General features: G+C 50.0%; 1 protein-coding gene across 1 annotated transcript; it reads right to left on the bottom strand.

The window, feature by feature from the left end:
- Positions 1-30009: 30009 nt before the first annotated feature.
- Positions 30010-70325, bottom strand: RASGRP2 (RAS guanyl releasing protein 2). Its single transcript, XM_081842456.1, has 17 exons — positions 70204-70325; positions 62677-62832; positions 60732-60834; positions 59478-59540; positions 58700-58831; positions 58059-58209; positions 56567-56740; positions 53985-54101; positions 52835-53116; positions 50669-50746; positions 43728-43850; positions 42659-42774; positions 38396-38537; positions 37543-37579; positions 36655-36816; positions 31418-31518; positions 30010-30303 (listed from the first exon to the last, which is right to left on the bottom strand). The coding sequence occupies exons 2-16, from the start codon at positions 62774-62776 to the stop codon at positions 31460-31462; spliced, it is 1839 nt and encodes a 612-aa protein (XP_081698582.1). The 5' UTR covers positions 62777-62832; positions 70204-70325; the 3' UTR covers positions 30010-30303; positions 31418-31459.
- Between the last annotated feature and the right edge of the window lie 633 nt (positions 70326-70958).

Raw genomic sequence — 70958 nt, 5'->3', positions numbered from 1 at the left:
TACATTTTCATAGACATTGGTTGGTGAACTGCACTCCAACATTTGGAGAAGTGCAGATTTCAAAAGGATAGCTATTTCAATCCTTGGGGAAGTTAAGATGCAAACCAAACAAAGCCCCTTTGAGTGGACCCTCCTGTAGCCACGAGGTGTCAGCCCTGACTGTATAGGGCTGTATAGGGGAACAGGGTGTGTGTGTGTGTTGTTTTTGTTTTTTATTAAAGATTTTCTTGTTTTACACAAGTATGTATAATGTCCATGTAACATTTTTACAAATCAGTTTCATTTGTTGAGACATTGGGGGGGGAGGGGGGAAATTGGGGGAAGGGGGGGGTCGGGTGGCGATGTTTCTATTTTGCTTAATGTATGTAGGGTTTGGTGTCAGCATTGCTCGTGCAGGTTCTCTGCTGTTCATTTGTGTTTCTTTAGTGGTGATAGAGGTTGGAGTTGGCCTAGGGTGTGGTTGTTTGTTTGTTTGTGACTGGCTATGGTGATCTTTGTTTTTGTGTGTGAGTGGGGTGGGTGGGTGTTTTGGATCAGGTTAGCCATATTGATTTGTATGCTGTTGGTGGATTACTGTCATTGTCTTGTTGAGCTGTATATGTGATAAAGGGGAGCCATACCAGGGTAAAAGCGTCTTCTTCTGTTTGTCCCCGTGTCAGTTTCAGTTTATTGGTTAATTTTTCTAGTAAGGCTGTTTCCCATACTATTTAGTACCATTGGTCCATGCTTACTCCTGACAGGTCTCTCCAGTGTCTGGTTATGGTGTTTCTGGCTGCTGAAAGTAGGTGTGTGTGTGTGTGTGTGTGTGTGTGTGTGTGTGTGTGTGTTGATGCTTAAAACTGAACCCCTTAACAGAGAAGGTCAAGGCTCCCCATTTTAATCTCTGGTGGGGTTGTCAATCAAGATGGGTCTACTCTGGCGCAACAAGAACAAAAAGTCTTTTTACACATGAACTGAAGATCACTTTGTTTTAGGACTTGGAGCCTCATCACCCCTCACCCCCCCCAATGCTTTTATTGCACCAGCAGAAGTTCCCTCACCACTTTAAGGCTGATGCACAACCCATGGCACAGATACCATAGCTTAGGTGGTAGAGCATGAGGTTCTTAATTTCAGGGTTGTGGGTTCAAGCCCCACATTGGGCACAAGATTCCTGCATTGCAGCAGGTCAGACCAGATGACCCTCGTGGTCCCTTTCTAACTCTACTTTTCTATGAGTCTGTGATTCAATGAACCCTTTTGTTTCTGCCTCCCCTCCTCCCTGTGCAACTCAGCTCTGCTGGTTTCTAAACCGGCATGAGCAAACATCTCTTTGCCTGCCCTACCTTGCAGGATAATAATCAATAATAATTCATCCTACAGTGTCTGCAACTGAGCACTGGACTAATAAAGAAGAAGAAGCCCCCAAGTTTACAAATCCAGATCCGGCCTGCAGGCCAATAATTTGGAAGGAGCAAAACAGGCTTTTTCTGTCTAAGCCCCTTGGCCACTTTTGCATCCCCCAGAAATCCATTTGAGAGCATAAGAAGAGTCTCATACCTGGATCAGGTCAATGCCTGTTCTCACAGTGGTCAACTGGATGCCTCAAAGAGAAACCCGCAAACAGGATCCAAGCACCAGAGCCTTCTCCTGTCCGGTGGCTTCCAGCAACTGCTGTCCAGCATTTGTCCCTTTTCAGTATTACTAAATGACTGTTAAAAGAATCAGTTGACACAAAAATTCACCTCTAAGCATGTGTGTTTGTGAGGAGGTCCTGGGGAGTCAGTGTAGACCAGTTATTCTCCTAAGAGTTGTCCAGCCCCAAAGGGAGACTGAGCCCCCTTGTTGGACAGCTCCCCAGTTAACCAGCATCTCCTGAACTCTGACTCACTGGACAGCTCCTGGAGAAGCCAGAATGAAGCAAGAGAATCCGATTGGGTTTTGAACCTCTACTATTTAATAATAGTAATAATAATAATAATAATAGTAATAATAATAATATAAAATTTTATTTATACCCCCGCCCTCCCAGCCAAAGCCAGGCTCAGGGCGGCTAACAACAGTAAAATTACAGTAAAAACATAAAAAGAAAGAAAAAAACAATTTAAAATACAGGTTAAAATGCAATTTAAAATACAGCCTCATCAAAACCATAAGGGGAGGGAACCATAAGGGTCAGACTGAGTCTGAACCAAAGGCCAGGCGGAACAGCTCTCTCTTGCAGGCCCTGCGGAAAGATGTCAAGTCCCACAGGGCTCTAGTCTCTTGTGACAGAGTGTTCCACCAAGTCGGGGCCAGTACTGAAAAGGCCCTGGCCCTAGTTGAGACCAATCTAACCACCTTGTGACCTGGGACCTCCAAAGTGTTGTCATTTGTGGACCTTAAGGTCCTCCGCGGGGCATACCAGGAGAGGCGGTCCTGTAGATACGTGGGCCCTAGGCTGCCTAGGGCTTTAAAGGTCAAAATTTATTGCTTGCTGCTTATTATTTTCCTTCTTGGAGCTGGAGGTTTTTTTAAAATAAAAATAAATCGTGAAGGGTGTTTCCTCCTCTGAGCCACTGCCCCTCATTTAGGCCAGAAAGAGTGAAGTTCTGTGGTAACCAAGGGCTCCTGAGACTCGTTGGTCCCTCAGGTGACTCTGAACAGGTGTGAGAACCAGTCTCGGTGTCCTGGTGAGAGTGTGTCAGACTAAAGATGGAGGGGCCTTGGTCTTCTTCAGCTATGAATCTCACTTTGTGTCGGTCACTCCCTCTAAGTCTAACCTACTCCACAGAGTAGGACAAAATGGATACAGGCTGCCGCAAAAGGAAACCGGCCAACAGGATTTGAGTACAAAAGCCCTCTAACCTCCCACAGTTTCCATCAGCTGGTATCTGGAAGCATTTCTGCCTCCACATGTGGTGTCAGAGCATAAACATCATGGCTAGTAGCCATCAATAGCCTTTCCTCCATGAATTTGTCTCACCCCCTTTTCCCGCCATCTAGATTGGTGGCCATTACTGCGTCCTGTGGCAGGCAGTTCCATAGTTTAACTACGTGCTGTGTGAATAAGTCCTTTCTTTTATCTTCCAGCCAGGGGCGTCTTATCCATAGAGGCTAGTGGCGCAGGGCGCCAGGAAAGAGGCGGAGGATGTATGTGGCGCCTCCCGGCATCAGCTCGCCACCCTCGCCCACCTCCACCACCTCCACCGAAGCAGCGCCACGCCTGGAGACTCCACTGGCCATGGCCACCACAGCACAAAGCGGCCAGCTGAGCCAGAAGCTGCCACGGCCAGCCTCCACCTCTTCCCTGCCAGAGGAGCTGCCCTCCAGCCGCTGCCCGCCTCCTCCAGCCCCGCAAAACCCATCACCAGCAGCGCCGTCCCCCCTAAAAAAGTGTGCTGGTCCTGGGGGGGGGGGTTACCATGAGGCGTGGTCAGAGTCCGGTCCTGGGTCAAGGGTCTGGAGACTATCCACCAAGGGCGAAGGGGTGTCCAAAGCAAGAAGCCGGGCATGGTCGGGAACTCCGGAAAAACAGGTCTGGATGCTGGTAGAAACAGGTTTCCAACGACGTTGCTCCTGCAACCTGGGACTGGGCTGACTGGCCTTTATCTCCTTTGGGGCCTAGGGTGGTCCCGGCCCACAGGTGACTCGCCTCTCCTGGCCTTAAGGCGAGCACTCCTCCTGATAGAACTTAGTTCCCTCCGCCTCTCTGCCCTGAGCCTCTGCAGCTCAGGAGAGGCTGGAGGGTTACTGGACCCAGAGGCAGCCTCACCTTCCCCTGACAGGGCTGGGAGAGGAGCACCTGCAGGCAATTGGGTCCTCAATCACCCCCGGAGCCAGAGTGGATTCATCTGGTGTCTGTTCCTGAGGCTCCAGCACAGGTGCAGGCCTTTCAGATTCAAGCCCCTGCCCCGGCTCAGCCGGCCCTGGAGGCGGGGACTCTTGTGCAGGCTAGGATTCCTCCGTTTCAGCCTCTGAATCAGATTCCCAGGGCATCACAAAAAGGCTGGCAACTCTGGGAAATGGGGGGGGGCACGGTGCTGGAGGGATCCTTGCACTACGGTGCCGGATATGCTCAAGGAGGCCCTGCTTCCAGCGTTCAGCTTCTTAGGATGTCCAAGTGTTCTAGTGCTATGAGAGAGAGGGGGAAACTTTTCTCTCTGCAGGCCATGAATAATTTTATAAAATTCTAGTGTCTCACTTTTTATTCGCCTCAGGGAGGAAACGGGGGGGGGGGGGGGAGGAACCAGGCAAGGGCATGAATCAGCTTGGAGAAATGAGCATCGATGGGGTCCTGCTCTTAAGACCCTCTGTGTATGCCCAGAGGGGCTCTTCTTTATTACTTGCTTCCTTCCCGTGTTCTCAGCCTGAACGCTCTCGCATCCTGGCAGAGGCGCCGGCATAGTCATGAGGTGGGACGTTGCCAACTGCAGGCCTCTGAAGGGAAATCCATAACATGATCTATAAAGGTCAGGCTGACCGTGGGGCCAGGATGCTTCTCCCTCCTCCCAGAGGCTGCCACTGCTGCAAACGACTTCCGGCCACAGTGAAACCCTCCGTGGGGCTCTTTGGCAGGCAAACCACAAAGTCTGCAACACGCACTGGTGGGGGCAGGTGTGACGGGGAGGAAAAGGCAAAGATACCCACCTTCAGGCAATCCTCTGGAGCTCAGCCATTTCTCAACTTGGAGAGATCGCCCTGACCCAGATGAGATGTGCACATTGGACCACTTTGGGCTGCAGGCCTTGCCCTTTTACAAGGTCTGTATCATGTGCAGGGAGTCATCGAGAAACATCGAGAGAGCTCAGCCACAGCTGGATCAAGCCCCAGGAGCCCATCTGGTCAACCAGATTATTCATTATTGCTTATGGCCTCGGTCCATTATACCTGAAGGAGCATCTCCATCCCCATTGTTCTACCCGGACACTGAGGTCCAGCACCGAGGGCCTTCTGGCGGTGCCCTCACTGCGAGAAGCCAAGTTACAGGGAACCAGGCAGAGGGCCTTCTCGGTAGTGGTGCCCTCCCTGTGGAACGCCCTCCCACCAGATGTCAAAGAGAACAGCAACTACCAGACTTTTAGAAGACATATGAAGGCAGCCCTGTTTAGGGAAGCTTTTAATGTTTGATGTATCACAGTATTTTAATATTTTTTTGGAAGCTGCCCAGAGTGGCTGGGGAAGCCCAGCCAGATGGATGGGGTATAAATAATAAATTATTATTATTATTATTATTATTATTATTATTATTATTATTGCATTCATAGCCCACCTTCTTCCTCCAAGGAGCTCAAGGTGGCATACATGGGTCTCCAGCCTCCTCATTTAATGCCCACAACAACCCTGCAAGGTAGCTTAGACTGAGAGGTAGCGACTGGCCAAAAGTCACCCATCAAGGTTCATAGCAGTGAGTGTGGGAACGTTCAGGGAGGCAGGAGAGGATATATTGTTTAATAATATCCTTCCTAACTTCCCCTTTTAAACGCACAGCAGGTAGCTGGTTGCAACCTTGTTTAAGCTTCTCAATATAGATTCCTGGTAAGATCCCTTTTCCCCCACTTAAAAGAATAAACATGTCACAATCTTGTGTAAGGTATATAAAATCAGTTTACTCACATTCTGTTCACAGTTGGATCCCAGAAGGTAGACTTAGTTACAAAGATAGTCACAGCAGTTCACACAACGAAAGGAAGACGGAGAAGAGAAGAAAGAGAGAGATGGCTGCATGTCTTGTCCTTTTGTTACCTGGACAGGTAAGGTGAAACCCACCTCTAGTCACATGCAAGAGGAAGGATGCTCCAGCCCAGGAGGAAACAGGAAGAAGAAGAAGAGTTTGGATTAGATATCCCGCTTTATCATTACCCGAAGGAGTCTCAAAGCGGCTAACATTCTCCTTTCCCTTCCTCCCCCACAACAAACACTCTGTGAGGTGAGTGGGGCTGAGAGACTTCAGAGAAGTGTGACTGGCCCAAGGTCACCCAGCAGCTGCGTGTGGAGGAGCGGAGACATGAACCCGGTTCCCCAGATTACAAGTCTACCGCTCTTAACCACTACACCACACTGGAAGTTTTTGACTGTCTGGAACAAACATCCCCTTTGCATGTCCACTCTAGGCAAACTAGGAATATTTTACTTGACTGCTACTTGTGTATCGCATCCCACAGTGAGGGGGTGGGGATTGAACCCTGGTCTCTCCCAGGTCCTAGTCCAACACTCTAACCACTACACCACACTGAGTGCAGCAGCAGCAGCAGCAGGAGCAGCAGAGCTCTCTTTGCCTGAGATTCCCAACAACTGGCAATCTTTTATGGCTGCAACAATATGCTTCAGGCCTAGGGGGTCGATACTGGGGGCGGGGGGGGGAATCTGCTTTGCATGCAGAAGATCCCCCCACCCCAGGGCTCCATCCCTGGGATCTTCAACTAAGGGGATCCAGTGGGGCAGGTGGTGAGGATGGGAGCCTCTTTCTGCTGGAGATCACAGAAAACCATGGCCGGTCCAAATAAATAATAGTGAGATGTGGACAAACCTGCCAAACATTTGTGTGTATTTAAGTCCGTAAGTGTGTAATTTCACTATAAGCATTTGTGGGTGAAAAAAAAAGCCCTCTTGATTTCATCTATATTATGATAATTTTTCTTATGTCTACTGTAAAGGTCTGGCTTTATTTCTATTCTTAATTAATATTTTATGCCATTTTATGTAAACCATTTTATTATTACTATTAAGCCATATTAAAATTTTGCTCAGGAAATTCAGAAAATAGACAGATAGTCTTCTCCCCCTTTTTCTCTCTCATATATATATATATATATATATATATATATATATATATATATATGCAGGTTTTGGTGTCCTCGGGTGTCTTCCCGTGTAAAAGTTGGGGTGTCTAGGCGACGTTTCGACGAGGTCTCACTCGTCATCTTCAGGCTGGTGCTTTCGGCTTCTTGTTACTGGAACAGAGCAGGATCTCAGTGTTTGAGTTCCTATAAATACTGTAGAGGGGGTGTGGTGTATAGCCTCCATTGGAGGCTATACACCACACCCCCTCTACAGTATTTATAGGAACTCAAACACTGAGATCCTGCTCTGTTCCAGTAACAAGAAGCCGAAAGCACCAGCCTGAAGATGACGAGTGAGACCTCGTCGAAACGTCGCCTAGACACCCCAACTTTTACACGGGAAGACACCCGAGGACACCAAAACCTGCATTCCTGTACCCGTGAAAATCTACGAAAGCATATATATATATATATATATATATATATATGAAGAAACACATGCAATATAGATAAAATAAAAAAATGTAGAGTGCACAAAATACATGTCACAGCTGGGCTGTTTTTGTCTGCTGGGAGAAGTTCCAAACAGTCTCTCCACAATGCATTCTCCAGGGCCAGGCAAAATGGACGCTTTTAGCAACATAAAGGATAAAGGAACATTGCCTGACCTGGTCCACAGCCGCTTCCTAATAGCTCAGTGGGGGAAGAGACCGTTTGCCTGCAGAAGGTCTTGTGGCGCTCGGTTCCAAGCAACCTCCAACGTCCCTCTGGAAAACAACCTAGAAAAAGGAAAAGCTCTCAACCTTATTTGCTCAGGAAAATGCCTCGAAACCAATAGTTATGGACCCCCAAATTGCCTTACTCTCAGTCTTTGCAGAAGAAGCACCGGGGACTTTAAAGATAAAGACCCAATAGTTCATCTGTTAACTGTGGCATGCCTGATGCTGGAGGTCTTTGGATGTAAATCTACTTTGAACCTAATTTTGATGAGGAAATGGACTCACAAAAAGTGCAAAGGAAGACAACTAAAAAAAACTCCAACAGCTTTAACAACACCTGGTTTGCCTTTATCCTCATACCTTACAGAAAAAGAACATGTATACAGACCACCTAAGACTCGTGGGAATCTACAGAACAATGTTTCTATGGGATTTGGAAGTGGCCATTGCTTTTTACATGTGCATAACCTTGGACGTTGTTCGGGGGATGGGGAGGGAGGGTACCAAAATGTTAATGTTTGTTTGATATATATAAAAGCAACAAACACATTTTTTAAAAAATAAAAATGTCTCCTGAAAAAGTTCTGTTCAGAACTAGCACTGATCTGGTCTCGCTATAATTCAGGCAGAAATCACTGTGGCCACATCTGCTTTGTCCAAGAGTGGGTGCAGCTACCTCACCACCTAAGAGGGGCAGAAGTTCTCTGGGCCTTGGCTACAGAACTGGACCCAGGAGGAGCACCCCTACCAGACTGGGAGTGGCCGGGACCTGAGAGATCTGCATTGGCTCCCAGTACGTTTCCGAGCACAATTCAAAGTGTTGGTGCTGACCTTTAAAGCCCTAAATGGCCTCGGTCCTGTATACCTGAAGGAGCGTCTGCACCCCCATCGTTCAGCCCAGACACTGAGATCCAGCACCGAAGGCCTTCTGGCAGTTCCCTCATTGCAAGAAGTGAGGTTACAGGGAACCAGGCAGAGGGCCTTCTCGGTAGTGGTGCCCGCCCTGTGGAATGCCCTCCCTTCAGATGTGAAGGAAATAAGCAGCTATCTTCTTTTTAAAAGACATCTGAAGGCAGCCCTGTTTAGGGAAGTTTTTAATATTTAATGCTGTATTGTTTTTAACACTTGATTGGAAGCCGCCCAGAGTGGCTGGGGAAACTCAGCCAGATGAGCGGGGTATAAATAATAAATTATTATTATTATTATTATTATTATTATTATTATTATTATTATTATTATTATTTGTTGTTATTATTATTATTATTATTATTATTATTATTATTATTACTGCAAACTTGAGGCTGCAGTGGAGGTGCAATCCTACCAGGCTGTGGGAAGCCGTTCGGAGTGATATGCAACTTGCTGGGAACTGGGAGCAAGGAACAATGAGCAACCTAGAACAGAGCACGAGACTGGAGAACATCCCGCAAAAAGCAATCTCCGGTAGACCGTGCTACTCAAGGGAGGTTCCACTGAGACAGAAGCCCCCCTGGTACTCCTTGCTGCCCAGGATCAGCCAGACTGGGTGGAATCAGTCCGGGAGGTTGTGCCCTGAGAAGTTGTAGAGACATTGCTCGCTGCATTGGGCAGTGGTCATAGTCCCAGACCAGTTTTCTCTCCAGTGATATGGATGCCTGTCACCCCTGAAACTGTTGGGGAAATATTGGGGTACAATACCCAATACCCGGTGGGTTCAACGTGGATGGCCAATAAAATCCAGTCTTCAATTGCAAGGCCAGTGGGGCACAACCTCAACCAGCAAATAGCTGAGAGGAAAACAGCACAAGCAATTAATATGGGCCTAGGATATGGTTTAGGGATGTGGGTGGCGCTGTGGGTTAAACCACAGAGCCTAGGACTTGCCAATCAGAAGGTTGGCGGTTCGAATCCCCGCCACGGGGTGAGCTCCCGTTGCTCGGTCCCTGCTCCTGCCAACCTAGCAGTTCTAAATCACATCAAAGTGCAAGTAGATAAATAGGTACCGCTCCGGCGGGAAGGTAAACGGCTTTTCCGTGCACTGCTCTGGTTCTCCAGTAGTGGCTTAGTCATGCTGGCCACATGACCCGGAAGCTGTACACCAGCTCCCTTGGCCAATAAAGTGAGATGAGCGCCGCAACCCCAGAGTCAGCCAAGACTGGACCTAATGGTCAGGGGTCCCTTTACCTTTACCTTAGGATATGGTTATGAGGATATGGTTATATTTAGTAGTGTTAGACTTTCAACCTACATATCAGGAAATGGAGAGATCAAGAATAAGCAAAGGGGCAGTTATGTCCCTATATAGCAGTACTTCCTTCTACATGTTTCCACTGGTTTAATCAAGAGGCACCACAACTTTCTTATCTTTTTCTCCTTAGCAGTTGTAGCAACAGTTTCTGCCCTTCTCCCGTGGTTCTCTTGCAAGCGCAGTTCATCCTTCATGTGCTCAGTCCTTCTCACACCCATTTCAACTTTTAATTTTTTATGACCATAATCGCTGTAGCAAAACTTTCAGTTCTCAATTGTTAATTGAGCAATGCGGAAGTCCATTGAATGCTGTTGTGCAGCTGGCTCCCTGGGCGGACAGCAGGTGGCGATGGTGCTTTACTTGACTCTGGAGGCTGAGGCCTGAGTTATCCAGGGCTGGTATTTATTATATCCAGTACCCAGGAGGGAGCTAACAGCGCCTTCTTCCAGGAACAAGAGGTCTGTTAATTGGCAGTGACTTTTACCAGGCAAGCTACAAAAATCCCTCTGAAGCCAACAGGCTCACAGGCAGACTCAGGAGTGGCTATCCCTGCCCTGCCGTTGAGGTCACAATTTCTATTAGCAGATTTTCCGCTCCTTTACCTTTATTGATAAGCTCTCCCATAATACTCTCAATATCCAATTAGAGAGAGTTCGCCTGGGGGTGGGGCTAGTGTCAAAAGTTGGGGAACAGCAGCCTAGGGGCAAATGGCTCCACAAAGAATACCCCCCCCCAATACCTGCCCTACAAGTGAATATTTCCCTCTGTTTTTGACATCCAGGGTGGGCATACTGCTCCACACATCTGGGCCCAAGAGGGAAGAACAACCAGGCTCAGAGAAGGCTTGTCTTGAAGAAGTTTGTTGTTGTTGTTGTGGCTGCTGCTGCTGTTTTAAAGCAGGGTGGGAGAGAACTTGAGCCAGCCTCTGCCAACCTGGTGCCCTCCAGTTTAAGAAGGCTATTGGCAAGCTGTGTGCAAAGGAGGGCAACCAAGATGATCAAGGGTCTGGAAACCAAGCCTTATGAGGAACGGTTGAAGGAGCTGGGAATAGATAGCCTGGAAAAGAGGAGATTGAGAGATGATGCAATAGCCATCTTCAAATATCTGAAGGGTCGTCACATACATGGAAGATGGAGCAAGTTTGTTTTGTTCTGCTCCAGAGGGGAGGACCCAAACCAATGTATTCAAATAACAAGAAAGGAGATTCTGACAAAACATGAGGAAGAACTTCCTGAGGTTAGGAGAGGCTCCCATGGAAGGTGGTGGATTCTCCTTCCTTGGAGGCTTTTAAACAGAGGCTGGATGGCCACCTGTCAAGGATTCTGTGGCTGGGATTCCTGCAGTGCCATGGGTTAGACTCGATGACCCCTGGGGGACCCTCCCACCTCTAAAATGCTATGATTCTATGATCCTCCAGATGTTTTGGACTACAAATCCCATCAGCCCCCGACAACACAGCAAAGTTGAAAACACCTGGAAGGGACCACATTGGCAGAGGCCGTTCAAAATTTATTTATCAAATTTATTTATCAAAAATTATTTATCAAAACAGACTACTGTACTTTTTATTTTAAAACACCAGGTTTACAGCATAAAATCAACACAAAAGACAACAACCCACAAATGCTCCAGCTATTCAAAATTTCTAATAGAATCAATATTTTTAAAAACCAGCTCTCACAATCCATACTTGGCAAATAGCCATTGCTTTAACCAGCTGGCAGAAAACCATTAACAGCAGGTGTCCACTGGATCTCTAAGGAAAGATTTGACATGGGGAGGGGGTCACTGAGGAGAAGCCCCCACCCAAATTGCCGCTGGACTGGAAGAGCCAGTGAGACCAGCTTTTGGGCTTGGGGGCTCCAGACTCATTGGGGTCAATCCTTCTGAGCAGTGGGGCAGTGAAGATGGACGTGAGACTGAGTGGGGCCAGCTCTGAGGGCACCACCCATCTCCTCTCCCTCTCATTCCAAGCCTAGCCTACCTCGCAGGGTCGTTCCCAGACCACCCCTGTACCTTTAACCTCTATGCTGACCTCCCTGTGCTTTGAAGTTTAGACTGACAGGTTGCATCCTGTTTGCAGCTCCCTTCTCCTCACGCTTCCCCCTCTCCAACCTCAAGATGAGAGGTCATATTTAACCACTCAAGGAGCCAACTGGGCTGCCTTGGCCTTCTCTAGGCTAGTTAGGAGAGAGCTAGAAAATTGTCTATTCAAGTAATGTATTTCCTGCAACAAACAACTTTTATTATTCGCATACTTACAAGCATCTCTCTGCAAGTGTGACGGCAAACAGGAAAAGTCTTCTCTCTAACCAAGATGCTCTAGCTCAGCAGGTCTCAACCTGTGGGTCCCCAGATGTTATTGGACTATAACTCCCATCATCCCTGACCACTGGTCATGCTGGCTAGGAATGATGGGAGTTGTAGTCCAACAACATCTGGGGTTCAGAAACACTGCTCTAGTTAAACCTTGCTCACTCTGCATACCAAAAAGAGGAAACTGAGCCTTGCTGGATCAAGCCCATGGCCCATCTAGCCCAGCATCCTGTTGCCACAGTGACTGACCAGGTGCCCCAGGGGGAAGCCCAAAAACAGGATCTGAGCATGTTCCTGCTTCCATCCGTCGAAACATTGCAGTGGGGTTGGACTAGATGACCCTTGGTGTCCCTTCCAACTCTACAATTCTAGGATAAGCACAACATAGCCATTGTGGCTGGTAGCCATCAATAGCCCTCTCCTCCATTAACTTATCCAATCCTCCTGAAGCCAACTAGCTGGGTGGCCATCACTGCAGGAGGGAGTTCCATTGTTTAACTTATGAGATGATGCCCTGTCAGGTCTGGAGGTTGGCAGCAGCCTCCGAGGTGCCTCCCCTCCCCCCCCCGCAGTTCCAGGGGTGAAAGGTGAATGGTCCCCTCGTGTCTCCCACATGACCCAAATCTGGGGGGCAGGAGGGAGGGGACTGGTAACCCCCAGGGTGTCTTGCCCAACTCAGGAAAGCTTGCTCATGCCAGGTCCGGGACCCCAGAGCCCCCAACTCTGGGCCTTTAGCGCAAGGTCAGTTTGGGACCCTCTTTTGGACTCTACCATCAAGGGCGAGGAGCCAGGGCTGCCGGCCTGGGATGGCCTGCCCCGAGCTACGTTCCAACTTCTCCAGTAGCAGCCAAACGAGGGCTAAATGGAGGCATTCCAGAGGAAGGTGGCAGCTGGCCCGCTGCACTGCCCAGAGGGGCACACGAAGGGAGGCATCCCTGGCAGGAGCGGAGGAGAAGGGGCACCACTCCTGTGTGAGCTCAGAGAGAGCAGGGGAAGAGAGGGGCTATTGCCTGGCCTTCGAGGGCGTCCCTGCTCCCCCCACCCAGCTCTTTCACACACGCCATGCAGTGGTGGTGGACGGGGCACAGCCGTGCCAGCCTCGCCCGCCTCCCCCCCCCCCCTCCGCGTTGCCTAGCAGCCTGGAAGCTGCCAGGGGAGCCCCCGCGGAGCAGGCAACGACCTTTCCTGCCCTTGACTGGCAGAAGCAATTAAAGTCAAGCTCGGCGGGGAGGGGTGGGGTGCAAGCAGCGCTGCAAGGAGGCCAGCAGTGGGCAATGGGGGGGGGGAGGTTTAGCAGGGGGGGGGAAGCAGGACTCGAGGGGGGGGAGACTGACCAGGCACATGCAGGGGAGGGCGGAGGCCAGCAGAGACCCCGCCCAACCTCGTGCCAAGTCCTGAGGAGGGAGGGAGGCAGGAGATGGACTAGCTGTAGCCCTGCCTCCCGGGCAGAGGGGGTTGGGGTCGGGATCTGCCGGAGCCCCCGAGGCTCCCCGTTGCTTCGACCCACGGAATTAGGCTACAAGGTGCCAGCCCTGCATTGAGAGAGGGTCTTCCTCGTGTGAGCGGGCTTCTACAGGGCCTGAGGGTGGCTGCCGTCGAAGGGCAAGCCCAGAGCCCCCGCCCTCTCTATCCCTAACCCCCCGTTCGGCCCCGAGGGCCGTCCCTCCCCCGAGGCTGGCTTGACAGCAGTCTGGACGAGCAGAGAGTGGTGACTTTGACAAAGGTGCGTCTCTGGGCGTGTGCAGAAGATTTTCTCCTTCAGAACTGGGATGGAGTCGCAGACCCCCCCCCCCCCTCCGTCGCACCTGCAGTTCCCCTCATTCTATGGGAGGGAGTCTCTCGCAAGTCATGCCAGTGGAACAGCGCCCCCCGTGGGCGAGATGTAAAGGGGGCGAACAGGCCCTCCCTCCCGCGGAACAGGGTGGGGGGAAATCTCCCCTCCGGATGACGGATGACCTGCTCTGGCTGGCCGCCTCCTTCACCGGCCCGAGGCTGAGCCCAGCAGGGCGACTGGCTGGCCCTGGCAGGGCCATTTATCACTAGAAAGGTTGCGTCATGCTGCTTGATCATAGAATGGTAGAGTTGGAAGGGACTTCCAAGGGTCATCTAGTCCAGCCCCCCGCAATGAAGGAATCACTGCTAAAGCTTCCAGAGGGACGAGCACCCTCTCGTGGTGTGCTTTTGCCAACCTAGTGCCCTTCAGAGGCCTCCTCTGTCCCAGCCAGCTGCACCAGCTGTTTTGGAGGAATACGCTACTGGGGACTGAGCTTGGAAGGACCACCTGGGGGGCATGTCTCGGACTTCCACCAGAGGAGGAAATGCGGCCCCCTCCCAAGAGCAGGGCAGACTCTTCATCCAGCTAGCCAGGCTGGGCTCTTATCCTTTGCCTAGGAAGTTCTGCAGGGGCTCCCCACTGAAATGGATGGACAGGACTCACTGGGGTCCCTGAATTTTCATGGGTCTACCCTGAGTAGAATTTGGCTGGCAGTGTGGTGCAGTAGTTAGAGCATTGGACCTGGGAGACCAGGGTTCAGTTCTCCATTCAGCCATGAAGCCGACTGGGTGACCTTGGCCCAGGCACAGTCTCTCGGCCTCACCTGTTGTGAGAATGCAAGGGGGAGAGCTATGTACAGCACCTTGAGAGAGAAAAGGGTGGGATATAAATGCAACAAACAAACAAACAAATAACCTTCCCTACTATGAGCTATAGTATATTTCTGCTTAAATCATAGCAATGACTTGAGCATCTCTACATGTGCAAATCTGCCTCCTCCTTGGGCCTCTCTTGTGGCAGGGAGTCCATGTCCCTGCCTTGCCTTGAGCATCAGGCCCTTTTGCAGAGAAGAAGCTCCATATGCCATTTCCTTTGCCCCACGAAAGAACCTGGATCAATTTGTTCTCCTCCTGCATACAATCTATGCAGCCCAAATGGCAAGCAGGAGGAGGCAGGCTGGGCTGTTGTTTGCTTGTGTGCAGAGACCCCTCACGCTACCTGCCAGCGAGGTCAGGGAGGTCACTGAGAAGACCTCGTTAGGAATCCAAACCCAGGCACTGCGGGGAGAGACCCTGGCCTGACCTTGCCCACTGCCTCCCCAGACATGGGAAGGAGAGAGAGAGAAGGAAAGAACTGGAATGGGGACGACACCCCACAACACACATACAAGACAGTCTGTGTGTGTGCGCGCACATGCACGCACATGCACGCACGCGCATTTCAGGGCACCTTGGTGGGAGACAAACCACTCCAACTCATAGCCAGGGTCCAATCCAGCAGCAAATTATCCCCTGCAAAAGCTCCCTTCATTTCAACAAGGTTTGTGCAACAAAATCCCTGCTGGACTCAGGCACTGATTTTGAGTGGGGGGTGGGGATGGGAGAAGCATCCTTTGGGTTTTCTGCCACTGGCTGCCTACACACAATGCAATGAAAGCACATGACTCTTCCCCCCCCCCCCACACACAGAATCCTGGGAATGGCCGTTTCCCCATCACAGCACTACAATTCCCAGCACCCTTAGCAAACTTCAGTTCCCAGGTTTCTTTGAGGGAGGCCATGTGCTTTCCATAGTGCACATGCAGCCCAAGAAGCATTATATATATATATATATATATATATATATATGTATGTATGTATGTATTATAATAATCTCATTTTTATATTGCTCTTCATAACAATGTCCCAGGACCGTTCACAAAATGAAATTCGGAATATCGCAGAACTAGACACAACATACCCAAATCATCAAAAGCAACAGTGCCACGGAAATAGCTCTGATAGACAAGAGTTCATTCCCTCAGCATCTTTACATTCTCCCAAGGTCCCTGAATGCCCAAGTGGACCCCTGCAGGGCTTTGGAATGCAAATCTAAGAAAATGAACTAAGCACAAATATGAGGTATAAGAACATATAAGAAGAGCCTGCTGGATCTGGCCAATGGTGGACTATCTATCCCATCATCCTGTTCTCCCAGTGGCCATCCAGTTGCCTCAGTGGGAAACTCACAAGTAAGACTGGTACACAAGAGCCCTCTCTCTTCCTGCAGTTCCCGGCAAGTGAGATTCAGAAGCCTTGCTGCCTCTGACTATGGGGACAGAACATAAGCCATTCAGGCTAGTAGCCATCAATAGCTTTCTCCTCCATGAATTTGTATGAATTTTTGCCTTGAATGTTTTCCTGCTTGACATTTTTTTTGGGGGGGGGAGGGGAAAGGAACTGAAAAATCTTATGCCTCAAGAACATTCATACATGATATTATCTCTACTGTCACACGGCATATGCAGAAGCCATTAGATCTCCTTGCTCTTGTTGCGAGGAAACAAGATCATAACAGCAAGATTAGGTGGGTGGGGAGGTGAATTCAAATTCAGACGGGAGTCCAAGCAGGTGAGAAGCCTTTCCTCCTGACTCAGAGGAGGCAGAGATCCCATGGTCCTATACACCATTCTAGACATATCTACTCAGAAGCAACCCTCTGTTCCTTCAGTGGGGCTTACCCCCAGGTAAGTGCTGGCAGGACAGCATTATGAGAACTTGGTATGCCCAAGAATTTGCACCCCTTTTGCTCCTCTTGTTCTTCTGCTGGCCTAACCCTGTCGCAGCATCAGGTCAGGAGGACTAAAGAAAGGCAGTCCCAAGACAGCTGCGCCATCAGCATCAGGCCCTGCCAGCTTCCTAAGGATGCCAGCTGCTGCTCTGACGGGGACTGATTAGTTGGTCTCTCAGGAGGGGAGAAAAAACGAGTTTTTAATGAGGAATTAAAAGCTGTGCTGGTGAGCAGCAGGCCAGGCCTGGGGTGTGGGCAGGCCACAACAGAGCCGTGGGCAAGGGGTGGGCAAGGGCTCAGGGTCTTTTCCAGCTACAGGGGCGCAGATCTCCCTCTTTCCACTTTTTTTCAAATGCATAAAGAAAACCTCCTCTTAGTGGCTGGGTGCCTTGCAAAGTGGTGAGACCCCAGCTAACAACAGAGCCTAAGAAGAGCCTGCTGGATCAGGCCAATGGTCCATCTAGTCCAGTATACTGTTCTCACAGCCCAAGAAGATGCCCCAAAGGGAAACCCACAAGCAGGATCCGAGTGTAAGAGCCCTCTTCCATCCTGCGGTTTCCAGCAACTGGAGTTCAGAAGCATTGTTAGGCAGAACAGAGCCATCTTGGCCAACAGCCATCAATAGCCCTTTCCTCCATGCCCCCTGCCTTCATTTCTCAGAGGCTTCCACACAAAAGCTATCCCATGCCTCTTTTTCCTCGGCTGCTCCTGTTCAGTCTGGGGACAAGGGCCTGGGCTTGGCCCCCTGAATGGCACCCTCAGTGCTGCCCCCTCTGCCTGCCTGCTTGCATACCCTCCAACATTCACCCCCCCCAATGGAAATAGGGACGTTCTAAGGAAAAGTGGGACATCCTGGGATCAAAACAGAAACCGGGATGGCTTCTGTAAATCTGGGACTTCCTTGGACAATCGGGACACTTGGAGGGTCTATGCCTGGCAACCATAACCTACCCCCTCTCCTGCTTCTAGACCTTTTGCATGGGGCCAGGAGAAAGGAGGAGAAAGGAGGGCCTGTAAGGTCACCATACATCTGGGGTTTCCCAGACGTTTCACCATATGTCCGGGGTTTTCCATGTCCTCTTTTCAATGGCCAGTCCTCTTTTCAGTCCTCTTTTCAATGGCCAATATCTCCTTCTCGGTGGATTTTTACAGTTTACAAGAATTGTCCAGGGTTTTGGGGGGGCATGCATGCACTTGGGAGGCTCCCAAACCTCAGCTGAGCCAGCCGTGCGTGTGTATCCTCCTTTTTGCTCTTCCAAATATGGCAGCCCTAAGGGCCTTCATTTCACAGGGATCAGTGGACATGGTTGGGCTCTTTGCCCACCTAGCTGGGTACCTGCCCTGGTTGGCAGCAGCAGCAGGGGTTGCAGGCAAATGTCAGAAGGAGCTCTTCCTCCCATGCCAACTTGCCTTCAGGTGAGGACCTTCATGTGAGGACCTTCTCCAAGGACTGTCCGTTTGTGTCTCATGTATGCATAAGGGAAAGGGTCTTTCCTTTGGTGCCTACCCCCCCTTTGACTTTGGAATACCCTAAGGAAGTTTGATGGGTGCCAGCATTCCACCATTTCCATCAGCACCAGGTCAAAATGTTTTTATCTGCTTATCATCATCTTAAACACATCTGATGGCCTGTCTCCATCTCTCTCTCTCTCTCTCTCTCTCTCTCTCTGCTTTTCAGTATTATAAATCGTCCCCTCTCGGTCTTGCTTGAAGAATGTTGTTGTTGCCTTATTGCAGACTGACCTGGAATCCGTCAAAAGGAATATATACTGTATTTAGAGCGCGCTGTAATATAAATAATTGCAGGGTTCTTGGCGCACAACAACACTGAAATAACAGCAAACCACAAAAACAATAAATTAATGCAACACTGGAAACTCCAACAGCAGAGAGTAAGATCGACAGAGCCAAGCCTTTCAAACAGCACAGAAGAAATACATCTGACTGGGATCTCATTCAGAAGACTAGGAGCTTAAACGTTTGAGCAGTTTTAAGTGGTTTTAAAAGGCCCAGGGGAAATATAAAGGTCTTCATCAAACACCGGAAAGGTGCCAACAGTTGAGCCTCTCTGGGGAGAGCAGTTCATAAATTTGGGGCACCACCACCAAACATGCCCTCTCCCCAGTGGCCATCCATCACCCCACCCTCAGCAGGGGGCCCTCTTGAGTTGGGTCTCCCATGATGATTTTCCAAGCCGTGAAAGATCAAAAGCAGCCTTTTGAATCGGGTTCAGAAGCCGACTGGAAACCATGCAGACAGCAAAGCAATGGAGGAACAGGATCAAAATGATTCAGTCCTGATTAACAATAATAATGGACTAACGGAAGTTTCTGCTGGAAGTGCTGAAATGCAGCTCAGCTTGTACTGAAGATTTGAGGGGGAACCTCCACGCTCCCTAAACTGTCTTTGACCTAACCTGGGCTGACCTTCCCTCACTTGCTAGACTGATACGCTTTGCGTTGACCTCATTTCCTACTCCCTTCTCCATCCTTACCTTGGGAGAGGAGACATCCTTGTGTGTGTGTGTCCTGTGTGGGAATGTTGAGGGTGGCAGGAGAGGATCTATTGTTTATTAATATCCTTCCTAACTTGCGCTAGCAAGTTTGTTCACTTAGCAGAGTGCATTCCCCTTTACACAGCAGAAAACTAGTTGCAATCTTGTGTGGGTTTCTTAAGACAATAAGCAATTCAATCTGGCTTGTCCAGATTGAAATGTGTTTTAATATTTTCCTGATAAGACCCCTTGAATCCCTCCTAAAAAAATAAAGACATCACAGTCTTATTGATAAGCAATAAATGTAAAGTTTACTCATGATCAGGCAGAGCACAGTGTAATCCCTGAAGGCAGGCTTTAGGCTTAACGTTACAAACATATACAAACAGGTTTACTCCATAAGGGAGGTGACCTGGCAGCCAGCAGTTCAGCCCAGGAAGTTTGCAGGACGAAAGGAAGATGGAAAAGGGAGAGAGTGGCAGCACGCCTTGGCCTTTTACCAGGTCTGGAAAGGTCACGCCCACCCACTAGTCACATGCAAGGAAGGATGCTCCAGGCCAGGAGGAACAGGAAGTTCAACTGGCTGGACCAACATCCCCTTGCATGTTCACTCTAGGAAAACAAGGAATGTTGTCTTTGACTGCTCCCAGTGGATTACATCCCACATCCTGCAGAGATGAAAGGGGCCTCTCCACCTTAGTTAGACAGAGCCAGTATCTTTCCTCTCAAGCATAGTTAAACTATGAAGCTCACTTCCAAAGAGGCAGTGATGGCCGCCAACTTGGATGGCTTTAAAAGAGGGTTGAACAAACTCATGTTCTGATATTCCTCGTCAACATATAGCTTTCTTCCTTTCCTAACTCAGAGTCACGGTTGTGGTGACATCCATGTGCTCCTCCAACGGAGATTCAGTGCTCAGCTCAGCTTCCAAGCTGTTGTGCCACCTCCTAGCATCCAGCAGCTTCTGGACCATTTTCAGATGCTGCCCACCTCAGCTACTCCTCAGCATCCTTCTAGCTCAGCTGTCACCAATCTGGTGCCCTCCAGATGTTTTGAACTTTGATAGGAGTCCAAAACAGTTGTGGGAGTTGGTGTTTCGAGCATCAGGAGGCTGCCGGGATGGCAAAAGCCTGGGTCCTGAGCCTGGGACCTTTCACAGGTACAGTAGGCCATTCTCCTGAGTGTTGAAGCCAGTGTGGTGTAGTGGTTAAGAGCAGTAGTCTCGTAATCTGGTGAACCGGGTTTGCTTCCCCGCTCCTCCACATGCAGCTGCTGGGTGACCTTGGGCCAGTCACACTTCTCTGAAGTCTCTCAGCCCCACTCACCTCACAGAGTGTTTGTTGTGGGGGAAGAAGGGAAAGGAGAATGTTAGCCGCTTTGAGACTCCTTAGGGCAATGATAAAGTGGGATATCAAATCCAAACTCTTCTTCTTCTTCTTCTCCCCTGAACCCCCAGAAGCTGCCTTTGACCAGGTCATCCCATTTCCCCAGCCAGCTTGGTATCATCCCACCTGACTGGCAAGAGTTCCCCTAGGGGGGGTGGGGATTGAACCTGGGCCCCTTCTGTTTGCAAAACTTGAGCTATATCTGCCCACCCCCACATACCCTCCTCCTCCTGCCCCCACTTTCATTCCCTGTGGCCCTCTAGAGAAAGAGATTGCTGCTGTCCTTTGCAAACTATTCCTGGTTAGACCCTGCTGGACTCCACCATTGTACCCCAGACCAAGATGCAACGGGCACAGGTTGGGGGTCTGCATTTCTGAAGTGGCCCTGCTCAGGTGGAAACTAAGGGGCAGCAGCAAGCCTAGTCCCAAGAGCCAGTCACACCACTGCGGCTGGAGACAGATTCTCAAACGGAAAACCCAAGACACTGTAAAAACAGCATGCCACCCCTCACTCCAGGCTGCCGCCAAAGTATCAGGAGAGGCACCAACCAATTCCCCATTAGCCACCCCAAGACCTCCGTTTTAATGGGCCAGAGAGCCTCCGAGAGGCCGTCAAATCACTCCAGGAACGAAGCCGCAGAGCACTCTCAGGCAGCCGCAGAAAAACCACTAATTAGACGCAGCCTCTGGTGGCATCAGGAGGACTGAGCCGAGCTCTCTTTTCAGGGGCATTGGGGCGGGGAGGGGGCTCAGGCTTGGCCGTCTGCTGCTTACAGCCTTGCCAATCGGGCAGGACTTAGCGGCACAAGTCCAGCCCCCCTGCCCTTAGTGGGCTTGGCTGGCCACGTTTCCAAGGAATCCTCCGCAAGCTGACTTGGGAATAGGCTTTGTTTGGTTTTGTGGAAATTACATCTGACGATGCTCCTCGGATGATTGCGCTCTAGGTGAACTGAGGGCCAATATGGCATGTCATTGATGCACCTGTGCCTTTAATAGGTGGGGAGTGACATAAATTGCCCAGGATAGGGAGCCTGATCCAGGCCAGGACACTAATGCATGGCGGGGAGGGGGCTTTAACCTTTTGCCTCTCACTACACTTCTCATCAGGACCACCACAGATTTGTGGTGGGTCTACACCAGCCTCACTTGTTTCACTGTTATATAAGAGTATAAAACCGGGCCGCAATGGAGGAGGAGGAGGAGGGGTCTGTCTAGGCAGGCAAAGCAGACTTTCTATACCAGAGCAGACCAACTCCTTGCATTTGATTTCAATTCCTCTCTCCTTGACAAAGATGCAGCTTCATTAAGCCCGATTAGCAGCACGACATGGTGTCAGAAGTGCTGAACGAATGAGGAAGGCTTTCAGCAGAAAATGTGCACCCACCTCTGAGAGACGGGCTTGCCATGGAGCCAGCCAGTGTGTGCAGTCAAAGGAGGAGGAGAGCTCCCAAGGATCACTGGCTTAGGGGAGAGCAGGGGTGGAACACAGACCCCACCTAGCCTGAAGGATGCTGCAAAATAATAATAATAATAATAATAATAATAATAATAATAATAATAATAATAATAATAGGTTAGGCTGAGAGGCGGTGATGCCTCTGGCCCAAGGCCACCCAGTGAACTTCATGGCTGAGCAGGGATTCGAAGCCTGGTCTCCCAATTCATAGCCAAATACTCTAACCACTACACCACACTGCCAACTAAGTTCCACTCAAGAGTAGACCCATGGAAGTTAAGGGGCCCAGGGGCATCTGGTCGGCCACTGTGAGGACAAGAGGCTGGGCTAGATTCAGCAGGCTCTTCCCATGTTCCTATATAACGGTTTCTGCAGTTTAAAAACATGCCCCGATGATTGAGCTCTGTGTTCCTCGGTCAGCCCAGGGTGGGGAGGAGGACAAAGTGCCAAATTACAAAACATAATCCCTGGTTCTGCTGACACGTAGATTGTGCAGATTTAAGGAAGCGCCTGGTTTCTGTTCCACTTCCAGTAACTTCATATTTTCTCCAGGTTAACAGGAAACCTTGCTATAGATACCAGGCATGGCGCCAGCACAGCAGGCATCCGTAAGCAGCTGCCTGGGTGCCAACAGAGCTCCCTGCCGCTGCCTTGTTCTGAGCCACCCCAGTAATTGGCATAATGGTTAGAAGCAGTAGTGGTTGTGGTATTTATTAAATTTGTTCATTGTTTTGTCCTGTCCAGGACAATCCAAAGCAGCTTGCATCCAATCTGTCCAGGGCATTGTCTTGTGTGAGGAGCCCCTTGGCTCTACTACAGTGGTGCCTCGGGTTACATACGCTTCAGGTTACATACTCTTCAGGTTACAGACTCCGCTAACCCAGAAATAGTACCTCGGGTTAAGAACTTTGCTTCAGGATGAGAACAGAAATCGTGCTCCGGCGGCAGTGGGAGGCCCCATTAGCTAAAGTGGTGCTTCAGGTTAAGAACAGTTTCAGGTTAAGTACAGGCCTCCGGAACGAATTAAGTACTTAACCCGAAGTACCACTGTACTTTAATCAGTTGCAGAACCTGGTCTAATAAATAAACCCAACAGGTGCAGCTGCAAACATACACATCTGGAGAGACCTGCTGAATCTTTGCTTGCTGCTAAGTCAGAGCCATAAGAACAGCAGCATTTGCTGGAAAGGGTCAGGATCCGGTCACCCTCTGGCCAGGCCTCGTTAATGCCACCTTTCAGCAAGGCTTAATTGCCAATCAAAGGCTCTTTGCCATCCCTCGAGGCCACGTGCCACAAGGTGGACTAGGAAGCCTATAAATAAGTAACTATGATCTGTATGTGATTTGATATTTTATTTATTTCAGTAGTTGAGGAAGGAAAAACAGTAATTCTGGATTGAGGTAGTTCCTGCATGATCGTTTGTAATTAGGAGGGAGGAAGCCGACAGGAACTCAAGAAGAATGTGAAATGAGATGGATTTTATTGTCTTGTGTTGGGTATTTTTTTTATTATCTCCTGCTTGTTTTACGGGTAGGCTCTAATTATTTTAATTTGGTTACTGTCGACGTTTACGCCGTGTTATGCTTGTTTTTGGAAACTTGTGTTTAAAATGTTAGAGAACGCTTTGCAAACAAACAGTTTACAAGTCCTGTAACAAGACCAGGGGCCTGTCAAATCCAACATCCTGTTCTCAGAGTAAGCAAGGATTCCTGAGGATCTAGGAATCCAGATAGACTCTCTCTGGACCTGGAGGATCCACAAGAACCTATTAGCTTTCACCTTCTGTACGAATTTGTCCAATCCTCTTTTAAAGCCATCCAAGTGGCAGGGAGTTCCATACTTAACTAGCTTCGCTGGTGAAAAGGTTTTAAGAAACAAAAGACCACTAAGCTGGAAAGTCAGATACAAACATTATTCCTCCTTCTCCTTCTCCTCCTCTCTCATACGTTCCCAAACTCACTCATTTCCTTATATTATTCTAGCATTTGTTCAGTTTTAGACACCAACTGAAAATGTATCTTTTCCGCCCGGCTTTTTAGTATAAGTGATGCTTGGACTATAGAAATTTGATATACTAGTATGATGTCTGGATTGTTGTTTTTTTATTTTAGATTGGTTTTAATATTTTATTGTTGGCTTTTTTGGTACATTTTATTGCTGTAACCTGCCCTGAGAGGGGATAGAAGTTTTAAAAATAAACCGTTAAGTGAACAATAAGCTCTTGAACATGAGAAATTGGGGGGGGGGTTATACATACATAACCCTCTTTAAAGAGAAGTCACCCACCTCCCTTCTCTTTCTTTTGTCACTACAGTGAGAACATTGAAGTGCCTTCCGGTTAAAAGACAAGTTTTGCAAGAAACCTTAGTTTTCCCCATCTGTGAAAAAGGCAAAGCCATCCTGTGCTCTGTCCCCTGAGCTATTCAAAGCAGATAAGCAAGGGCAGCAGAGAGCTAGTGCCGTGTAGTGGTTAGAATGCTGCATTAGGACTTGGGAGAGACCAGGGTTCAAATCCTTCATCCCTCCCTCTCAGCCTAACCTACCTCACAGGGTTGTTGTGCTGCTCAAATGAGGATGAGGACCTGGGAGGTTTGAATTCCCACTTGGACACAAAGGACTCAGCCACACTAGCCCATTTACGATGCTATAACTGCGTTATAAACACGTAACACCAGGTGGTGCTGTAGAGCATAAAACTTTGTCTATGTGATTTTACATATAGCTTTTTTTCTTTTGTTATCACGATTTAATTTTTGACTTATTTATAGCGTCCCGTCCCCATCCCCTGTGTGTAGATCTAGCCAAAGCTCACCAAGTGGCCTTGGGCCAATCCCTGCGTCTCAGCTTAACCTACCTCTCAGGGTTGTTGTGGGGATTAAATGAGGAGGGCCAGAACCATGTGTGCCACACTTTGAGCTCCTTGGAGAAAAGGTTAGGAGATGGATGCAATAAAGAAATAACTCATGGGAGTTTTTCAGCCACGTACCTGTAGCGAGTGCAGAGTAGAGGGGACTCCACCATCATTTGCAATACAGTGGTACCTCAGGTTAAGTACTTAATTCGTTCTGGAGATCCGTTCTTAACCTGAAACTGTTCTTAACCTGAAGCACCACTTTAGCTAATGGGGCCTCCTGCTGCTGCCGCACCACTGGAGCACGATTTCTGTTCTCATCCTGAAGCAAAGTTCTTAACCTGAGGTACTATTTCTGGGTTAGTGGAGTCTGTAACCTGAAGCGTATGTAACCTGAAGCGTATGTAACCTGAGGTACCACTGTATAACAAAGTGTGTTGGGGGTCACAGGAGACACAACCCGCAAAGGTTGCACAGCAGCCAAATGCCTCAGACTGGAACAGCCTGACGGACTGTGTTGAGAGTGCCACAAATCCAGACTGCAGTGGCAACGCAGGTGCTTACACTAGAGTAAACCTCCCTGGGAGGACAGGCTTAAGATGCCTACCAAATTGGTGGCTTATTGAACAAGGAGCAGTAAAAGCCACTTAAGGTTGCATTTAAATGATTAGCAGGAACTGTGGCAGTGACTTTTCTCTGGATGCCTTACTGAGGGTGGAGGGCAAGAGGGGGCCAGGAAGTGCCCCCCCACCAAGCCTTCCCTCCTATGCCCCTCTGTTCAAAGTGCCACAGCACCTCAAATGCCACCCATCGCCGGCAACCATGCAACCCGTCACCTAATGCACATGTTGTAGCCAATGGTTAAACCCTTATTTATTAATGTATAATTAATTTGCCACAAATGAATTATTCAGCGTAACCCTTTGTCCTTTTTCTTTTCATTTCCACCCATCTCGTGGCATTTTGTGGGAGTGAAGCGCCAGTGATGCCAGGCCAGATGGGGGCAAACCTCCCATCTGCTCAGAAAGGTACAGAGTCAGAGTCTCTCTCTCTCTCTCTCTCTCTCTCTCTCTCTCTCTCTCTCACACACACACACACACACACACACACACACACACCATGCCAATACAGTGGTACCTCAGGTTACATACGCTTCAGGTTACAGACTCCGCTAACCCAGAAATAGTGCTTCAGGTTAAGAACTTTGCTTCAAGATGAGAACAGAAATCATGCTCCGGCGGTGCGGCAGCAGCAGGAGGCCCCATTAGCTAAAGTGGTGCTTCAGGTTAAGAACAGTTTCAGGTTAAGAACAGACCTCAAGAACGAATTAAGTTCTTAACCCGAGGTACCACTGTAGTAGCCTTGAGGAAGAGTCTCCTATGAATGTACCCTTTAGATTGATTCCAGGGCTCAGGTCATTGGGGAGGGGGGAAGGCAACCCCTTAATTCAATTGGCATGACTGCAGATGCCAAACCATACCTGTTCCATGATATTTAGTATGGCAGCACCTCCACTTTGGAACTCCCTGCTTATTGATGTCATGAAGGCGCTTTCACTGCATCCATTTCCTTGCCTGCTAAAAGCATTCTCACTTAGACAAGCCTACCAGATGCATAGCAAGTTGACGTGAATGTCAATCTGTTTTAGATTTTCATTGCTGTATTATTTTCCCCCTTGATTTTCTTGTTTGGCCTTTTTGTAAACCGCTTTGGGTTTTTCATTTAGAACCAAGCAGTGCCTAGAATTTATTCAATAAACAAACAGATAAATTCACAACTGCTACAAGAGGAAGTCTGATGGAACTATCAAGGGGGCACCAAATTTCCCACCTCCTTTACCCCCCACCCCACCCCGCCTGTGGGGGAGGGCGGCGTATTGATTTTGCTACTATTTGGCTGTCTCATATTGCTAGGCATTGTTTCTGACTTTATTAACCTGAGATGTTTATTGGTCCTGTCAATATTAGGGTGACTTTTAGTTTAAACTGCGTTGTTTCTGATCTTGAAATGTTGTTCTGTTTAATTCTGTACATTGCTGTGAGTCGCTTTGAGCGTAATTCCGAAGAAAAATAAAAATAAAAAATCACGGGGAGGAGAAGGAACTTCCACACCCTGAACTCACCCCACTCCTCTCCAAATCCTGCCTCTACCTTTTGCCTAATAGAAACAGAGGCTGAGGGAGCCATCTCAAATGAGACCATGCTGAATCCTAACCCCGAACGGTATAGTTGCATCTGATGCTGTTGATCCAGCAATGCTTCTGAATACCTGGAGCTGGAAACCGGGGGTGGGTGGCAGAGGGCTCTTGGCTCAGGTGCTGCTTGTGGGCCCCCCTCTGGAGGACCTGGCTGGCCACTGTGAGGTAAGTCACGATGCTGGACTAGATTGTGTTAGTTTCTGTTTGCCACTGAGCAGTGCTTTGGAGTCACAAGACTCTGTTTACATTCCAGAGACAGTCCAGGCTGTTGGAAGTCTCATGGGAGAGTTACTGGTTTCTTGGTCCTTTGTTCCTTTGTTTCAGTTGCTCTCTGCTTTCATAGAGAGAGGATGTCTTTTTCTTTGCTGTCTGCGTAGAAGATACTAAAACTCTTTAGCCATGTAGCTCAAACTATCTCATCCTTCCGCATGCTGCTGGAAACTCTGCTTAATGGGAATGTGCCTGAGGCCTCATCAAAGGCTCGGGTCGTTAATTATTTGTCGGGAGGGTGATTCCGGAGGAAGGTGAGCTTTATCAGCTTGGCTGAGCGGAGATCCCGACATTTTTGACCATTGGCCTCATCCAGCAGGGTTCTCCATATAGACTTCTACTGTGATAGCCAAGCCTCCATGGCCAGGGGCAGTCTACCTGTGCATTCCAGATGTTGAGGAGCACAGCTCTCGTGTCCTAGGCCTCCCATCTCACTGGCTGGCCCCTGTGAGAGATTTAAGTGGGCTAGCAATCTCTCCACGTGGATGTCTATTGTGATAGCAGAGCCTCCTCTGGGCTCGCCCTCAAATGTCCTGCAATGCCCCAGGGCATTGTGGGGAATGGCAGCTCATTGCCAGCTGCCCAGCACAAAGGCCCAAAGTGACCAAGACAAGCCGAGGGCATTTGGGGGGCACGGCTAGGACATGGCAGCTCCCCGAGGGTGCCCAGTTGCCATACCAAAGTCTATGATTCCTGCATTGCAGGGGGTGGGAATAATGGCCTTTGGCGTCCCTCTTTCGGTTTGACAGTTCTATGCCTACCAGCAATATCCTGACCCCTTGCTAGTCTGAGGTGGCCACAGAAGCAAAGGGGAGGGGTCCAAGCCCTAACAGGGGACCCCCCCCCCAACAATGCACAAATTGTCTCCAAGTCCCTCTCTGCTCCCTTTGCTTGGGAAACAGCGACTTGCCTTGGGCTTGGGAGGGGGGCAAATGTTAAGGCACTCCAGCTGTTTTGGCTCAGAGCCGAGATGCTGGGGGGGGGGCACAAAGTTGCTGTCAGCAGAGGAGGTTCTTTCCTGAAAAGGTCACGTCTCCCCCTCCCCTTTAATCCGCTTAGCCAGAGGGGAGCCGAGAGCCAGGCCATGTTTACTGGCCTGCTTAAGGCTGCCTGGAGCTTATCGCTCCTGCCATCCATGCACCAATCAATACTTTTCATAATTCATTTCCCACCCCCACCCCACCCCGCTCTCCTGCTTAACTCTGAAAGGGGAGCAGAGCTCCTTCCCCTCCCCAAAGAATCTGTCTCTCTTCCACACAATCAGAAGCCTTGGAGGGATGCTGCCAGCCAGTGTGGGCAATACTGAGCTGAATGGACTCATGGTCGGACTTAGTTTAAGGCAGGAGCCTCTGTTCCTAAGAGTGTTCCCTGCCAGACAAGAACAAAGGAGATCTGTGCTGCTCCACCTCTGCTTCCCCACACTGGGCAGCCACAAGCCACAAAACCATAGAATTGTGCAGGTAGAAGGGACCCAAATCCAGGAATCACTGACAAAAGGGAGCCCCTTCCACTCCTGCTGTTTCCCCCAGCAACTGGTGTTCAGAGGTAGAGTGCCTCTGCAGGGGGAAGTTCCATCTCCTCTATCCCAGCTCCTTGTCTTCTTAGACTTTCTCCTCTTGTAATTTGCCTTTGGGAAAGAAGAGCCCAGGTTTTTTTTCCAAAAGCAGGCTTGACCATTGGAACATGTGAAGTGATGACAGTGCCCTTAAGCATGGGCAGAGTGCCTTTTGCTTGCCACAGAAGGGAAATGCAAGCCGCCTCCCCCACTCAGTATTTATACACTGGTGTAGAATATTTATTTTCAGCAGCCCCAAAGAAGTGAAAAGGGGGGCCCTTGAGAAAGAAGACTCGTGTGTGTGTGTGTGTGTGTGTGTGTGTGTGTGTGTGTGTTAGGGGCCCCTTAACCCTGCATGTGAGCTTGTGGGGCAGAGTGAAATGTTGCTATATGGGGCAAGAGGCAGATTTGTGCAGCATGTTAACACCTTGCCAGAAATTCCAGGCCCCTGCGAAGGCAGTGTTGACATGAGCCATATGGAATGATAAACAGAAGCTGTCACCCCAGAGGAGACGCAGGAGGGAGGGGGGCAGATAGGAATCAATACTGGGTTTTTTATTTTATTTTCTCTCTCTTTTCTTCCCCTGTCTGATTTGACAAGAAATGAAGGGGCAGATCATATCGACATTCATCCAATCAACTGTGTCCCCCTCCCTCCCCTCCCCAGGACTGTTCTACATAGAAGATGCCAGGCCCCCCACCCTACCGTCACCGTCGCCCGCCTCCCCAAAAGACAGCTGCATGGCAATTCCTGCCCAGCATTGCTGTGGGTTGGATTTGGGAGGCGGCAGTTTGCAACTGATTCTAAATAGGAGCACTGGGAGGCAGGAAAGAAAAAGGAAGTGGGGCTTAGTGGGACCTGGAGGGGAAACCAGCCAAACACACAGAAGAGAGAGTGGGAGTGGGGAGTCTCAAAGAAAGAGAAAAAGAGAGAGACCCTCCTCAGGTCAACCTCGCAGAAGTAGGGCTGGGTGATATATCAATATATCATCCAAAATTGGTTTGAAATCCATATTGTAGTAACAGTTTCATACTTTTTGACCTTGCAATACATTGTGAATCATGGCGCGTGTGTGTGTGTGTGTGTGTTGTGCAAAAATCACAATGTGGGAAAAACCGTGAAGCCAGCCAATACATAGCTCCATCCTTATTTCAGACATTGTGATATGTCGGTATATAGCGATGTTTAACTGGTGATATATCGCAATGTTGGAAACCAGGTATCGGCCAGCCCTACCCACGGAAAAGATGGACAGGCAGGAAGTGTCAAATTTATTATAATAATTATTACATCTTTGAGTCCAGTTCTTGATACAAATATACACACGTTTTGGGAAGGCCTGCGATCGGAGGAAGAGGCCCTAGCATCCCCCAGAAGGCGTGTCCAAGGAGAAGGAGGGGCTCCGGACGAAACCTCAGTGGACCGCCTCTCTTCATATCTCAAGCCCACCCCATGAAAACACACAGAATCCCACATGAGCTGGGGGGAGGTCACTGGAAGGCCATAGCTGAGGGCTTGGTGGGGGGGTTGTCCATGGAGGAGAAGGTTCTGCAAAGACAAAGACATGGGTTGGAGGCAAATTGGCAGACCAATCCATCCATCCATTTCACCCGTGTTCATTCATGAGATGGTGCCAACCGCTTTCAGCTTTCATTTGTGCACAAATTTGCATTTTGTCTTGGTGCAGGCACTTCGAAAGACATTGCTTTTTGGTGCATTTTGTTTTACGGTGGTACCTTGGTTCTCAAGCGCCTTGGTACTCAAACAACTTGGAACCCAAATACTGCAAACCCAGAAGTTAAGTGCTCCAGTTTGCGAACTTTTTATGGAAGCTGAACATGCTCAGTTTTGAGTGCCACACTTCTGTTTTGAGTGTTACACTGAGGTCTGTCTGTTTTTGCTATTTATTTTGTGCTTTTGTTTTTGCGGGAGTTTTTTTCTTTTGTTTTTGTGACTGAACCCAGTTCAGCTACTGACTGATTGATTGTGTGGCTGCAGTACATTGTTTATTTTATGGATCAGTGGTCTCGTTAGATAGTAAAATTCATGTTAAATTGCTGATTTAGGGGTTGTTTTTAAAAGTCTGGAACGGATTAATCCATTTTGCATTACTTTCTATGGGAAAACATGCCTTGGTTTTGGAAAGTTTTGGTTTTAGAACGGACTTCTGGAACAGATTAAGTTCGAGAAGCAAGGTACCACTGTACTTATTTAAAGAGGTGTGTGTGTGTGTGTGTGTGTGTGTGTGTGTGTGTGTGTTTGCAAACATCAAGCATGCCATTGCCCCGCCTTGCTTCTAAGTTGCCCCACTCCGAGGAGGGGAGAGACTGCCTTTGATATTGGAGCGATGCCCAACTCCTTCCAGGACCTTTCGGCCCCCGGTTCTCATCAGCACCAACTAGGATGGCCAATGCTGAAGGACCGTGCAAGGCATATTGCCCAGAAATAGCTGGAAAGGGGGGGGGTGCACAGTCCACATTCCTGGGCTCCACTTCCAAAGGTGGGTCGTGCAGAGGATGCTCTCCATGCAATAGCCACAGCTCAGAGTGAGGAAGAGCCAGGACAAAGCACTGTGGGGGCTTTTCCTCCTTAGCAGCCCCTCCCCTGCCCCTTTCACCCCCAGGACCAGAATGGGAAGCCAGGAACCCTCAACCATCCTCACCTGACACGCCAGCCCCACAGGCTGCCCCCTCTGGCATCGGCCTCATAGGTGGACGTCAAAGACCCCGTCCTCCACCGCTTGCGTGTCCTCTTCCTGGATTTCTGAAAGGAGACCCGAAGGAGGATGGGGGTTGAATTGAAAGGCACTTTTCGCTGGGTTCCCTGAATTACACCCCCCAGCAATGAATGAAATTCATTATTTCGGTCACATACCAGTTCCAGACCACATACAATATCAAGGAAGTCATAAAACACAACAGGGATACATTTGAATTTGCCTTCGATTTAATATCACGAGATAGGCTTTGGGAAAAACTAAGCGCCTCAAACATAGACAGACATCTACTGTGTCTCATCCATGGTTTATATGAAAACACTCGGGTCCGGGTTAGGTGTGACCGACAGGGCCATTTATCCAAGGAACTCTAAACCTACCATGGTGTTAAACAAGGCTGCGTCCTTGTGCCTACTTTATTCAACTTCTGTATTAACTCCTTAGTAGGAAACATAGAGAAAGAAAATACCCAACCCCCTAAATTGGCTGGTACACCCCTCCCAGTATAGGCCTAAGAAAACTTCTAAGATCTCTTACTGTTTACTGTCATGCCGAACAATTAACAATTAACTATAGCAAATCCAAAGTTATGGTGTTCTCTAAAAAAAGAATGAGACACAAATGGAGAATTGACAATCGAATACCTATTGAACAGGTATCATCTTTTAAATACCTGGGTATAACCTTCCAGGAAAAGGTCTCGTGGCATTATCAGGTTAAAAATACTATTGAAAATGCCCAAAGATCTACCAAAGTTAATATAAGGTTTTTCTATGGAAAAGGGGCCAATATATTCCAGCAGCCTCCCAGGTCTTTGCTGCAAAAATATTAACCCCCCCAGCAATGTATACCCCATATATAGACCCACTTGACCACTTTAGTTTGCAGAACTGGCTCTATGACAGGTGCCACGTAATACCCGTTCCACATTTCCAAGGCTTTTAATGTGACAGCAGCACCCACACACTGGAACTCCCTGCTGTCATGGTTTGGCTGGATGCCGAGGAGCGCTGGGAGGCGCCAGCTGGGGAACCCCCAAGGGAAGAAGGCTCAGAACCCAGGGAATGGTGGTGGGATCATGATGAGTGGTCAGAGGGGGAAGGCTGGGGGGTGGAGGGGTCAGAAGCTGAAGAAGCAACAGGGTTTGGTGAGCAGGAAGAGAAGACCAGAAGCAGACGTAGGAGAGGATGGCCGGGAGACGAGGCCGGCTGCTGAAGAATCTAGGGAGTCTCCCCCTCCTGCTGTGACAGCTCCCCTCTCCACAGAACCTGCAGAGGTATGAAGAGGGCAGAGCAATGAGAGACAAGACAAAGGAGTCTGAGGCTGCTGGCGGAGGAACTGGGGGAGGAGTCTTAGAGAAGCGGCAGGAAGGCAGGGACCTTCAGTCCTCACAATGGCCTCATTGGGGCAAGAGCTACTGGGAAGAGTCGCTGTGATCACTAGGCCTGCACCACTTCGGTTTCTTTGACTAAAGAGTTAACTTCACTGGCATCTTGTGAGCTATTGCTGATTTTCCCCTGTCTCCAGCCTTGACACCTATTGATATCCCCATAATCTTTTGGGCGCCAGCTAGAAACACTTTTCTTTAGACAAGCCCATCCAGATATTCAGAAAACCGATGCAAGTTTTAATCTGTTTTTAGTGTACTGTTGCTTTAACTTTCCAAAAGTCTCAACTTTTTAATTTTTCCTTTAGATAACTTAAGCAATTTTATTTTATGTAAACTGATTCAATGACTTAAATATATATATATATATATAAAGGGGTATATATTCATCGGCCATGAATTCAGCAGCTGCAGGAAGAAAAAGCCACCTTCCTCCTTTCCCTTCTCCCCCTGGATCAACGCAGAGCAGCCACTGCCAAAGTAATCTCAAACTCCTGGGTTGCGAAGCAGGCAGAGGACGCCAGGGGGAGATGCTCCTCCACAATCCAGCCACTGCAAGGTGCTACAGGGAGAAGTAGCTGTTGTTTTGCAGAGTGGAAGGTGGTGAGGGCGAAAGGAACAACGACATGCGGAGAGGGGCTTCACACTCAGATATTGCATAGGGGCTTTTTAACCCAACTCATGAGATTGACATATTTCCTTTGTTTTATTTCTCACAATTCACATGCTGCTCGATGGTAATAAAACCCCGGAAGTGGTTTACAAAAATGTTTGCACTGTGGTTCCTCCCTGCCACTGTCACTCCATCTGAGAAGTGCCGCATTTTGCCACATCACACTGCTTCTATTTTCTACAGAAGTAGAAAATAGCCCAGAGAACTGAAATCTCCCCCGCACTGCACCGCACCCCAACCCACAGGGACATAGGAAGCAGCTGTTTTGTATTGTAGTCAGGTCCATCTATCTCAGTACTGTCTACACTGACAGGCAGCTCCAGGGTCTCAGGTGAGAGTCTTTTCCCAGCCCTGACTGGAGATGCTGCCACTGGGATGTTCCGTGCACAAAGTGAGTGCTTTGCTTCTGAGCCACGAAGTCCCCCGAACCCAGCCCTGACCTACAAAAGAAAGTCCTCCTTCATTCAGCATGTAGCTAAACTATGGAACTCACTGCCACAGGAGGCAGTGATTACCACCAACATAAGACACCTTTAAAAGAGGATTGGGCAAACTGATAGGAGGACAAGGCTATCAATGACTACCGGCCATGATGGCTATGCCCTGTCTCCATGGGCGGAGGAAGTAATGCTTCTGAATACCAGTTGGAATAACAGAATCATAGAGTTGGGAGGGATCCCAAGGGTCATCCAGTCCAACCTTCTGCAATAGAGGTGTGATGGCCTGGGACTCGGGCTCGGACTCAGAACCAGAGGAGACTCAGTCTGCACCAGATCTTTTGCCTCAGGCATCATCTGAACCAAGTCTGGGGCCTAATCCTGAAGAGTCCCAGTCTGCACAGGTTCCCCTGCAACAAACACCAGCTGGGCTAAGTCAGGGGCCTGAGTCTGCCCTGGCTCCAGATGCGGGGATTACCTCCTTGCCCTCTGCTGGGCCATCACTTACAGCTGCTCCACTACCAGTTGGGTCAGGAGAGGCTGAGGCGGCCCCTGGGTCTAGTAACCCACCAATGTCTCCTGAGCTGCAGAGACTAAGGTCTGAGAGAAGGAGAGACCTGAGTACTCGCAGGAGAAGTGCTCACCTTTGGGCGAAACAGGGAGGTGAGTTGCTGGGGGATCAGGACTGGCCGCTACCCCAACAAAGATAAAAGGCTGTCGGACCCCGTCCCAGGTTGCAGGAGCAGCATTGCTGTAGGCTAGATCCTGCCTGAGATCTTGCACCTGTCCTTGCCTGGTTTCCTACCTCATGTCCTACCTTGGCCCTGTCGGACTGACTCCCAGCAGAACCTGCGGATTCTGTACTGGTCCTGGACCACATTTCCCCTGGGCCCAGCACAAGAGGAATAAGTTGCTGGAAACCACAGGAGGGAGTAGGGCTCTTGTGCTGGGGTCCTGCTTATTGGTTTCCCATTGGGGCACCTGGGTGCTGGACTCAATGGGCCATTGGCTTGGTCCAGAAGGCTGCCCCTGTGGTCTCACAATGATGGCCTCTTCCCAAAGTGAAAAAACACAGAGTGAGCAAGGGGTGGATGTGACCCAGGCAGGAAGCCTGTCTGAGAGTTATTGTCAGCCAGAAGTGAACATGGCAGGAAGCCAGGCTGGGCTGAACCGTTATCAGAGAGGGAAGTGGGTTTCCGGTCCAGGGCGAGGCTCAGTGGGTGGGGGAGGAGGGAGGGGCAAGTGGGCTTGCGAGAAAAAGAACGAGGGATGCAAAGATAAAGAGAAAAATAAGAGGAGCTGGGGACAACAAGAGATGCATGTTTCTGGGGGAGGAAGGAGGAAGGGCAAGCGGGTACCATCTAATGTGCTGACAATTGGAAACAAGCAGATTCAAGCTACAAACCCCTAAATAATAATTATTATTATTATTATTATTATTTACGCCCATCTGGCTGGGTTTCCCCAGCCACTCTGGGCAGCTCCCAACAGAATATTAAGAACACGATAAAACATCAAACATTAAAAACTTCCCTAAACAAGACTGCTTTTGGATGTCTTCTAAAAGTCAGACAGTTGTTTATTTCCTTGTCATCAGATAGGAGGGCGTTCCACAGGGCGGGTGCCACTACCAAGAAGGCCCTCTGCCTGGTTCCCTGTAACCTCACTTCTCGCAGTGAGGGAACCACCAGGAGGCCCTCGGAGGTGGACCTCAGTGTCCAGGCTGAACAATGGGAATGGAGACACTCCTTCAGGTATACTGTCTAGTGAATGACTGCTCTGCATTTTAAGCTGCTGCCAGCCAATGCGGAAACTATACTGAGCTACATGGACCTGGTGTCTGATTTGGTCTTCCACAGTATCCCAAGCCCTTCTAGCTCAAAACAGTTGGCAGCCCACACTGGCTGGCAGCATCTCTCCTCATCCATCTCAGACGAGCGTCTTTCCCAGCCTGGCTTGGAGGTGACAGAGACTGAACCCGGCTGGGACCTTCTGAAAGCAAAGCAGTCCCTCTGCTGCCAAGCTAGAGCCTCTCTCTGTCTCTCCCCTGTGTCAGCCATGGCAGCCAAAGGAGCCTCCATGTTTCAAGAGAGTCTACCTCTGTGTGCCGGATGTTGGAGACAGGCCTTGGTTTTCTAAACGCATGAGCTTTCTCTGGGCAAGACGGATTCTGCCCGATCCAATTTGCGCCATGGCACAGCAAGAGGGTCTCCAAAAAGGAGGGTGGAAGGGCAATGTTCATTCGTAGCTACCACCACTCCAACTGTGGAGGGGGTGGGGGAGAGAAAGACTGTGCGTAGGGGTCTCTCCCCTTAGGGACGCAGGTGACGCTGTGGGTTAAACCACAGAGCTTAGGACTTGCCGATTGGAAGGTCGGCGGTTCGAATCCCCACGACGGGGTGAGCTTACATTGCTCAGTCCCTTTTCATGCCAACCTACCAGTTCAAAAGCATGTCAGAGTACAAGTAGATAAATAGGTACCACTCCGGCGGGAAGGTAAACGGCGTTTCCATGCGCTGCTCTGGTTCGCCAGAAGCGGCTTAGTCATGCTGGCCACATGACCCGGAAGGTGTACGCCGGCTCCCTTGGCCAATAAAGCGAGATGAACACCGCAACCCCAGAGTCGGTCACGACTGGACCTAATGGCCAGGGGTCCCTTTACCTTTACCTAGGGGGCTCTCCATACCTGTATGCCGCAGAGATGCTGCCCGCCCGGGCCGGGGCAAAGAGAAGCTGAAGGAGCGGGCAGGTAGAGAGGCAGGGCCGTCTAGGCTGACGCTTTTGGTGCGTTTGCGGCACTCGATAGAGAGCAGGTCCCGACACTGCTTGTGGCAGCTCACCCCACAGGCTGGAGGGCACACAACAGAAGCCAGAGTGAGGCCACAGACCCCTCTTGCAGGGCAAGGATGGCAGCTGCCTCTCCTCCACAGACATCAATGGTCAGTGCTTGCAGCCCTGTACAGATTACGGACATGCAAGGACTGGATTTCTGCAAAACAAGCTCTCCAGGTGGAGGCGAAGGGGAGTGGCCCATTCCCTTGGAGAAGGGGGCAGGGCCAAGGCAAAAAAGTGGGTGGGGCACCCCTTCTCTCCACCCCTTCTTCCATCCAGCAACACACACCTCTGGCTCTTCCTCTCATGCAAACGCTACTTTACCTTCATTCATTCCTCTCTGCCTTTCACTCATTCATGCCCCATCCATCCAATTCCTCTGTCCCGCCTGGAGATGGTGACACACCTGGGGAGGCAAAGGGCTGCTTGTGGGCCTCCCCCAAAAAAGGACACTGGTTGCTAACCTGTCCTGCAAAGGTTCAGGTGACTAGAAAATATATTCTCAGGCAGGAAAGTTCTGGTTCCAATCCAGTGGAGAGCACTCTGTACGTGCTCAGAGCAAGACCATTTTTTTCTTACCTGCCATCAAAATCAAGCTCTAGTGCTAAGCCTTGATTGAAATTTGGCCCTGCTTCACAAAGGTCTAGGGAAACTCCCCACCCCAAGGATAGCCATGAAGTCTGTTATCCCCCCCCCCCCAACACTTTTCACCCATCTCTGAATCTCTCTTACTGCAACTTACCCCGACATTTTAGTCCTTGCTTGTAGAGTCCAAGGATCTGGAGAGGGAGGAGGGAGAAAATAATGTCCCATTCAGGTCACTTAAGGTTCAGGTGGCCCAAAAGAAACCACACACACTGTCCTCCAATTCATTCCTCCTCTCGCCTTTCAATTCCTTAGAAAATAGATTAAACTGAGTGGCTGGCCCTAAAGAAAGGAAATTAGACCCAAAGTGGTTCCTAGGGACTTTGCTTACGGTGCAAATGGTATTGGTAAAGGAATGCCGCAAGTTTCAGACTACACAGGTCACTTGGGCAGCAGTTGAACAGGTCTGTGCAATTCAAAAGCTTGCTAACATACACGACTGGGGGGAAAGAGAGAGAAGAAAACCCTGAAAGGTAGATGAAGGGCAGCAGAGCTTTTTGAACCCCAAGACGCTTCTTCTTCAGCCCTCAAACTAAAATATGAGGCCCGTTTTACAAATCTGCATCAAGATGATGATAAAATCCTATCTCAGAACCTCAGATGCCTCAGAACAAGGCAATCACAGTAATAAAATGGCCACAACCTTTACAACGGCGAAGACTTAAAAACTGCCATGGCATGATAAGCGAATCCTGTTTTACTTTGAGAGAGCCAGTGGTGTAGCGGTTAGAGTGTCTGCCTAAGACTGAGAGAGACGAGGGTTCAAATCCTCACTTGGCCATGAGATTCACTGGGTGGGGAGGGGGGGTTAAATGAGGGAGGGGAGAAGCACGGGCACCACCTTGAGCTCCATCGAGGATTATTCAGCTGCGATTCCTGCACTGCAGGGGGGCTGAACTAGGCAACCTTTGGGGATCTCTTTCTCCTGCAGAATCCTATGGTTAGCTCACCAGGCCTTTGCAGTGGCGGCATGCCACGGGGCGCAGGAACGTGGTCTCGTGGAAGCTGTGGATGAAGCCCATCTTGCCGTTGAGATCTGTGCTGGACTTCATGAAGTAGGAGATCATCTCTTCCCGACTGATGCAGCCGTCCCTGTGGGAAGAGAAGAAAGCGCATTTGATTGGGGCCAAGGCTCGTCTGCAGGACCCAAGCCCTAGACCGAGAGGCGTCTCTGTGCTGGGGGGGGGTGATGTTGCAGGAATTTATGTATAGGTTGGGGGGGGGTTGCCCCTCCAGCAGATATGCACATGCAGCCCACTACCAAAACTAGCACAATCACTTTTGTGATTTGTCCCCACAGTTTCTTCCTATTCAAAGGGCCTTTGCTGCACAATACCAAATGTAACAATTCACTGATAAATGTATCTATGTACTGGCTCACTGGGAAAACTTCAGAAATTCATATAGACATGTGAGCTCAGCTACTCAGCAGCCCCTCTGCCTGAGTGATAATTCCTGGCCTCCTGATACCTGATGAAGACAAAAGGGTGTGGTTAACTTGGCTCGGAAACAGAGAAATGTAAATATCTCTTTTGTTACACTTGATGGGTGTTTGGTGGAGGGCAATGAGAACCATGGGGCAGGGTCCAAGATGCTCAGATTACTGCCACCAGACCTCCCCTTTCATGATGTAACCATGATGTATTAGTGATGTAGGCTGGGGGGTGTAACATGGGGATTAGCAGCTAATAAAAGTTTGGGGGCTCTTTTGTTTGGGGCTTCCATCTTGTTTCTTCTTGTGGCAGGTGGGAGTCCTGTCGCGACAGTCTTCAATAAAGACCAAGCCTACTGGCTGCTGTTTTGCTCTGGTATTCCTGGCTGGTGTCCTTGTTTTTTGTCCAAGGGAGCCCTCAGACTTCTCCGTTAACAGTGAGATGCTAGAAGCCGGCCAGCCCACTTCCATCACACCTAATCCAGCAGACTCTTCTTACACGATTTATTTCATTTCATAAAATCTATAAACACCTCAATTGGTTTTAAACACCTCAAAATCAAGGGGTGCTCCTGGATTCCAAATTGTCACAAGAATCTCAAATGACTCCTGTAGCCAAGATGGCTGCTCCTGGACGGGGACATCCTGGCTTCACTTGCCAGAGAGAAGGTGTGGGGCAGGACAAAAGTTGGGAGGGCCCTAGGCACTTTGTAGTCTAGACCCCCACCCACCCCCACATACAAATTAATGTTGAGGGGATGCAGCCTTCAACAGAATAGAGATCTCCACACCCTTAGATTAGGGCTCATCAACATTTCTGTTTGACCCATCGTTCCCCACCCCACCCCCGGGAAAACCTGTGCTTTAGTGCTAAATTGGAACAAAGGAGTTTTTCACGGATTGCTGTTTGTTCCGATTTAGCACTAAAGAACAAGTTTTTCATGGGGAAAAGTGAGCCAAAGGCAAAAATGCTCGGACCCTTGCTTGAAAACTACTTTAGAAAGCAGGGTTAGAACTAGGAGGGAGGACCAAAGTTCAATTCCCCATTCCAGCCAGCGATTCACCTAGCAGCCCATTTCAGCCTCGCCTATCTCGTAGGATTGTTGTGAGGACAAAAGGGAAGGGTGGGAGAGACCCACGCACTTTGTTTCGAAAGGGAGGCCACTAAGGCAGCAAGCAGACAAATAAATGACGAAAGCGTTGCCCCGATTTAGCTCAGCTCTGTCACCGTCAGACCATCCTTAAACTACAGTGATACCTCGGGTTAAGAACTTAATTCTTTCTGGAGGTCCGTTCTTAACCTGGAACTGTTCTTAACCTGAGGTACCACTTTAGCTAATGGGGCCTTGCACTGCCACCACACGATTTCTGTTCTCACCCTGAAGCAAAGTTCTTAATCTGAGGTACTATTTCTGGGTTAGCGGAGTCTGTAACCTGAAGCGTCTGTAACCAAAAGTAACACTGTATTGCTTGTCTTAGCACAGGGAGTGGGGAGGGGAGTTATTTTCCCTCCCCAACCCTGAGAGCAGCCACAGATCAGACCCACACCCCAGAAAGGGGGTGCCCCTCTCTGTTTGGAAAATAAGCCCCACCTGCACAAGGGGGTAGGGTGGGTTCTCAGGTGGGGAAGTAGGGGAGGGTCATGTCTTTAGGTGTCCCTGAGGACAAATATGGGGCAGCCTTTGAACACAATGTTTTGTGAAGAAGCAGCCACTATTCCTGCCACGCCTCGCCCCTCCCAGTTCCCACACACCGAGAGGCAGGGTGGAGGCAGCCCCGGAAACCACAGAGATTCAGAGAGTGAGTGAGGAAAGGTCCCCCACGTCATCCGCTCCTCTGCACACACACACACAGAGAGAGAGAGAGAGAGAGAGAGAGAGAGAGAGAGTGTTTTGGGGTGGAGGAGGCTGTAGTGAAGCAGAGCAGGCAAGAGAGGCAGGTCACCAAATAAGGAGCGTTGTTGGTGTTTGGGGTCTGTAAGGAGGACTCTGGGGCTGTCGTAGTTTTGAGTCGTTCAGTCCCAGAGGAAGCTCGCAGGGTGGGCTGAAAGCCAGGGTGCCTTGGTCCTCTCCCAAGGAAGAGAAGCAAACTCCAACTCTGCCAGAAGGAACATGCAATTCACCCCCCATCTCTCTCTTTACTCCCTGCCCCACAACTCACACACACACAAACACACACACAAAATTCAAGTGGTATCAAGATTCGTTTTGCAAAGTTGACTCTGATCACAAAGCAGAAAAGTGTGTGTGTGTGTGTGTGTGTGTGTGTGTGTGTGGAGAGAGAAAGAGAGAGAGGTGTAAGAACACACTTCAGGAAAAAACAGCTCAAGCTTTCAAACAGCCCTCCTGCTTCTTCAAAACAATTTTGCAAGGATGAACTTCTGTGTTCATCCACGGCAGCAAAAACAAGAAAGAGGTTTGTGCAAAAGGCAAACAGGTTTATTTTGACAACCAGAGCTGAAGCGGGTTCCCAGTTCCTTATTTGCACAAAAGTTCAAGGCGCAACTTGGGTCAGAAAACTTTTTTTTTTTTTTAAGAGAGCTAAAAGTTTATCTGCCCCTGAAACCTCAAAACCGGCTTACTTCTATCCCTCTCTCTCTCTCCGTGACCAGGGGGGGACAATCTCCTGCAAGATCTACAGTCATTTTCTCCAATCAAAACTGTCACGTTTGCACAACTTGGAGAAAGGCGTGACCCAAATGGCAAAACCAAACCAGGAGTTCAAGATGTGCACCCCATAAGCAGCTTGGAGCCACCCCAATGATACACTGCACAGGGTTGGACTAAATGATCCTTGGTGTCCCTTTCAGCTGTATGATTCTATGATACACCCACACCCCAAAGCAGGTCTGGGTCAGGTGCCTTTTTACATAGGACACAAACCACAATAATTACGGCTACAAGCATATCTGATGGAGCAGACTGTGGTCCAACCGTCTGCCGCAGGCAACCTGTTAATCTTTAAAGGTGACACACAAGCCTCTTAACTTGGCTGTGTTCATCTCTTGCTCTCCTCAAAACTTCGAAGTGGCTCCTTCTCAAACTCCACAGGCAGGAAAGTGGCAGGACAAGGAAATAAAACCACGACTTGAAATCACGGGAGAAACGGAAATGTGGGTGGACCATTGGAGGCCTGCTTCCATTTTTGAAAACTATTGTTTCTCAAACTGAACTCAGGAACTCAAATGCCCAAGTTCTGAGTTTCAATGGTAATGCTATGGTTAAGCTTTTGTATTTTTGATGCAAGCCACTTTGGGTGCTTCTAAACGGAAACAAAAAGATGGGGTGAATAATAATTAAGATTAACGTAATTTATTAATTAGTAATGCAGGTGGCGCTGTGGGTTAAACTACAGAGCCTAGGGCTTGCCAATCAGAAGGTTGGCGGTTTGAATCCCCGCGACGGGGTGAGCTCCCGTTGCTCGGTCCCTGCTCCTGCCAACCTAGCAGTTTGAAAGCACGTCAAAGTGCAAGTAGATAAATAGGTCCCGCTCCAGCGGGAAGGTAAACGGCGTTTCCGTGCGCTGCTCTGGTTCACCAGAAGTGGCTTAGTCATGCTGGCCACATGACCTGGAAGCTGTACGCCGGCTCCCTCGGCCAATAAAGCGAGATGAGCGCCGCAACCCCAGAGTCGGCCACGACTGGACCTGATGGTCAGGGGTCCCTTTACCTTTACCTAACCTAGTAATTAATATATAAGAAACGAACAAACAGGGCAGGTAAGGATGACATTTGGGGCAGGATGGAAGTTGTTCGAGCCTCAGGCCCTGAGGGGCAACTCACTGATTTTCATCCAGGTCTCCAAATTTGCACAGGTACGGGAAGTTATTCCGGATGATCTTGAACTCTTCCTGGGAAATGTGCCCGTCTCCATCCACATCAAAGTTCCTGAAGACGGACTGAAAGGAAGATGGGGGTAAGTTGGAAGCAAGACATCACTGAAGTGTACCCAATATAATCACCCACACTGCCCCCTGTAAATCCCTGGCTATGTTTCTGCCCCTCACCCCTCACCCCTGGATGACAAGGGAGTCTAAGGAGTGCTAAAGGAGGAGAAGGAGTTTGCAGAGAAGCCACATGTATTATTTGCATCTGTCTTCACAATGGAAGATAAGAGGGCAAATCCCTGTGCCCAAAATTGAATTGAATTTTATTATTTCGGTCACAGACCAGTTCTAGCCCACATACAATATCAAGGAAGTCATCCCTGTGTATCATAGGGATACATTTGAATTTGCAATTAGGTATAACAGGGACAATACAGATACAGCAACAGTTAAAAAATATATAAATTAAAACTTAGTCACTAACATATAACCTAAAATTATCATTTAAAACCTTAATCATTATGATAGCACAGCTTGTTCCCTAAGTTTTATGTCCAAAATGATTTTCACAGGAAGGGAATGTGAAGAACCGAGGCAAATAACAATGGCATGAGACAAAGTTTGAGGCCTTGGGGACAAGATAAATATAAATCACTGGTTCTGGGTAGCATCCCCACACGAGTCCTCAAAGAACTCAAATGTGAAATTGCTCAACTTTTAACAAAAAAAGTCACTTGTCCCTACGATGAGCCTCCAGACCTGAGGAGCCTCTAATGTATTATCTGGGACTCAGCAAACAAAACATTTTAAGTGTGCTATAAAGTGCATTATACAAATGTGACACTAGATGGCGATGGTGAGCTATGGCAAAATATCTTTTTTTCAAAACGTTTTTTTTAAAAAAGCATTTTCACAATGCTTTTTTTAATATGTGTCTATATTCCTCCTGGATGTAACCACCACCAGGATCTTCCTCTGTGCACCCTTCCCTCCCTCTGCTACTCCCCACCCACCCCAAGTCCTACCTCAACCATCTTCTCAATGTGCTTCCGCACAATTGCCTGGTCCGGTTTGGGTTTGGGCACTGATGCCCACTCCTCAATGACCACGGGCTGGGGTGGGGGGGTGGAGGACGTGGGGCTGGAAGGCTGTGGGAGAAGGAGAAAGTGAAACTATTCATCCATTCAAAATATTTCTCTGCTTCCTTTTATTCCCCCAAGATAGCTTACATACTTTAAAAAAAACAACACCACCACCCTACAATATCCCATTCTCCAGAAATTTAGCCATTTTAAAAATAGCAGGTTCACAATCCAGAAACACACTTGTACAGAAGGAGTTTAAAAACAGGAGAGAAATGCCATTTGGAAAAAACAGCAGCAAGGAGATAAACCACGAAAACTCAGGAATGCAGCTCAGCACAAAAAGCAGGACAAAATAAAAAGAGCCCCGTGGTTGGATCAGGTCAGTGTCCGTCTAAGCCCAACATCCTGTTCTCATAGTGGCCAACCAGATGCCTCTTCTGGGAAACCCACAAGCAGGATCTGAGCACAAGGGCCCTCTACTCTACTGGGGTTCCCAGCAGCTGGCATTCAGAAGCACTGCTGCCTCCCAGTGTGGCAGCAAAAGAATAGCCATCAAGGCTAGTAGCTGCAGATAGCCTCCTCGTCATCCACAAATCTGCCCAATCCTCTTTTTAAACCATCCAAGTTGGTGGTCATCACAGCTTCCTGTGGCAGTGAGTTCCGCAGTTTAACTGTCTCTCTTCCAAACCTTCTAATATTCAGCTTCATTGGAAGCCCACAAGTTCTAGTATTACGCGACAGGGAGAAGTAACTTCTCTCTATCCACTTTCTCCCTGCCGTGCATGATTTTATAAACTTCTATCATGCACACCTCTTACCTGCCTTTTCACTAAACTAAAATCTGCAGGGGCCACATGTGCTGCATTAAGAGGCAGCTGGCGCTGGGGTGGAGTGCAGAAGGGACACGAGTCCCCCATGTTTGCCTTCATTATAGTTCGTCCAAGGAGTTCAGAGAGAGAGACATGCTTTTATCCTCATTACACACCTGGATGAAGGTGAGATGGAGAGATGGAGGATGCTCATCCAACCACCCTCAGCCCACTTCAAGGAGTAGCCCTTGAACCCGGGTTCCCCACACCCTTCAGCAACCGCACCACCCTGGCTCCCCTGATGGCCACCCAGCTCCTTGGGTCCTAGTGCTCTGGCCAAGAGACGCCCCCCTTGGGCAGCCCCCTGACCACCCCTTCTAGGCAGCACCCCTGGGGCTGCACCACCACCAGCTGGTGGGAGGGAGGGAGGGAGGGACAGAGCAATCTGTTTCTGGCCTGTGACAATTTCTCACATGCTCATTCATAACTCCCCTTGTTTTCCGCTTCTGCAGCATTCCACGATTTTTAGGGCACAAACTTTTGTACTAGCGTAATTTTTTCACAAAATACACAATTTTTTTTGCATTTCTCCCCCAAAATATTAACCATCTCCTGTAAGACCACAATTTGGATGAACTATAATATGCAGTTGATTAAGATTTTTAAAGGATCCACGGAGAGGAGGAGGGAAGTCCTAAGATTTGGAAAAATCTTGCTTCATTTCAAAATTTAACTTTGTTAATCGTGTGATTTATTCTGTAAAACAATAAAAAATATTTCCAAAAAAAGAAAAGAAAAATATTTCTCCTGCATTTTACCCTAAAATGCAGCACTTTGCGTCTTCTGAGCAAGAGCTATATTGCTCAATTTGGAGAAGTGCGGAAAAGCAAAGGGATAAACGGGTTCAAATCTGCATGTCAATCCACAGGAAGTGCAAAGCCAGGTTTGCTTTGCTTAAAAGTGCAGATGGGACAATTTTTTTCAAGAGCTGCCTGTGGGAGTGGGGGGAGGTGGGGGCAGAAGGAGAAGCAGCAGCAGAACTCGATCGCAAACATACAGTTGTATCCGGTGGCTTCTGTTCCCTGACCACAGGAAACGGGTCCCCAAGGGAGGAAGCCTGGGATAGGCTGGGAAGGATGGTTAAATTCAGGCCCCAACACCATCGCGGCATTAATGCACACACATATACACGTACACAAACACACACACAATATACCCCAGGAGGCAGTGGTGGCCACCATAGAACTGCAGAGTTGGAAGAGACCACAAGAACCCATGTAGTCCAACCCCCTGCAAGGCAGGAATATTTTACCCAACGTGGGGCTCAAACTCACAGCCCTGAGCTTAAGAGTCTCGTGCTCTATCTACTGAGCTATCCCAGTTGCACTTGGATGGCTTTAAAAACAGGATTAGATAAATTCATGGAAAGAGGTCTTGGCAGCTACTAGCCATGATGGCTCTGCTTTGCCTTCACAGTTGGAGGCAGTGATGCCTCTAAATACCAGTTGCTGGAAAGGGCAGGAGGGGAGAGGGTTCTTGTGCCCAAGTCCTGCTTTGCCAGTTTCCCATTAAGGCATCTGGCTGGCTACTGGGAGAACAGGCTGCTGGACTACGTGGGCCACTGGCCTCATCCAGCAGCACTCTTCTGATGTCCTGATGTTCTTACACTGCTCAGAACTGATCCTTATGGCCAGTGGGTGGCGGGGTGTGTGTGTGTGGCACATCTGTGGCTAAAAAGCTGCCCAAGGATGAGCGCCAACAATCTGAACAATATAAAGAGAGTAGAGGAATTCCTTCTGGGTTGCTATTGGGAAGGTGATGGTTGGTTGATGAAGGACCTTGTGCGAGAGGCAGGGAAGGGAACATCTTCTAGGGTGGAAGGCTGGGAGAAGAAAGGGAAGCTGCTAGGTGAGAGCTGGGGGAGTCCACCCCTTTCTGCGAGAGATGAGAGTTAAGATCGAGCCGAAAACACCAAGGTTAGATGATCCTCAAGGCCTCTTCCAACTCTACAATTCTATGGTTCTATGACTTTGCATTTTCTTTTCTCTTTTTTTCTCATTTAGATCAGTTTGGTTTTTTATCATACTGTATTATGACAAAGCTTCAGTTTTTTAAAAAAAATATGGAAAAATGAGAGGGTAGAAGAATTCCTTTTGGGGTGGGTGGGGGGCAGAAGGACAAAGTGGAAACCCAGGTTTTGAACCATGGCTCAATGACCCCAAACTTGCTTTCCAGGTCAGGCTGACACCTCTGAGCATGTGCAGAGTCTGGCAATGGCCCTTGAGCCCCCAACCCCTCCCCACCCCAGAAGCAATCCTTTGCAAGACATTACCCGCCAGAGAAAGGAGGGCACAGATAGGATAGGGCAGTTGCAAAAGCTTTACCTGAACAGTGGCTGATCAGAGTTGGGCTTTGGGGAGAAATAATTCTAACAAGGCTGGAATGCTCAGCTGAGGTCTCTTAAGGGAAATTAAAGAGCAGAAATCTTGTGCAAAGTTAATTGTCTGGATGTGCTTAACATGCACAGAGTTTTGGTTTTTTAGGGGGCTGGATATGCAAATAGCAGCCTTGGGATCGAGGAGTTTAACTCTCTGAAGGTGCTAGTTGCATCTCAAGGGAAGATTCCCTGGGAGCTGCTGCAGCATCAGTTGGAAATGCAAAGGCAAGCTTTGGAGAGACAGCTCTTGGCAGGGAGAGAACATGGTACCCACCCACCACCACAGCACAGCTGCTCAGGTTTTCTTTTACTGTACTTTTAAGCCTAGTTGGGCCCTCCTAGAGTTTGGAAGGTGACTCCCTCCACCCCTTCCCTGACGTTAGCAGGTAAAGAAGATTGGGAGGAATTAAAGGTGGCCTTTTCTGCAGGGGGCAAGCAGAAAGACAGAAGTAGACCACCTAGCTCAGGCCTCCTCAACCTGGGGTTTTCCAGATGTTATGGACTACAACTTCCATCAACCCTCCAGATAGTGTGTTGTCGGGGGGGGGGCTGGTGGGACTTGTAGTCCAAAACATCTGGAAAGCTGCAGGTTGGGGAACACTGGAAGTTTGATTGACAGCTGCCCCAGCAGAGAACCCTCCTTTCTTGGGCTGCCTTTCAGATGCCAATAATAAACAAGTGCCTTGTTGGATGCAGGAGAGAGGAGAGCTGATGTGGGAGGTCACCCCCTAGAAGTGCTTAGTAATAATAATAATAATAATAATAATAATAATAATAATAATAATAATAATTTATTATTTATACCCTGCCCATCTGGCTGGGTTTACCCAGACACTCAAGGCAGCTCCCAACCGAATATTAAAAACATGTTACAGCATTAAACATTAAAAACGTCCCTAAACAGGGCTGCCTTCAGATGTCTTCTAAAAGTAGGATAGTAGCTTATTTCCTTGACATCTGATGGGAGGGCGTTCCACAGGGCGGGCGCCACTACCAAGAGGTCCCTCTGCCTGCTTAGGCCTTTTCTCTCCACTTGACTCTTTGTACGTAAAGTATTGCAAAAAAGTGCCCTGACTCTCCAGGTAAAAGGTAAAGGTAAAGGGACCCCGGACAGTTAAGTCCAGTCGCAAACGACTCTGGGGTTGCAGCGCTCATCTTGCTTTACTGGCCGAGGGAGCCGGCGTACAGCTTCCGGGTCATGTGGCCAGCATGACTAAGCCGCTTCTGGCGAACCAGAGCAGCACACGGAAACACCGTTTACCTTCCCGTCGGAGTGGTACCTATTTATCTACTTACACTTTGACATGCTTTCGAACTGTTAGGTTGGCAGGAGCAGGGACCGGGCAACGGGAGCTCACCCCTTCGTGGGGATTCGAACCGCCAACCTTCTGATCAGCAAGTCCTAGGCTCTGTGGTTTAACCCACAGCGCCACCCGCGTCCCTGAGTCTCCAGGTGCCCCTCCTCAAAAAGAAAGCAGAACCCAACAAGCAGAACTGACCCTGGACCTTCTTGCCGTACAGCAGGGGCGTTGTTAGAGGTTGGACCTGGAGTTCTTGCAGCGAACCCCAGATCTCCTCACCCACCCACCCACCCTTTTCAGAACTTCAAAAACTATTATTTGCTCATAGCAGACTGCAAAGCACAGTGTGGATGTGATGCCGCCCACCCTGTTCATTTCTCAGTGGGTAGAGCATGTTAATCTCAGGGTCGTAGGTTCAAGCCCCAAGTGGAGCAAAAGATCCCTGCATTGCCGGGGTTGGACTAGATGACCCTCGTGGCCCCTTCCAACTCTACAATTCTATGATTCTATATAAATTAAACATAGGCACACTTGTTACTGAGAGGGGATATGATAGCAGGCTTCAAATATCTGAAGAGCTGTCACTGGGAAGACAGAGCAAGCTGGTTTTCTGCTGCTCCAGAGGGAAAGACCCCAACCAACGGATTCAAATAACAAGAAAAGAAATTCCAACTAAATATCAGGAATAGTTTACGGGGGGGGGGGGCAAGAGCTGTTTGACAGTGGAACGGACAACCTGGGAAGGGGGTGGACTCTTCGTCGCTGGCGGTTTTTAAGCAGCAGTCAGATGGGCATCTGTTAAGGCCTCCTGAGCTGTGATTCCTGCATTGCAGAGGGTTGGGCTAGTTTCAGCAGGGGGCCGGTCCACTGTCCCTCAGACCTTGTGGGGGGCCGGACTATATTTTTTTTGGGGGGGAGAACGAATTCCTATGCCCCACAAATAACCCAGAGATGCATTTTAAGTAGAAGGACACATTCTACTCATGTAAAAACACACTGATTCCCGGATTGAGAAGATGATTGGGCTGGATTCGGCCCCTGGGCCTTAGTTTGCTTGCCCATGGACTAAATGACTCTCGTGGTCCCGTCGAACTCTGTGATTCTATGATCCTGTGCCTTTAAGTGCTTTGTAACTCTTGCTGCCCCTGTCACAGCAGTTTCTGCTCTTCCCCCTTCCTCTCTCCAGATGTCAAATCCATTTGCAATGCTCATGTCATGCTCGGCTCCCAAGGAGGCCAGAGAGGGTCATGCCAGGGATAGAAGGCGCTGCCTTGTCCTGAGCCATCGACCAATGACCTGCCCAGCCCAGCAATGACTCCCCTGCTCTTCCTCTTTTTCCGAACAGTCTTTATTTATGCATTCTCAGTAGTAAATACAGACTGATGGTCTAATTCAAAACAGCTCCCTCTTCCCCTCTGCCTCCTCCCCCGTTCATTCCATATATACAGTGGGTTTTTCCTGGGAGACGCAGGGGTATGCATACCCCTAAACGTTTTGTGAATCTAAGTTTGGCCTCATTGAGGGGCAGTATTTCAATATTCAAAAAGAGAGTACCCGTAAACATTTTTTAAGAAAAAAAAAGCTCTGTGCATACACACACACACACACACACACGTATATATTCCTAAATGGTCGGCTGCTCTGATCAGCTGGGCTTCTGAGGCCGAGGAGGCTCTTCCCAAGAATTTCTTCCCTGATCCTGAAATTGAGATCCTGGGGATTGAACCTGCGGCTGCCTAAATGCAATGGCAGGGGCTCCACCATGGAGATATGAGGCCAAGGCCACAAGCGGCAGGTCGAGGGCTCAGACCCCAAAAAGGAAAGATTGTGGGGTTTCACAGGTTCTCGCCTGGGCACGAGCCACACCTCTCTCACTCTCTCTCTCTCTTACTCACACACACACACACATGTCCTTGATTGATTGATTGATTGATTGATTGATTGCAGTTATATACCACACCCTTTTCTCCAGACAGCTGAAGGTAGCAGCATACCTGGTTCTCCCCTTTCTCCTCATTTAATCCCCCAAACAACAACCCTGTGAGGCAGGGTTAGGTCAAGATGCAGGGACTGGCCCCAAGGTCACCCAGTGAGCCTCATGGCTGAGTGGGGGATTTGAACCCTGGACTCCCAGGTCCTGGTCTGACACTCTAACCACTGCACTGCACTGTCTCTCAGCTGGCAGTTACAAGGTGGCAAGGGGATGAGGAAAACACACACACACACACACACACACACACACACACTCCTCTTCCACTGCCATTTCCCACACACACTTAGGGCTGCTTTGATTCGGGCCCCATCTCAATCCTGCCAGTATCATCGGGGGCTTACCGTGGATTTGTTCCGGGGCTCCCGCTGCAGAGAGAGCTGGTAGATCTCCTCTTCTGTCTGGTACTGATCCAGGGAGACCTGAGACACACACAAAGCAAAGTTAGAGCTTGAGACTTGCTGTTTCCAATATTAGAGTTGCCCCCGTTTTGTATAGAGAATGTTCTGCTTGCCAGCTGAACTCAGTTCGGTCCACAACTAGCCTTGAAAGTGCCACAACACTTTCTGCTTCTCCCTCTCCTGCTAGATCTGTTACAGTCTTTCTCCAAATACTTCTAACTGCAAGGATGGGATCCCCACTGCTCAATGCAGCCCCCGCCCACACTAGGTGGGTATTTAAGTCCAGGGTGTTTCAGGGGCTGCCTGAGTCCTTATATCCCAGCTCAGTCACTAAGATCATCTGCAGGGGTGTAATTGATCGTTCCCTGAGTTGCTGATGCTCATCAGACAACAACGAGAAAAAGAGCCTTTTGTACCACCAGCCCAGACCAGTGGAACTCTCTGCCACTGGAGATTCAGCAGGTTTCTTCTGTTTCAACCTTTTAAATGCCAGCAGAAAACTTTTCTGGGCTTTTCTGGCCAGGTCCATGCAGGTAATTACTGTAAGAACATATTCTCCCACAATGGCTAACTGAAGTCTCTTTTTAACTTTCCTACGGTTTTATTGTATGGTCATCTAGCCCAACCCCCTGCAATGCAGGAATCTTTCACTCAACATGGGACTCGAACCCGTGACTCGGTAGAGTGTCATGCTCCACCAACTTAGCTAAAATAAATAAATAAACAAACTCTGTCGAGGAAGTTTTGTAGGCCCCCATCCTGTTGGCTCAAATGCAACTGGGCTGCGTTGCAAAGGGAGACCCAGAGGTCACCACAAGCAATCTGCATCCCCTCAAAATTGTGGGATGTAACATCACAGAAGCAGTCAAATACAACATTTCCTGTTTGCCCAGAGTGGACACACAGGGGGATGTTGCTCCAGCCAGGTGGACTTCCTGTCACACCTGGTCTGGAGCATCCTCCCCCTGTGTGACCAGCTAGATGGGCATGACCCTGGGAGACCCCATAAAAGGGCTGGTCACGCAGCCATCTTCCCTTCTCTCCTAATGCTCTCACTTTCTGGACTACCTTCCTTGATGCTTTTGCTGTGTGCTTGTTTCTCAGCCAGCAGCACATGGGCTCATTCCTCACAAGAGGATGAATCCACACCTTTGTCTGTAACTGTAACTAAAAGCTAAAGCCTGCCTTCAGGATCATTCTGTGAACTGAATGTAAGCCAGGCTTCCTCAACCTCGGCCCTCCAGATGTTTTGAGACTACAATTCCCATCATCCCTGACCACTGGTCCTGCTAGCTAGGTATCATGGGAGTTGTAGGCCAAAAACATCTGGAGGGCTGAGGTTGAGGAAGCCTGATGTAAGTAAACCTTATCATTACTTTTAAAGAAGACTGTTGTGTCATTATTGTTTTTAAGAGGGAACTAAAGAGGATGCGGGTGGCGCTGTGGGTTAAACCACAGAGCCTAGGACTTGCCGATCAGAAGGTCAACGGTTCGAATCCCCACGACAGAGTGAGCTCCCGTTGCTAGGTCCCTGTTCCTGCCAACCTAGCAGTTTGAAAGCACATCAAAGTGCAAGTAAATAAATAGGTACCGCTCCGGCAGGAAGGTAAATGACGTTTCTGTGCGCTGCTCTGGTTTGCCAGAAGCGGCTTAGTCATGCTGTACGCCGGCTCCCTCAGCCAGTAAAGTGAGATGAGCGCCACAATCCCAGAGTCCGCCACAACTGGACCTAATGGTCAAGGGTCCCCTTACCTTTACCCCAAAGGAGATTTACCAGGAACAATCCAATCTGGACAAGCCACACTGGATTGCTTAACTCAAGAGATTCAAACGAACCTACCAGCTAGCTTCCTGCTATGTACAAGAGAATGTGCCCTGCTACTAGCTCACTAGCATGAGTGAGGAACGATAATATTTAATCAATATATCCTCTCCTACGATCCTCAACATTCCCACAAAAATGACCAAGTGTCTTGAAATCTGAAGTGGGGCAGGGAAGAGATTGATGGGAAGGAGCAACCTCTAAGCACTGGCCTTCCAGGACTGGAAAGTGGGGGGACACCCAAGGGCGTGGCCTGCCCTCCACATGGGGGCAGAAGCAGAGCTTACCATGAGCAGGTTGAGGAGGTCAGGGTTGGCCTCAAAGGGCGGGCGGATGCTCTGGACCATGGCCAGGTCACTGAGGATGCTGAACAGCTGCTGCATCTTGTTCCCGTTGAGGCACTTGTGCGCCCGGTCCAGCCAGTCGGGGAGGGCCACGTGGACGGCCACCAGGTCCTTGAGGTGGACCCCCAGGATGGGGAACTTAAAGCCCACGCACTCAGCAAAGCGCCGCCGGTAGCGGCTGTAGTTCCCCACGGACGTCAGCAATTCCGTCAGTGACTCCCAGACCTGAGCAGGACAGGGGAAAACAAAGAGTCGACAACAACAACAGCCCCTTGAAGGAAGGCGTGAAGGATGAGGAGGGGGCAGCCCTGCCTCCAGAGAAGCTCAGCTCTTCCCATGAGGGCTAGCCCCTTGCTTCTTCCAAATGGTTGCTATTCAACCAACATAAGGGAAAATGCAGATAAGGCAAGTCAGAAAAAAGGCCAGAGGTGTGGAGCTCTGAGGTTGTACTAGGGCAGGATCAGGTCCAACTTTTCCTACCAAGAGGACTGCAAGAGTACTTCAACATGGAACCCACACACTGTAAGGGTGGAGTGAGGCCAAAATTTGATTCTCCACCCCCAGCTCTTGTGCTACCTTCCCAAAGCTGGCCAAGTGATACTGTGGGCTTTGGGAAGGAGGCACCAGGCTCTGGCAGGGTCCTAGAGCCTTCCCACCTCCTCCTGAAAGTGGGAAAGAACTAACTAGGCTTTGGGAAGGAGACAGGAGGACTCTAGGACCCTGCCAGAGCCCTCACGCCTCCTTCCCAAAGGCCAGAGGCTGGCTGACCCAGCCCCACAAATGAAACATAAGGGTGTCTTTGCACCAGAGGGGTGGGAGGCAGAGTGGCAGGTCTTTAGGCAGCCCCACCCACAGAGGATCTAAAACCCAAAGCATCAATCTGCTGCACACACCCTCTCATCTCCCTTTAAGGATGGGGAGTGCAGACCCAGCCCAAGGAGGGGGACGGGCAAGAGAATAAGCAGCAGCAAGAGAGGCAAGTGTGGAGCCTGCTGAGAGCCTCTGGCCTACAGATTCTGCAGCCCCTGTGAGCTCCTTACACAGTCTGCCTCTCCTCTCAATGCAAAAAAGACCCACCACCACTACCACCTACCTTGGTGGTCTCCTGGCTCACGAAACTGTGGGTCTCCTTGAGGCGGGAGATGGAGCTGTGGCTGAGCCCCCCCACCACAGCCATCAGGGTGTTGAAATTCTGCAGCTGAAGGAGCCTCTGAGAGCGGAAGGAGAGGAGAAGTTTGGGGGGGGGTTGAAGGACAAGGCAGGAGAGGAAGAAATACAGTGGTACCTCAGGTTACATACACTTCAGGTTACAGACTCCGCTAACCCAGAAATAGTACCTCGGGTTAAGAACTTTGCTTCAGGATGAGAACAAAAATCATGTGGTGGCCGCGCGGCGGCAGCGGGAGGCCCCATTAGTGAAAGTGCTACCTCAGGTTAAGAACAGTTTCAGGTTAAGAACAGACCTCCGGAACGAATTAAGTTCTTAACACAAGGTACCACTGTAGTGGGAAGCAGAGGGAGGGGCAGAGTCAACCCTCACCTCACAGTTTCAGTGGATGCAATTTGAAGAAAGCCTTAACATTTCTAATCAAGGTTCTTCTTCTCAGCAGCTTCAGAAGAACAAGAAAAACACACATAGCCCACAGAGGCAAAGTCCCCTTTTAACAGGAGTACTGTAACTGGATAGGTCACAGTGGAGGATATTTTTTGGGAGGAGGGAGGTTCCCAGGAAAGGTGGGGAAAGCAGGACTCCCTGTCAGTTAGAGCAATTCAGGTCTTTTAGCTGGGGAACCTCATTTTTATTTAATCATCACTATTTTATTTTATTTTTACTATTGAAAGAAACAGCTCTTAGAGGGGGTGGGGAGCAATGTTTTAAAATAACACACACACACCCGTGCCACAATTTGGATTTCAAACAGCCTCTGCCCCTATTGTTGCTTCTGATTTGAAAAAGAAAAAATGAAAGATCTGCAGGTGAGACCTTCAAGCATTCAGAATTGTGCAAAGTAATCATTCCCGGCCAGTCACTACTACTACTACTACTATTATTATTATTATTATTATTATTATTATTATTATTATTATTATTATTATTATATCATCATCATCATCATCATCATCATCATCATCATCATCATCTGCATTTATATCCCAAGCTCTCCTCCAAGGAACTCATGCTGGTTTACACAGGGCTTCCCCTCCTCCTCCTCATTTGACCCCCCACAACAACCCTGCGAGGTGGGTTGGGCTGAGAGGCAGAGGCTGGCCCAAGTGGGGAATGTGAACCCTGGTCTCCCAGGTCCCAGCCTAACACTAACCACTACACCCTGCTGCCTCTCTTCTAGAGTGGGGCATCCCTGCTTCACCCCTACCTGAGGAACCTGATTTCCCAGCATCCTAAGACATGCAGGAAGTCTCCCCCTCCCCACCATCCCTAATCTCCTTGGGCCCAGACCCCCCAAATCAGGGGGAGTCCATGTGCAAATTGCAGTAGCCCAAAGGCTGCTTGAGGGGAGCCCCAGGCCCCTGGATGCTCTTTGATGCCAGCTGTAATCTGGAGCAGGCGGTTTTGTGCTGGTCCTGGATCACCTCCCGCCCCCTTCTCAATCTCTGAATGTATAAATAGATATTTAGAGAGTCTCCCCTGTGTGCGCTTTCTCTCTCTCTCTCCTCTTCAAAGAAAAACGACCTAGAAAAAAGGTTGCTCTGAACTTCACACTGTCCAGCAGGGAGAGGCAAAGGGCCAGCAGGTTTGATTAATTTAGCTGCCACCCCCACTAATTGAGGCTCTGGGCTCCAGGCGCTCACGCTTAGAAACCTTTGGGGAGGTTGCCGAGAGGCAAGGAGCAGGAAAAACAGGGCAAGACCTGAATCACAGAACTGAAGAGTCCAGTCCAACCCCTCACAATGGAGGAATCACAGCTGGGCTGGTGTTAGTTTGTCTGTTTACGGGGGAGCTTGGATTTGGAATTGGAAGAAACCTGGGTGGTAAATGCATCAGCTCGCGTTTGGTGTATAAAAATCAAGACGTCTGTCCTAATCTGGACTTGTCTGCAAAGTTCACAGTTTGGGTCCCCACTGGGTTATAGGGCTTTAGGATTCAGGGTTATAAAATACAGGATCTGGGCTCTAGAACCTCTTACATAGGATGCTCAGTGATAGCGCAACACCTCAAGAAAAAGAAGAAGAGTTTGGATTTGATATCCCGCTTTATCACTACCCAAAGGAGTCTCAAAGCGGCTAACAATCTCCTTTCCCTTCCTCCCCCACAACAAACACTCTGTGAGGTGAGTGAGGCTGAGAGACTTCAGAGAAGTGTGACTGGCCCAAGGTCACCCAGCAGCTGCATGTGGAGCAGTGGGGAAGCGAACCCGGTTCACCAGATTACGAGTTCACCACTATTAACCACTATACCAAGGACTGCCTCTCACCAAATAAAAAGTCCTGGACCCTGAGATCGTCCTCAGAAGCCCTTCTTTGTGTGCTTCCTCCATGTGAGGTCCAGAGGGTGGCAACACAAGAATGGCAGTTGGCTGCGTTCAGTGGCTTGTTTGTTTGTTTGTTTGTTTGTTTGTTTGTTTGTTTGATTTGAGAGGCTCAAAATCAAAAGCAGGAGACAATCTCAAGAGGGTTGCAGAAGGCAAGGATGTTCCGGGCGCTGCCCTTTCTCACCTGAGCCACCATGACGAAGCGAGTGATGACCTGGGCTCGCTGCTGGGCGGTGGGCTTGCTGAGCACCATGAGCTGCACCCACTGGGAGACGCTGTTGAAGAGGGTGATGAAGCGCTCCAGAATGGGGTTGTCCACCGTGCAGCCATGCATGACGAAACTGTGGTAGTCTTGGAACTGGGGGGGGGGGGAGAGGGGAAAGCAGATCAGTTGAGGCTGAGGCAGGCCAGCCATTTGAACGGTGCCCAGATGGGGCCCAGAAAACAGCACATCCGTTTTAAAAACACCAACACGAACCCAGTGAGGAAACTAAGATTTTGTACCTGAGCGTGCATATTTCCTCCTCCCTCCCCAATCCATTTTCCTTTCATGTCGTGTCTTTATATATATATATATATATATATATATATATATATATATAGGGACTCTTGTTTATACTGATTTGCAAGCCGCCCTAATGGGGTTTTATTTTATTAACAGCACAATAAAAAATATTTTCATTTAAATAATAAACACACAGTGATGTCTGGAATGTTGGCACTTAGAGGATAAGGCTCTCAGTGGCTACTAGCCCTAATGGCCGTGTTCCGCCTCCACTCCTGGGGGCAGGAAGCTTCTGCTGAGAGTTGCTGCTGTTGACTCTCAGGTCCTTCTCTAGGGCATTTGGTTGGCCATTCTGAAAAAAGGGGCTGGTCCTGCTCCCAGGGTCTTATGGGTGTGGGGTAAGGACACTCCTGGCTCTGTGGAAAAGCCAAGCCTGGTCTCAGAGACCTGGATGGTCGTTCCAGGGAAAGGGAGGTAGGGTGAGAAGCAGAACACAGCCAGTAGGCCGTGGTGGTCACCAGCCACAATGGCAATAAAAGAAGATGAGATAGATTCATGGAGGAGAGGGTAATTGAAGGCCACTTGCCAGAGCAGCTATGCGCTGCCTCCACGGTCAGAGGCAGCAATGCTTGCGGTTGCCAGTTGCCAAAATCCACACAAGGAGAAAGGGCCCTTGCCATTACCATTCTAAGAGGTGTTTGTGGTGAGTTCCGGCACCTCTTTTTCTAGAAAAATAGCACTGGGTTTGGGTTGTTTTAAGAGTGCTCATATTGTGTTTGGTGATGTTTGTGTGCCACTTTCTCTCCTAAAAAGCAGGGCATGCATCAGTTAAATACAGTGGTACCGCTGGTTGCGAACGGGATCCGTTCCAGAGGCCTGTTCACAACATGAGCAGAATGCAACCCGCATCTGCGCGTTTGCAGGTCGCGATTCGCCGCTTCTGCGCATGCACATGACATCATTTTGTGCATCTGCGCATGCACGAGTGGCGAAACCCAGAAGTAACTCTTTCCGGTACTTCTGGGTCGCCTCGGGACGCAACCTAAAAACGCGCAACCTGAAGCAAACATAACATGAGGTATGACTGTACCCGTGGCCCTCGCCAGCAACACCCACACGTGGAGGGTGGGGCGGGAAGGGACTCAGACACTGCCACCTTCATGGATCTTACCAGGATCTTGCTGAAGGAGTGGTACTCCAGGTGGGTGAGGTGTTCGGCCAGCTCCCCCGACTCCAAGTGGTCAAAGAGAAGGGACGTCTTGCGCTTCTTCTGGGCCACCGGCTGGCGCTGTGTGACTTGCCTCTTCCACTTGTAGGTGGGGCTGGAAGGGGGACGCAAGAGTTCAACCTCTACCTGGGATGTGCAAAAGCAGAGGTGGGGACCAGCTGGCTCCTAATGGGTACTAAGGACCCGCCTGCCAACTTGGCCCCAAATCCCTGGCACTCGGGGAACTGCATGCCGCTGCCAAGTTTTCCAGATCTCAGCCTTAAAGTCCCACCATGAGGCCAGTCCTGCAGCTTGCAGAAAGTTTGCATACAACAGAGCTAAATGCAAGGTGAGGTTTTCCTTGGCTTCCATGAATTCCATTCTAAACCCCACAGAGGGAGCCACCACCAAGGAGGCCCTGCACTTGCTCCCAACTTGCTGAGCTCAGGGTTCTGGGGCAGAACTCGGTGGATGCCGCACACCATGAATGCAAGGCTCACAGCCTGAGGTTCACACACCGGAATCAGATGCAACCTGCCAGAACTTAACCCAGGGAGGACAGGGGGCAGGGACTGTTGTGGGGGGGGCCCACGCTGTTTACCTACACGCTCTCTATGTCAATAAGGCTGCTGTGACGTTGGTTCCCTTCCCGGCCCAGAAGCTCCTTCAGTTCCTTGATCTGCTCAGCCAGCTCTGGGTTTAGGTCAAATTCCGCTGGGAACGCAGAGATCCAGTATCTGCCGGAACCAGGAGTGACATGGTCAGTGGCAAAGTCAGAAGGGGGCAGCAGATTGTCTCCAAGCAAGGAGGGCAGAAGATTTGCAGCCACCTCTCCACCACCCTGCCCCACACCCAGCCAGCCCCCAAAGTCCCGAAGTACCGCAGCGTCACATGATTTTCACTGTGAACACCTTGCTTTGGGATGGGCCCAGAGTGGCTAGGGAAACTCAGCCAGATGGGCAGGGTATAAATATATCATCATCATCATCATTCCCACAGAACATCCATCCCGTGGGAACCACACCAGTATTGATAGGTTTTATTCATAAGGGAATGGAAAAGAAGAAGTAAATTTCAAAGTAAGTTTGTTGGCAAGTGCACTGTTTGGGTGCAATGTCATTTGCAGTGTGAATGGTTATTTTCTCAGTTATGCTTCAACTGTGAGGAACTTTCAAAACAGGAAGTCTCCTGCCTGGCGTCTAAACTAAGAATCCCACCTGCCCTTCCTGCCGGTCCCAGGCCCACCAACAGCTTCCTAAACTGAAAAACCCCAAATGTTACTTCCCCAACCTCCCACTCCCCAAACTGTCCAGACCATCCCCTCATTTTCTCTCCATAGCAGCCTTCCCACAAGCCACTCCACCCTCCTGCTCCAGCACCTACCGGACCAAGTGGCAAGTCTTGACTTGCAGGGAGCTGTTTTCTGACCCGCGAGACTCCTGGTAAGTTCAGGGCAGAGTTAAGGAGCAAAAGGGAAAGAGGGAGGAACTGTGTGCATGTTGTGGGGTATGGGGGGAAAAGGGGGTGTTTTAAACTGCAAACTATCCAATAGGTAAATTAGAGCAAAGGCTTTGTGCTGCAGCTGCATCCAAGCTATTAAAATTATGATCGCAAAAAGAATAAATTCACTTCCTGCATGAAACTTGTACTTCATGTGAGGTTTCGGCCTTCATGCATGGAACTCGGTTTTGTCAGCAACCGGGCCCCGGGCTCTATTAAAGAGAGGTCTCCCATCCCACCACTGTTGTGGTTTATAAGTGTGAAGAAGAAAGCACAAAAAATAATACGAAGAAAAGGATCCAGGACATAAAGAGAACAACTATGCACAAAAGGAAGAAAAGCTGGTGCAACAAGGGCCTGGCAGTGGGTAACTCTGGAGAGATTCGGGTAAGGCTGTTAAGGGTGCCGGGAATTGTAGTTCTGTGAGAGGAAAACTACAACTCCCAGAATTCTTCGCTGGGAATCTAAAGGCGCTTTAGACGTATGATATGTACACAGTCCCAGTTCCACTGCCGAGAGCGCAACTAACTACTTTTTTCATCCTTGGGAGCGTAGGGGCCAAAAGGCAGGTGCCCACTCATCCCACATTCCCCTTGTCCCCTTCCCCACCCAGCTTGAAGACATGGAAAATAACAGCCTGGTTGTTATTTCCCAAGAAGCAGGTATTGGCAGCTTCGAAGAGAGGAGGCGCCAAACGCCCATAAATCATTCCTCTTCCACTGTGAACTGCAAATGGAAGTGACTCTCCAAGCTTCAGGGGGCCGGTCACTTTTTCTGGGTGGTCATCATCCCGCAATGCTGCAGCCACAACAGGGCAGTGGGAAGAGAGGGAGGAAAGGTCCAGTATCCTCAAGCTGCCTGGGGGGTTTTTTGGGCGGTGGAGATTCTGAGTGATCCATATGTCTTAAGTCCTTTGCTACCCCTGCACTAAGTGTCTTCTAGACATTATGGAAATGCAGCACCCATCACCCCCCACCCCCGGGAAGCAGGACTATGCTTCCTGGAGCAGACGGTAGCTGCAGTTCAAAGCACCTGGCGAGCACCAGGACAGGAAAACCTAGCGCAAGACATTTGCAGAAAGAAAAGATGCTGCTGGCTGGGTGTGGGGATTGTGCCCAGCGGGCTAAGGAAGGATATATCTGAAGCAACTTGGCGGCCAGCTCTGAGGAAGGGATGTACCAGGGGTGCATCATGAGAAACATGCGGACCAGCTGGGGGTCTCGAACTTTGCCCTCATCGTCTGGAAAAAAGAAAAAGAAATGCAAGTCAGAGCAAGTCCCTCCTGGGAATTTAACAACAACAACAACATCCTTCATTGGAGGTTTTTAAGCATTGGTCGGATGGCCATCTGTTGGGGATTCTTTAGCTGCCTTGCGGGGGTTGGACTGGATGACCTTGGGGGGTCCCATCCAAGTCTACAATTCTACAATTCTGTGATTTCCCACTCTGCCTCTTGCTCCACAGGGCCCACAGCCACAAAGCCCGCCCACCCCCACTCTCCCACCCCCTCCATCACACCCTGCACACTGTAAGGATGGCCAACATGGCGACCTCCAAATCTTTCGGACTTCCAACTCCCAGCAGCCCCAAACAGTATGGCTGATGGTCAGCGTTGATGGGAGTTGTAGTCCAAAGTGTAAGAACTTAGGAGGAGGCTGCTGGAGCTGGGCATTGGCTCATCTAGTCCAGTTTCCTCTTCTCAGAGTGGCCAAACAGGTCCCCATCCCACCCCCCACCCCTGTGGGAAATCCACAAGCAGGAACTGAGCACAACAGCCACTGGCAAAAGCAATGCCTTTTGGGTATTTGTGGGATGTTCCTCTGTCAAAGGAGGTTTGCCACACCGCCCCTGCCCCCCACACTGCCGCTTTAAGGTTTCATGAGAAAAGTGAAAAGGCCTTTGCCTAAATATATATTCCCCTGCTCAGTTTGAAAGCTTTTGAAAGCTTTTACTGCTGTCCTCTACCCCAAAGTAATTTTGTTAATGTGTTGGCCTTTTTAGGAGTGTTTTTATCTTTTGTTGGTGATGCCTGCTGCCTTGGGTCCCTTTTGGAACAAAGGCAGCTTCTAATAATGTTTATAGTCCTAGATAAACACACACCCTTCAGTTCAGACCACTCAGGAGCTCAGAAGTGGGATCAAAGACCATCCAAAGAGCCCTGGAGCAGGAGCAGCAACAGCAGCTGCATCAGGTCAAAGGAGGTCGTCTGGTCCAGCATCCTCTTTCCCAGGAAGAGGGGAGGATATGATGAGCACAGTTGCCCTTTCCTGCTCATCCTCTTCTGAGGCTCTGGTGCTGGAGGGCTTGTACAGCACAATCACATCTTACGCGCTATAACTTGAGCAATTTCAACCACACGCGGTTGAGGGCTGGCCGGTTGAAACTACACAAATCAAATGCATGCACAGCAGAGAGCTTCAAGGCTCTTTTTTATGTGCCAGGTTTTCCCAACGTGGAAAGTGCTTTTCATTTTCCCATACAATTTTTACCGAATTTCCAAATTTTTACAAATTCAAATCCAATAGTTGCATCGTTTCATGCACTGACTTCCCACCCCACCCTCCACAGTGATTTTACTCAAACTCCTTTATGCTGCATTCTCAAATTCTCTTCTATTACCAAACCCCTGTAATATTTTATCTTTTTTCTGCTGCTGCTCCTATCTCGTATCCTGCCCACGATTTCATTTGTTTGCAGTGCTTGTCCAAACAGGCCAAAAAAGGGCTTCCATTCTTCTATAAAACGTTTGTCATTTTGATCTCTTAATATTGCTGCCAGCTTTGCCATTTACGCATAGTCCGTAACTTTTAAAAGCCATTCCTGTTTTTTCAACTCTGCCTTGCTTACCTGGCAAGGCCCACTCAGCACAGGGGCTCTGGGATACCCTCACGAGATCTCACAGGGCCGTCCGAGTTCCCGCGAGATCTCATGGGGCCATCCCCATACTTCCAGAGTCAGTACACCAATGCAATGCAGGACAGGAACAGGTGCTTTAGAGCATCGCCAGGCCAAGAAAACCACTGCCCCACCTCCTGAGGCCTCAGCCATTTGTCCCTTCCCTGCCTCTCCTGCTCCTCCTCACCAAAGGCCTCGATGCAGCCCTGCAGAAGCTCGTCCACTGTGCAGCCCTTTTCCAGGTCCAGAGTCTCAGACATTGTGGCTCCCGGATCCCCTTCGTTCATGAAAGACGCTACACAGCCACCAGTGGGTCGCTATCCCCAGGGAGCAGGGCAAAAACCTGAAAAGAGAGAAGGAAAGAGGTTTCAGACATCTCTGAGGTTACAAAGGAGCGTGTGCTCTCCATCCCTCAGGGCTCGGCCAGGGGGAAGTGGGTGCAGGAGCCCAGAGGGGGGTTTTCCCCAGATTAATAGCATGCCAGGGACGTGGGTGGCGCTGTGGGTTAAACCACAGAGCCTAGGACTTGCTGATCAGAAGGTCGGCGGTTCAAATCCCCGCGACGGGGTGAGCCCCCGTTGCTCGGTCCCTGCTCCTGCCAACCTAGCAGTTTGAAAGTATAGTGCAAGTAGATAAATAGGTACCGCTCCGGCCGGAAGGTAAACAGCCTTTCCGTGCGCTGCTCTGGTTCGCCAGAAGTGGCTTAGTCATGCTGGCCACATGACCCGAAAGCTGTACGCTGGCTCCCTCAGCCAATAAAGCGAGATGAGTGCCGCAACCCCAGAGTCGGCCACAACTGGACCTAATGGTCAGGGGTCCCTTTACCTTTACCTAATAGCATGCCGGGTTACTGGGTCACTATTAGCACATCAGCCAAGTGGCTTGAAATCAGCTTGCCTGATGGCCAGTCTGCCCAAGGCTTACAACTGGCCGCAAGGAAGAGGAGGAGGCCCTGCTCCCAGATCTGACATAAAGACCCAGCAGACTGGCAGACATGATAGGCAGGGCCTTTCTAGTTCTGGCCCCTGTACGTAGAACCCTCTCCCCCAAGAAGTGCTAGGTTAGGTTTTGAACAAACCCTTAAAATGTTACTTTCTTCCAACTGCATTCTATTAAAAGGTGGCATTTTAAACTGCCTTTGTCTCCAGCTCTTCCGGGGTCTGTTTGTTTTTGTAACCGAATTGCTTTATTTGTATTTTACTTTTCATTTTATGGTTTCCGTTCTCCTTTGCCACCTGCTTTGAGTACACTTTGCCCTGAAAGGTGGGATCTCCGTACTTTCAAATTGACCAATGAATCAATAAAATGGCAGGCCAGTCTGTTCTCCTTTGCCACCTGCTTTGAGTACACTTTGCCCTGAAAGGTGGGATCTCCGTACTTTAAAATTGACCAATGAATCAATAAAATGGCAGGCCAGCCGGTGTGATAAGAAGCTGGAGGGGTGCAAAAGAGGCAGTGGTCACCATCGTGGTTTGGTTGTGGGAATGTCAGCCAGCTGGGAATGGCACTTTCTGCCTTTGCTCTGGGATGCCAACATTTCCTTAGCTCCCAACCTACCTTGTGTCTCCTAGTCATGGCATCTCTCTCTCTCTCCCCCCCCCACCCAAATGCCATGAGGACAGTCTTACTGGATCAAACCATGCACACCTACCCCAGCATACTGCCTCCAACAGTGGAAAGCCTATTGCTCCAGAAAGCTCTGCAAGTCAGGCCCTGAAGGCAACATGGACCCCCCTGAAGCATTCAAAACAGCCTCCTGAGGACTAGCTGCTTTGGGGACACATCCCCCCCCCCAGGAAGTGCTCAGCGTCATCTCAGAACAGCAACGGGGGAGAGGAAACAGCGTTTGAGGGCAGGCAAGAGGATGAAGAAAGCCACTGGGTTGAGCCTCTTCCACTCACAGAAGATGTCAGAATCGTACTCCACGACTTTTAAGTGGGGGCTGCTCTTGCTGGGGCAGATTATATAATAATTGTTTCTTTGAAGAAGGGAACTGGGTGACTTGTCATTTGCTTCATCCTCATCCTTAACGATACACTGAACTCAAATGCTATCTCCGGCATGTTGCAGTGGCTCGCTGCTGAACTTCCCCAGCCTCGGGGTACATAATTGGTTCTGCAACAGGGGTGGGTAACTGAGGTGGGGGCTGGGCTCCAGCTTTTGTGGTACTAGAACTTCTATCGCCCTATGCTGGCTTCTATCACCCTATGCTGGCAAAATAAGCATGTGCTTAAGGTGGGCACGACAGAGAGTTTCCATTGCCAGACTTGCTACGGACCATATGGTGCAGCTGAACAAAAATAAACATTATTTCTACAAATATAGAAAAATAAACATTATTTTCCATCTTATGGTAGGTTTCATTTCATTTTGAAAGATGAAGTTTCATTTGGTGGTTTATTCTTGTTGAAAATTTGAATCAGATATACATGGGGGCACCAAAATCTTTTAGGAGCTTCGGACAGTGTTTCCCAAACTTGGGTCTTCAGTTGTTTTTGGACTACAATTCCCATCTTCCCTGACCACTGGTTCTGCTAGCTAGGGATGATGGGAGTTGTAGTCCAGAAACAGCTGGAGACCCAAGTTTGGGAAACCCTGACTTAGGGCCTCTAAGGGTCTTAAAATCTGGCCCTGACGATGGGAGTTGGAGCCTGGAAGCATCCGGAAGACGGCAGGTTTCCAATCCTTGTTCTAGGGAGGATCTCCACTTGACAGGCCACAAGCAATAAATTTGGGGTTTAAACATTCCCCCTGTGATGCCCTTCTTATTGCACATTCGTGCTCACAATGCTATCAGTGCAGTCACATACCATCCCACTTTTGACACTTTGGGACGTGGGTGGCATTGTGGTCTAAACCACTGAGCCTCTTGGGCTTGCCGATCAGAAGGTCGGCGGTTCAAATCCTCACAATGGGGGAGCTCCCGTTGCTCTGCCCCAGCTCCTGCCAACCTAGCAGTCTGAAAGCACACCAGCACAAGTAGATAAATGGGTACCGCTGCGGCGGGAAGATAAACAGTGTTTCTGTGCACTCTGGTTTCCGTCACAGTGTCCCATTGCATCAGAAGCAGTTTAGTCATGCTGGTCACATGACCCAGAAAGCACTGCAATCCCACAGTTGCCTTTGACTGGACTTAACTGTCCAGGGGTCCCTTACCCTTTTTTTACTTTTTACTTCTTGCACCTGCAAAGGTTTTGGGGTGGTCGCACTGCCTCACTTCCAGGTGGTGCACACCCCAAACCTTCCTGCTGAAAGACCGTAACTTTTTACAACACAAATTGTTCTGCTTTATTTTTGTCCTACTTGTGTTGTGCTACACACACACATCTCCAACTCCAAGAGCAGAGAAAAAGATCCAGCACTCCTGGCTCCCAGCAGGGCCTCTCTGCCTCCTTTTGGACATCTGAACCCAAGCCAGGCAATCTTCAGTCCCCTGGAGAAATGTTGGACCACAATCCCCTTTTGCTGCTGCCTCTCTATTCAGGAGGAAACAGGGCGACGCACAGCTGGGGTGGGGAATTCATTTCCTCAGCCCTCCTCTTCCTCCTGCTGCTGCAAATGGGCAGGAGCAGAAAAGGACGGGGTCTCCTTGGGGGACGATGGCGCTAAGTCACTACTGCCCCCCTCCCCAAGCAGATTCTCTCGCCTGTCCATCCTGCCACCCTCCTCCTCCTCGTCGTCCCAAGCAAGGGAAAGAAGCAAGGAATGTTGGAAAGGCACACTGGGCTCCAGAGCTTCTGCCAAGGGATGACTCAGGGCTGGCAGCTGATTTTAGACAGGCCCCTCTGCTGCCTGGGAATTCCAACTGGCCTCTCTCAGCGGCTCTTGTCCCTGGAAACGCCAGGCCTAAACAGAGAGTCTGCAGCTCATGGACGCCCAGAGAAAAGAGCTCAATTGTAGGCTGCGAAACTTAAGAACCTAAAAAGAGCCTGATGGATCGGGCCAGCGGCCTATCTAACCCAGCCTCCTGTTTTCACAGTGGACCACCAGATGCCTGTAGGGAGCCCGCAAGCACCAGACCACTCTCCCGCCCTGTGTTTTGCAGCAACTGGCAAACAGAAGCATCGCTGCCTCCAACTGCAGAGGGAGTGCATAGCCACTGACAGCCTGTCCCTCCATGAACTTGCCCGGTCCTCTTTTAAAACCAAGTTGGTGCCCATCACTGCCTCTGGTGGCAGGGAGTTCCATTGTCTAAGAAGCTTCACTTGCCGCAGGCAACAGACCGTCACACCAACACATCCAAACACAACGCACTCATCCCTCTTAATGTGGTGTGGTGGTCAGAGTGTCCAGCTCAGGGCCCGGGAGACCAGGGTTCAAAGCCTCACTCGGCCATGAAATTCACGGGGTGACCTTGGGCCAATCGCTGTCTCCTACCCTAACCTATCTCACAGGGCTGATTATAGAGGATAAAATGGAGAGAGGGAGAACCATGCCTTGAGTTCCTTAAAGGAAAATAAGGAGAGGTGGAAATGTAATGAATAGATAAACATGGTTAATACAAGAAAAAATGAGACTTTTAAGTGTTAAAAACAGAGCCTGGATAGCTCAGCTGGTTAGAGTGCGGTGCTGATAATTAATGCCAAGGTTGCGGGGAGCTGACACAGCTGTACCCCCCCCCAAGACAAGAACTAGGAAACTTCCCTTGCCGTCTTAGCTCAGTTCTGTATCTATACGGACTGGCAGCAGCTTAGACAAGGAGTCTCTCCCAGCTCTGCCTGAAGATGTCGGGACCTGAACCTGGGACCTTCCACACGCAGAACAGGTGCTCAGCCACTGAGCTACAGCCTGACTTTGGCTGCATTCTGAAAACACATGCTGCTCCCTTGCTCTCACTAATCTATTGAGCTGTATCACTAAGGCCTTAGGGACACAGAAAGTTGCCCTATACTGAATCAGAACACACACACACACACACACACACACACACACACCGCCAGTGGCGTAGTGTGGGTTATCAGCACCCGGGGCAAGGCAAGTTATTTGCGCCCCCTAACCCATGGATTTCCGCCCCCTAACCCATGGATTTCCCTAACCCCCAGATGTTGCGCCCGGTGCGGCCGGGCCCCCCTGCACCCCCCACGCTACGCCACTGCACCCCGCTATCCGTCTAGCTCAGTATGGTCCACACTGGCTGGCAGGAGCTCTCCAAGGTTGCAGGCAGATGCCTGCAGATGCCAGCAGAGACTGAACTCTGGCTGCAGGGATTTGTTGTTTTGAGTACCAGAACTGAAGTGTGCTCACACAAAATGTGCTCTCATTTCCACAAGTGATCTTCATTTCGGCAGGATAATTGAGGGCGGCATCGTTTTACTGTTGCTTTGTTTAAACCACTGGGAGTCAGAAATACTTGCAAATCACAGAGAGCAGGCAATAGATCCAATAGATCTTTCTCCTTCTGACAACCCCTGGTGTAGAGTGTTTGGAAAGGGTGGAAGCCTGTTTAGCCTGGGTAAAGGAAATCTTTGGGGTGGGCGAGGGGACGCACAGAAGCCCCCTACAAATCCCAAAAGGGCTTTCCAGAAGGGCTTTCCTCATCCTCACCATGCAGAAGAGGGGGCTCCCAACAAAATATTTTTAAAAAAAAACAGTAAAACATCACCCATTAAAAACTTCCCTTAAGAGGGCTGCCTTCTATAAGTCAAACAGTTGTTTATCTGTTTGACATCTGATGGGAGGATGTTCCACAGGGTGGGTGCCACTGCCAAGAAGGCCCTCTAGATTTCTGTTGAATGTTAGGGGACACTTCTCAGTGGAAAAAAGCAGTTCGGCAGTGGAACTAACAACCTTGGTGCAGAGAGAGGGACGGGAGGCGAGCTCTCCCGCCCTGAGGATTTCAAGCTGTGACCACCTGTCAGGGATGCTCAGACTCTGGAGGGCTGGCCTGGATGGCCTTGAAGACCCCCATCTCCAAACTCTCTGCTTGCACGATGCTGTGAAACCCAGGTTCAAATCCCCACACAGCCATGTCCCTCTCTGGGCTAGTCATTCTCTTTCGGCCCAGCCTACCCTGCAGGGTTGTTGTGCGTGGGGAAGAGGCCCCCAGGCCTGTGAGCTGGAAGGTGTTCAAGCAGAGAGGCGGGCAAGCATCTGCTGCTCCTTCCCCCAGCAGGGAGTTCTCCAGCGCAGCGCCCAGAATCCCGGCGTGGAGTAAGGAATGTCTATGTCGTAGAAGGAGATTATTATTAATCTTTTGAGACAGGCCTTTGTGCTCGGAAATGGTGGGTTGGCGTTTTTTGCTGGCGGAGTTATTTTTAGGCAAGTTTTGCTCAAAAGCCAGGCAGGAGCGCCAGGAGCTGAGAGATGGCAGGCCAGGTCGGTTGGCTACAGGAGAGGCGCCGCTTCAAGAGAGGCACAACCCTTCAGACCCCACATCTCAGGGTCTCCCGTCCCCTCCTGATTCCTGCAAACTGATTTCATTTTCTCTTCCCATCCCGCACCCCCCCCATCCATTCACCGCACCTCCAACGCAATGCATACCCAAAGGCCTCCTTGCAAAATTGCATGTTGCAAAATGCCATTTCCCAACAGCCGCCCTCGAGAGCAGGGTAAATATATTGACAGCAGATTGTCTGAGTGGCACAAACATTTATCAACACGCGCAGCTGCTGCTGTTGCTGATTTTGCACACACACAAAAGGCGAATGGGGAGAGATAGACAGAGCAAGCCCCGGTGCTGCAGAGGGGGCGCGCAGAAAGGCAAGCCCCCCCCCCCGCGCGCTCTACAATCCAAAGCCTCCGCGCAGGGCGGGGGTGGGAGGTGGGGGTGAAATGCAAGTTTGCCCTCTGCACACAACCTGCGCATCACCTCCCACAGGGCTCCTGCCACCGCAAACCCGCACACACAAAGACACACATACACACACACGCTGCCGAGACGCACAGGCGAGGCGCCACCGTTTCGCTGCTGCTTTGCATGCACGGCGGGCGCCCACGGCAGGTGCAGCCCCGCTGCCACGCAAGGGCCACACACCAGACAACACCCCCCCCCAAATCGTGGTGCACCGAGGGGCCACGGCGCCCTTCCCCAAGCCCCGCTGAGCCCAAAGCACTGGTGGCTCCACATGTCCGGTCTTCTGCCCTCCCCATGGCAGGGTGAAGCGGGCTGCGACAGCTGCCCTGCAAGAGCAGGGGAAATGCTGCGCGGTGTCGGGGGGGGGGGGCGTGCGGGGAGCGCAAAGCTGCACTTTGCATGGCCCTCAAATCGAGCAAAGGCACCCAGGCGGCGGAATGGGCGGTGCAAGGCAAATGACCTCCCTCTTTCATTTGGGCAACGGGGTGGGGGGGAGGCGACCCCAAACCTCTTCCCTCCCACCCCCCACTTCCATGCGGCAAGGGGGTCAAAGAGGCTTAACTTCTTTCTAAAACCTGCCTACCTGGACACCGCCCCTTCTGGGAAGCGCAGGTGCTGCGGATGGGCTGCCAGGGGAAAGGCACTCTGCACGCAGCCAGAGGCACTCTCTCCGCCTGGGCAGGTGCCTCCTCGGAGCTCTCGCGTCCCACCCTTCCCAAGAATAGCGCTGGGGCAAAAGCAATGCCTTCCCCCGCCACCTTCCCAGGAGGCGCGCACTCGGTACATGCCCAGAGGTGCTCTCGCCGCGGGGCTGCAACGAAGGGTGCGCGCTGACCTCTAGCAGAATGGCCCGGGGAACGACTCCCTCGGCGGGAGCGACTCTCGCACTCTCCCGGCCGGGCTGGCGGCGGTGGCACTCACCGTGGCTTCGGGGCGGCTCCAGCCCGCTGGCGCTGCGCTCCGACGGCCGCTCGGTCCGGCTGCAGCGGCGCTGCCTTTGCCTTTGCCTCGGCGTACGCAAAACGCAGCCGCGTCTCGCCACCGGAGGGAGGGCGGGGACGGAAGGAGGGAGGGAGGGGAGAGCGAGGCAGCGGGGAGAGGACCAGCCCAGCGCCCTCCCGCCTCGGACGCCCCCTCGCCCCGCTTGCCTCTCCGACCGAGAGCGCACGGAGGAAGGGGTCAGCTCTGCACCGACAGAAACGGAGGAAAAAGGGGGAGGCGAGGAAGAGGACCCCCCCGCAAGCTCCGCGCGCGCCCCCGCCCGGTGGTCGTCGTGGCTTCTTGGACCCCCAATCTGCTTCTCACCTGCCCGGCTCAAGTCTGGAAGGCAGCAGGCTTTGGTCCCAGGGTGCCTCTGAGAATGTGCAGAGTCTCTTCCCTCTTCGGGATGGCCCGCCTGAGAGAAGGTGAAGGGGCCGTCCTCTTTCAGCGCCAGAACTCGCCCCCCGCCCCCCAGCCCTCAATCCAACAACGCACCGAGAGCAATCGGAAAGAACAGGGTGTCCCAGAGCACGTGCAGAGTGTGTTTCCCGAAACACACAGAGGCAAAGTAAGTAAAAGTGCCCCAGTGTTTCCGAATCAGTGAAAGGAAAAATGACCGAAGCATGTGTAGAGAACAGCTCTCAAAACATCGGAGAGCAAAAAAGAGGAAGCCTCAGAGCATGTGCAGAGTGCGT

Source organism: Podarcis erhardii (genome assembly GCF_964252035.2).
Source record: "Podarcis erhardii genome assembly, chromosome: 15".
Taxonomy (NCBI): domain Eukaryota; kingdom Metazoa; phylum Chordata; class Lepidosauria; order Squamata; family Lacertidae; genus Podarcis; species Podarcis erhardii.
Note: the sequence above shows the minus strand (reverse complement) of the source record. Positions and strands in the feature narration are given on the sequence as shown.

Excerpts from the sequence above, each read along its gene's own strand:
- RASGRP2 (XM_081842456.1), bottom strand. The coding sequence starts at position 62,776 with ATGAACGAAGGGGATCCGGGAGCCACAATGTCTGAGACTCTGGACCTG. Across the intron at positions 58,832-59,477 it reads AAGACTTGCCACTTGGTCCG|ATACTGGATCTCTGCGTTCC; the intron begins GTAGGTGCTGGA and ends TGGTTCCGGCAG. Across the intron at positions 54,102-56,566 it reads GCTTCGTCATGGTGGCTCAG|AGGCTCCTTCAGCTGCAGAA; the intron begins GTGAGAAAGGGC and ends TTCCGCTCTCAG.